The sequence below is a fragment of the Camellia sinensis genome, chromosome 12, assembly GCF_055761805.1.
Source record: "Camellia sinensis isolate YWXY chromosome 12, ASM5576180v1, whole genome shotgun sequence".
Classification (NCBI taxonomy): Eukaryota; Viridiplantae; Streptophyta; class Magnoliopsida; order Ericales; family Theaceae; genus Camellia; species Camellia sinensis.
This window is the reverse complement of record NC_138972.1, coordinates 143,914,887-143,986,975: the sequence shown is the minus strand read 5'-3', so window position 1 is coordinate 143,986,975 and position 72,089 is coordinate 143,914,887. Positions and strand designations below refer to the sequence as shown.

At 43.0% G+C, this 72,089-nt stretch overlaps 1 protein-coding gene and 1 pseudogene across 1 annotated transcript; both read right to left on the bottom strand.

Moving 5' to 3' along the window:
* Positions 1 to 12,226: 12,226 nt before the first annotated feature.
* On the bottom strand, positions 12,227 to 70,414 carry LOC145804292 (small ribosomal subunit protein eS6-like; annotated as a pseudogene).
* LOC145804291 (uncharacterized) lies at positions 37,729 to 39,288 on the bottom strand. The gene is made up of 3 exons (XM_082897989.1): positions 38,810 to 39,288; positions 38,630 to 38,728; positions 37,729 to 38,420 (listed from the first exon to the last, which is right to left on the bottom strand). Exons 1-3 carry the CDS (start codon positions 39,212 to 39,214, stop codon positions 38,034 to 38,036), a joined length of 891 nt encoding a protein of 296 aa, XP_082754115.1. The 5' UTR covers positions 39,215 to 39,288; the 3' UTR covers positions 37,729 to 38,033.
* Positions 70,415 to 72,089: the final 1,675 nt, after the last annotated feature.

Sequence of the window (72,089 nt, the reverse complement as noted above, 5' to 3'; positions counted from 1 at the left end):
CTCGAGCGTAGAAAACATCTTTCCAATATTTTTTTTTGCAAACGAGCAAAGTACTGAAGGCAAGCAATTCTCGCTCGAGCGCAAAAATTCCCGCTCGAGCGGATGACCAAAATTAACACATCCCGCTCGAGCGCAACAAAGGCCGCTCGAGCGGAGGACCAAAAATCTGGGTAGCAACAAAGGGAAAACAAGGCAACCAACCTGTTTCAAACGCAAACACAAACACAACAACCCAAATACCAAACTCAAGAGATACGAGGGAGGAAAGGGAACAATAACAATATGGGAATATGAAACCGGAACCCAGAATACCATACAAGAGATGGGTCAAAACTGGGATCGTTATAACTTTCCCCCCTTAAAGAATTTCGTCCCCAAAATTTAAACAAAACTCAAGATCAAAATTTTCAAAGGCCTTTCACAACTACATTATTCTCACAAGTCCAACACCGCGTCTCATTCCCGGTTCATTATTTCCATTGACTCGATACACATGTTCCCATTTTATTAAAATTTTCAATTTCTCAAAACATTTACAATGTATAAACCAAATCCATAGTTTCAAAGTTTGCTTAGCATATACAATGCTCCCAAAAGTGATACAACACCCATAAATATTCCACATTCTCAAAACATATGCAATGTTTATATAGAATCCATATTTTAACATGTCATAACATATACAATGTTCTCATAATTTAAAACATATACAATGTTCATACTTTTCATTGACATAGTCAAATTTACCATTCATGTTTAAACACCAACAAACAAGTCCGGATATTTCTCTCGGACCTCCAATTCACGTTCCCAAGTTGCTTCTTCAACTCCGTGATGTTTCCACAAAACTTTAACCAAGGGAATTGTTTTGTCTCGCAAGACTTGATCCCTTCTATCCAAGACCCTCACCGGTCTCTCTTCATAGGAGGCATCCTCATCTACCTCCAAGTTGGTTCAATCCAACATGTGCGAAGGATCCGACTCATACTTCCGAAGCATAATAACATGAAATACGTCATGAACCCCGGAAAGATGTGGCGGTAACGCCAAACGGTAAACAACCTCCCCAATCTGCTCAAGGATCTCAAAAGGGCCAATAAACCGAGGGGACAACTTCCCACTTTTGCCAAATCTCATCAAACCCCGCCTAGGTGATATTTTCAAAAACACATGATCTCCCACCTCAAAGGACAAGGGTCTCCTCCTACAGTCAGCATAACTCTTTTGGCGACTTTGGGTCGTAACCAACCTCTTACGGATAAGCGCTACTTTCTCAGTTGTTTCTCGAACCAATTTCGGGCCCAATAAAGATGCATCGCCCACCTCGGCCCAACATACAAGGGATCTACATGGTCGACCATACAAGGCTCAAACGGTGCCATGCCAATACTCGATTGGAAACTGTTATTATAGGCGAACTCCACTAAGGGCAAGTGCCTCTCCCACAACCCCTTAAAATCAAGGACACAGCCTCGAAGCATATCCTCAAGGATCTGAATGGTACGCTCGGACTGCCCATCAGTCTGAGGATGGTACGCCGTACTAAAGGTCAACTTCGTGCCCAAGGCACCCTGCAAGCTTTGCCACAAGCGAGCTGTAAAGCGCGGATCTCGATTTGAAACAATCGTCACAGGGACTCCGTGCAACCTCACTATGTCCCTAACATACAAGTCAGTAAGAAAATCTACTGAGTCATTTACACGCATGGCTACAAAGTGCGCCGACTTGGTCAGCCGGTCAACTACCACCCAAATCGCATCATTACCCTGTTGAGTCCTCGGAAGGCCCACAACAAAATCCATCGTGACATGCTCCCATTTCCACTCAGCTATAGGCAAGGGTAGCAACAAACCCATTGGCCTCTGATGCTTGGCCTTCACTTGTTGACAAGTAAGGCATTTCGACACAAACACCGTTACATCCTTCTTCATACCTTTCCACCAAAACTGGCGACTAAGATCATGATACATCTTTGTGCCTCCCGGATGCACCGCAAGGCGTGAATGATGGAACTCTCGGAGTACCTCCTCTCGGCAAGATTCCGGTACAAACAGACATTCACGGTATCTCACACTCTTGTCGGGACACTCGTTCAAACCTTTCTTTTCTTTCCCATTGGAAATCTTCTCCCAGAAAGACTCCACCTCAAGGTCTCCACTCTGCGCTTCTAACATTCGGTTCACAAGTGTAGGTTGGGCAATTATTGAAAACAAAGCCGCAGATTCAACAGACTCACCAAGGTGCAAGTCAAACTCCCCAAGAGTACCTAACATCTCCCATTCTCGGATGGCAATACAAGCTACATTGCTAAAGGATTTTCTACTCAAGGCGTCGGCCACAACATTGGCCTTTCCCGAATGATAATGCAACTCAAAATCATAATCTTCTATGAACTCCATCCACCTTCTCTGCCTCAAATTCAAATCTTTCTGGGTAAACAGATATTTCAGACTCTTATGATCGAAAAACACCTCGAATTTCTCACCATACAAGTAATGCCTCCAAATCTTCAAGGTAAAGATAACCGCTGCTAACTCTAGGTCATGGGTAGGGTAATTCCTCTCGTGAGTCTTCAACTGCCGCGACCCATAGGCTACTACATTCCCTTCTTGCATTAAAACACAGCCCAAGCCTTCCCGTGAGGCTTCACAATACACTAAATAACCCAAGCCCCTCTCCAGAATTGTCAAAACTGGAGCAGTGGTCAGTCTAGTCTTAAGCTCTTAGAATGACTTCTCACAAGTCTTACTCCACACAAATTTAACCCTTTTTCTTGTCAACTTAGTTAAAGGTGAGGCTAGGCTAGAAAAATCTTTCACAAATCTTCGGTAATACCCGACTAACCCTAAGAAACTACAGATCTCAAAGGCATTCTTAGGTTGCGCCCAATCTTGCACTGCCTCTATCTTGGATGAATCTATAGTAACCCTTTCTCCGGATACCACATGGCCTAAGAACTTAACTTCCTTTAGCCAAAACTCACACTTTCCAAACTTAGCATACAACTTATGGGCTCTAAGCAACTCAAGTACTACCCGTAAGTGTTCCTCATGTTCCTTCTCAGAAGGTGAATAAATCAGAATATCATCCACAAAGACGACCACAAAACGGTCTAGAAACTCCCGAAAGATTCGGTTCATCAAATCCATAAACACTGCAGGGGCATTGGTCAGCCCAAAAGGCATCACTAGGAACTCATAATGGTCATACCGCGTACGAAATGCCGTCTTTGGGATATCCTCTTCCCTTACCCTCAACTGATGATAGCTTGACCTCAAGTCTATCTTAGAGAAACAATAAGACCCCTTTAACTGATCAAATAGATCATCTATACGAGGCATCGGATACTTGTTCTTAACAGTGGCTCGGTTCAATTTCTGGTAATCAATACAAAGCCGTAAGGCTCCATCTTTCTTTTTAGCAAAGATGGCCGGTGCTCCCCAAGGTGACGTACTAGGGCGGATAAAACCCTTATCTAACAAATCCTGGAGTTGAATCTTTAGCTCACTCAACTCAGCAGGAGCGAACTGACATGGGGCCATAGAAATCGGTGCTGTGCCAAGCACTAGATCAATAGAGAACTCAGTCTCTCGGTGAGGTGGTAAACTGGTAAGATCATCAAGAAAGACATCCGGGTATTCACAAACCACCCTGGGTAAGTCGACCCGATCCTTATCACACTCACTATTCAAGAAACTAGCAAGGAGACAACTCAATTCACTCCGTCCACGCGGATCATACATCGGTGATAAGACTCCACCAACCTGGTCCCCCAAGAAATGAAAATAATCCCCGTTCAAGGTATATACAGTAACCCTCTGACGATAACAATCTATAACAGCCCAGTATGATGATAACCAATCCATACCCAAAATAACATCAAAACTAGTCATGTCAATTAACACAAACGCAAATGGAAGTCGACGACTAGCGACCTCTATGTCACAACCCCGACAACCCTGTTTCAAGATAATCTCACCACCGATTGGTGACTCTACACAAATAAGAGATGCTAACTGTGCCAACTCCAACCCCAAAACCGATGCAAATGTAGATAAAATAAAGGAAAGTAATGCACCCGTATCAATCAACACATTAGCAAACGAATTGCAAAACAGAAAGGTACCTCTCACAACAGATGGAGCCGGTACAAGCTCTGGTGCGGTAACAGCATACACACGCCCAGTCGGTCTCTGATCAACCTGCTCACCCCTTGGAGCATAAGCTTGCTGCACTGACTGAGCCGATGAGGCTTCTTGATTGGCCCTCGAGGCCTGTGCTGACTGGTAACTTTGGGTCTGCCTCGATCCAGATGCACCAAATGTGCCACCCAACAATGGGCAAGACCTCTTCAGGTGTCCTGCCTGACCACACTGAAAACAAGCTGGCGGTTTCCCTCTACCCTGACTCTAGCCCTGAGGGTGGGCCGAAGACGAAACTGCTCGTTGCCCTCCACCTCTCTGCGGGCAAGCTAGAGACTTGTGGCCTAATTGACCACACTTGTAACAAGTTACCGAACCCTGACCACATTTCCCAGAACCCGAACTTGGCACTGGAAAGGTAGATCTCGACTGCACTCCCTGGGGCTGTTGAGGGCCAGAACCCCTCTGCTTCTTACTCTCCCCCTAACTATCCTGACTCCTCCTGGAGCCTCTCATCCTCTCATCCTCTGCCTGCATGATGGTCTCAAGATGGGCTGCCGCCTCAACAAGGCACCCATAGTCTCTAATCATGGACCCCGTCACTCGGAACATAAGACCGATCCTCAACCTCTTCTCGAACTCTAGGCACCGCTTCTCTTCCGTAGCCACCAACTCGGGTGCAAACCTCGACAGGCTAGTGAATGTGGCTTCAAACTCTGCCACGGGTGTGTTCAACTGTACTAGCTTAGAAAATTGGTCAGCTTTTCCCTAACAGTAGGAGGCAAATACTTGTCCTGGAAAGTGTTGACAAAGGCCTCCCAAGTACCACCAATGCGACCCCGTGCATACTTCCACCACTGACCCGCATCCCCCTTCAATTGGTAAGACGCCAAGGTCACCCTCAACTGATCACCCTCAATGCCAAGCATCTCGAACATCTTCATTATCTGCTGAAGCCACACATCTGCCTTTAGTGGTTCCTTAGGATCACCCAAAAATTCGTCTGGATTCGCCCGGAATAACTCCCTTTTTAGAAAAGATGGCCCTGCTTCAGCTAGTTGGGCCTGGGCTTGATTATCAGCTCTAAGAATGTCCATAGATTCTCTCAATGCTCCGGCCATTTCACGGGCTAAGGCGCCCATGGCCTGCTGACCCACTGGCTCGGCCACATTGGCTTGACCAACTCCTTCTTCTTGTGCCGGAACTTTATCCGGTATGGGCACTTCGTGCCTCCTAGGCCTACCACGCCTACCACCGCCTCATCCACGTCCTGACATCCTAATAGAGGTAACAAAAGAAATTAGCACATTTACGAATGTGCCGAAACTAACTCACTCACGTCCTAAAACAATGGATAACGGTAAATCACCCTATGTAAGCACATAGTCACATAAGCACATACGAATTTCTTTTCCGGATAACGACCGTCTCGCGGTGTTGCTAGAGTTCCAATTAGAAATGGTAGTGATCAAGTGCCTTTCCAATCGGACTCCTAGAAACCCGTAGACCCAATCGACATCCTAGAAATTCAATCTCATACCCAATTAATCACATAAGCATGTTATCACATAAGCATACAATTTATATTAACGTCTCAGTCAAGCGAGACAAACCCATTGTGGTACTAACCACTCCCCACGTACCCAAAGTATTCAAACCCAGTACACTCTGATACCAAGTTGTCATGCCCCCAAAACTTTATATAAACCCAACTCACAAGGGGATTAAACATGACATAATATATATTTTCCAATCATTAGAGTTCGTATTACAAAAAGAGTAAAACATGCGTTACATATTCATAAATATTCATCCTGAATCTATAGCATGTGATACCAATGAATATTCATCAAAAGAAATGCCTTACAGGCTTACATCTTTCCAAGACATGGCTTGGTTACAACAAAAGTGAGTCTCGCTCAATTTACAAATTTAGCCCTAGGCTATACAAAATACACAAAATAAACACTGAAGCCCCTTGCTTCCCAAAAGCTCCCCTCAATGCTATTGCCTTGGCGGAGGCATGCCATCGTTATCTGAAAATGTTAATCCCAAATAAGGTGAGCCACAGCCCATTAGAAATTATCTAATACCGTATATGAATCTTAACAAAGGTATAAGTACATTATACAAACACAGTCATCAGTGATATAGATATCCACCATTATATAATCATAAGGTGTCAATTCCCTTTTCATTCCAGTATATGAATCAGTTTCGTTATCTCCTTAACACTTCATATGAGACTACAACTCAACGATTTTACAATTCCATCAATGGTGCACGAACACTTCAAACTTTACTTTCACGAAAATTTCGTCCGTGGGTTGCCGTCAAACGGGACCCATGTAAACGTAGGCTATACAAGCACTACAATTGTTTCACGAAAATTTCGTCCGCGGGCTGCCATCAAATGGGACCCATGTATCATTTCGGGACTTGTACCCGGGACACTCCGGCCAACTTAATTATCATGGAGGTCTACCCCTTTCTCCTCCCACATATCATCAATGCATATGCAATGCAATTAAACACAACATCAAACAATGGAGCACTCCCTCTTGCTACTCCCACATAATCATACATATATAATGTATATAACGTAGTCATATTCAATGAAAAACAATAATAAATTAGTTTCAATTCACCTAATCCTCATACAATGTCTACAACAATCATGGCTATCCTCTACCGATAGCCCAATATAGTTATTTCTAAACAGCTATTCAATCTCATAACAGGCAAATTATCCAAATTTCCAAGGATGTGAAGTGTTATATATACTCGGTTTCATCATCTATTCCAACACTCGCTCAATTTCGTGTTTACAACACCCATCTCAAATATTTATATGAAATGATTACTATAATCGTTCTAGGGCAATTTTCTCCCTTTTCAACTTATCGACTCAAAGGCCCAAAATTTATCATTTTAACAAAACAAAGCTTCATTCTCATGCTCTACATTCGTTTATCCCACTTCTATCCAAAACCCCTCTTTTACTATTCACCCAACCTTAGGTTTGTCAAAATTTCTCTCAAATTCCACCATTATTACACAAGTACAAATAACTAAGTTAAAACCCATATTAAAGTGTAGAAAATCCCTACCTCAAAGAGAGAAGGCGAGTTGAGCAAGAGAGAAACTCCAAAAGTGGCGAAATCAACTTCCACCCAGATGAAAATGAAGAGCTTGAGGCCCTCTACCTTTTTGATGAAAGCACTAGGGTGCATAGATCACTAGATCTAGGTGAAAACGAAGAGAGAAGGTAGGTTTTAGAGAGAGAGGCTCTCAACTTTTGGTTTTGGAATGAAAAGATGTGAAAAAAAGATCTAAAAAGTGCCTTTTCGCGATCTGATATACGCACAGGCCGCTCGAGCGGAGGTTTCGACGCTCGAGCGTCACTCACAATAAGTTGTTCCGCTCGAGTGCAGGAATGGCTGCTCGAGCACCAAGACACAACGAACACGACGATCACCGCTCGAGCGCAAGAAGTGACGCTCGAGCGCAGAAAACACACATCCAGTATTTTTACAGACAACAGACCAACACTCGAGCACTAGAAAGGCCGCTCGAGTGCCAATACGCTCGAGCGTATAAAACGCCGCTCGAGCGTAGAAAACATCCTTCTAGTATTTTTTTGCAGATGCGCAAAGTACTGAAGGCAAGCAATTCTCGCTCGAGCGCAAAAATTCCCGCTCGAGCGGATGACCAAAATTAACACATCCCGCTCAAGCGCAACAAAGGCCGTTCGAATGGTGGACCAAAAATCTGGGCAGCAACAAAGGGAAAACAAGGCAACCAACCTGTTTCAAACGCAAACACAACAACCCAAATGCCAAACTCAAGAGATACGAGGGAGGAAAGGGAACAATAACAATATGAGAATATGAAACCGGAACCCGGAATACCATACAAAAGATGGGTCAAAACTGGGATCGTTATAGACAATGTGTTCCTTATTAGAAGATGAGGGGGGGTAGGAGAAGGGGAAAGACAAATCATATTAAATCAAATAGACTAAGAAAAACAAACTACAGAAATAAACATTCAAGTATTGTAGAAATTTAAGAAAACTAACTTGTTGAAAGAACAAAGTCAAAACTTTCTCTCTCTTTTGTCTCTCTCATTTCATAGTAGATCATTTGGGTATTTGTTTCTTTTTTTCCTTTTCTCTATTTAATAAAAGAGCCTAAGATCTATTTAATTATTTGATTCTTTTTATTATGGTTTCTTGGAAAATCCTTTTACTTATGTTTTCTTTTTTCTTTTTTGTTTTTGAATGCTTTTACTTATGTTTTCTTGTCACTAGAGTTTTCTATCTAATTTCGAATCCAACATTAACTAATTTCTACTATAAAAGTCTTATCTACCTTTATTGATGAATTGTACAACTTTTACTATCAATTTTTCTATCGTATACTATTATACTTTCACTTTACATGAAAAATCACATTTTCACAATATTTCTACATATTTTTAAGTATAATTTAAACATATTTTGTCTATACTTTCTAAGAAAAGTTTTTTCAAAATGCTTCAATCCGATTCTAAACGCTTCAACAAACCAATTTGGGATTCCGATTTTGATAACTTGTTTCTGATCAAATAACAAATATCCTCTAGCTGTTGGTCAACCATCAAGTGAACTAGCAGATTTCAGTGACCAGTTAAAATTTTATAAATTACCCATTTTTACTTAAGTAATGCTAAAGACCCCCAAAGTTTTACCAAATCTTTTTGGTAAAATTTTTGGAGTCTCTAACATTTTATTTTTTACCCTTTTCAACATCTTTCCTGTGTCCGTTCTCTTCCCTACCTCACCTCACCTCCACCACCTCAACAACAGCCCTAGCAAGCAGCACCCAAATGAACCCAAACAAACTGAAGTGGCCTTCCTGAGTACTGACTTTTTCTCAGGGTAGTACTAGTAGAATACCCATGAAGCAATATCTCTCATAGGCAATTCATCAAACACTAGATGAGCATTACCCAATAATCCCATACTTAATACTAATATCAATCAAAGCATTGCCAAAGGCTACATTTGATTCATAACCCATTTTATAGAATCATAGCACAAATTTTATTCCCTACAAAGCTTTTAATAAAATAGTAGAAAACTTGTACTATCAATTAGGATGAGTTTTTGTTTCTTACAATAAATAGAGAGAGAAACCTATAAATAACCGGATTATAGCTGCAATCTCTCTCTCTCTGTCAAATCGGAATCCCCATCCATTGCAATGACGGCTAGAGTTGGACATGGCCAGTAATGATACCGACTCAGCCACGAAATTTCAGAAATTATCCAAAATTTCACATTAATGGCTCAGATAGGTAGATTCCACCTTCATTAATTCAATCTCCACCACATATCTATATCTATTTCTATTTCTGAATATTAAATTCTAGAACCTAGCTTTTTTGAATTTATAAAATCTTTTTTTTTCTGACATGAATAAAGTTTGAAATTATACTTTAATTAAGCTCATATGTCTGAATTGGATGATATTTAGGCTGGATTATAATGTGAGTTGGGCTAAAAAGAGTGCTTCAAGTCTAGGTTGAGAGCTTCTCTTTATAAACTTTTCTTCCCCAAGGGTTTTTAGAGTTGTGGCCGCCGACGGTGGGAGAGGGGGTTCCGACGGCCTCCGGCCTCCTCTCCCCTCCCCCTACCCCTATTTTTCTCTTTCCTTTCCTTACTTTGCTTCCAATAACTTGGAAGCTTTGGCTTTCCACCCTCTCCCTCTTTTGTGAGGTGTTTCTTTCTCCTATCCATTCACTCTGAGAGTGGCCTTCATAGATTCGCACCTTCACCGCCTCTTTCCCGCCATCTTCTCCATCGTCAGATTCGTCGACGCCACTGTCGATTTTTGTTTGGTTGTGGGTTTGTTTTTGTTTTGTTATTTGATTTTAGTCTTAAATTGTTTCCTTTGTCTTTTCTTTTTCTTATTGTTTGTTTGCTGTTTCTGGGTTTGTTTGGTTTCTTAGAGTCCATATGTGCGGATTTGTTAAGCTGGCCTTCATTGTGATTGGGATCTATGATTTATCTCAGACATGCTCTATTGCCGAACTTTTATGATTGGCTTTACTTCGCAGTACGAGCACGAGCACAAAATGTACGTCTGAATATTTTCATAGCTTTCTTCCTTAGTGCTTCTTGCTTTATTTTCACTTTGTTTGGTATAAGTTTTGGGTTAGATGGACTCTTATAAGTGCCGTTTGACTTTCTTAAATGAAATATTTCTTCCGATCAAAAAAAAAAAAAAGAGTCTAGTCTAGTCACAAACTATATTACATAATATATATATACATATTTTGTGTATGTTACATTAACTTTAAATTTTTTATAAACATAAGTTATGTATTATTAGTCATGTAAAAATATTAGTTATAAAATTTAAATTACTAACCGTTGGATAGGTACTCAAATTATTAAAAATTTCACTCAATATTAGTTATAAACATAAATTTTTTATTTTGTTTTTAAACAAGCTTGAGAATAAAGTATAGGCCGAATCTCGAGTTTGAGAAATTATTTCAATGTTATTATGTATTGGGCCAGAACCTAGCCCACCTCCACTCCTAGTGATTGGTAGTTTTGGTGACAACTAAACTTGTGTTAGTAACACAAGATTTTATTTTGAAAAATGTTTCGCACAATTAAAACTTAAAATTATTTTTAATTGATACAAATCAAATGTTAAATTTAATGTGACGTGAGTTACATTCATAATAAATTCAAGCTCCACATTTTAAATTCTCAACAATTTTTAGATTTTTATTTTTATTTAAATACATAGCATTGTGAAAAAAAATAAAAAAAAATAAAAAGATTAAGATGAAGAAAAAAATAAGTAAATAAGAAAACAGAAGTAGGGAATACTAGAGAGGGCATCAAGAAGAGTGGACTTGCCACAACCAGAAGGACCTACAACAGCCAAGACCTCACCAGGTTGGGCATAACCTGTGAGTCCTCTAAGAATCGATTTATTATGGTTAGTACCATCTTTGCCCTTGCTTTTGCTTTTGCTTTTGCTTTTGCCTCTGCCTTTGCCATGTCCATTTGATGAAACTGTCACCCAAAGGTCCATCAATGTTAACAACACCCCACTATTACTCTCATTGCAGTTCTCTTCTTCACAGTATGAAGCCATGCAAAAGCTTGGTTATGAGAGGAAGAAAGAGAGAGACTATAGTGCCAAAATAGGGATTGGGAGTTGGGTAATATATAAAGGCTTCAGGAGGAGTTGATGGTGTTGGATACTTGCATGCCTGTGAGAAGACAATGGGGACACTTCTATGGATCTGAAGAGTCTTTTTCTCCATTTAGTCCTGAGATCAAAGGTAGAGATAGAGACAGAGACACACACACAGAGAGATGTACTATTATTATATGGTAAGTATTTAGGAGAGTTACTCCAACATATGAGCTGATTAATGCCAACATTATGGATAATATTAGTTCTTGCTTTTGGTTAATTTCTAAAACCTAACAGCTACAATTAATCATATCATCAATCTTATTTTACTTTATTTTTATTTATACTACATATTATCAACGTTACCTACCTTGTTCTCTTCTTCACTAATGTGTCAATGTTAATTTCTTACTTTTTCCCTTGAATTTGAGCAAGGGGTTGACTTCTCTCCACCCATGCACAAGTAAGATAAAATTTGTTTTCATAGTTTTGTGGCTCTTATAGCAAAACAAAATTCGAGTAATTATATACAAATAGAATGTCTATAAACACTTGCTATTGTTCTTGTAATTTCATGTCATTGACACAACATTATGCAAAACTTGAGTAGATTAGATTTTCTAATTCTACAGCAAAAAACCAGATACCCAACATTTGTTGCTACTCAGGCATCAACTCGCTAGACCTCAAAATGTCTTTCATATGACATAAAAGATGGAACTCAAAATGACAACAAAAAGCACAATATAAGTAAAATGACTCTCAGCATCAAAAACAGTAAACCCCTCTCCAAAAAAAAAAAAAAAAAAAATATGCAGGACTAGAAAACACGACCCAAAATTGAGCTTCGTGCATTAATGCTTCTCTTCCAGGACTGCTTTATGCAGCAATTGATGGCTTAGAAGCAGCAAAAAGCTTGGATCTCCTCATTGCAAGGCTCTCACTGCGTCGTTCCCGTTGCTCCTTCAGCCTGGTGGCAGGAGTTTGTGGTACTCACCTGCTTCTTCCTTGGCCTTCGCGATTCTCTTCTTATTCTCTACAATTCTAGCTTGCTTCCTCTGCAAAGTTAGTCGAGTTACTAGTCGTTGTATCTTTGGAGCCTTACTGCACTTTTTTCCTGCCCGAACCACACAAATAAAATCATTAGCGTATTTTCGTAACAATAATTTTTTTCAAAAGTAAAAATAAATTTTGGAATTTTTATTGATAAATCCCATTTAGAAGTGCTCTAACCCAAGAAGTCCATGAAAGAATTTTTTAACCCACTTAGTCTCATTTAACCATATTTTTATTCCATAAAATCCTTTTTCTTGATTTACACTATTTTCTTAGACTCTTATGCCCTTATATTTAATATTGATATTTAATGTTAATATTTAATGTTGATATTTAATATTGAGGGAGGAGACAGAAGGGAAAGGATCAAAACATAGGAAATTTCATACACAAATTAAATAACATTGATGTTATTATTTTATATTATTATATAATGTGAATATATTTTTCATTGACAACACATTAAAAATAATATAAACACTATCTCTCATCTGATGTGAATATATTTTTAATTGACAACACATTAAAAATAATATGAACACTATCTCTCATCTGATGTGAATATATTTTTAATTGACAACACATTAAAAATAATGTGAGCATTCTATCTCATCTGATGTGAACCTAAACATCACCTTTATCACAACGTCATCTGATATAAACATTCACATTCACGTCATCTGATATGAACATTCACATTCATGTCATCTAATTGAATATTCACATCATCACATACAGTCATGTTTATATTCAAAGAAAGTTGAGGCTTGTGGTTGTGTCATTTGATGCAATGCGTGAACCTTAACATCACCTTTATCACAATGTCATTCGATGTTGTTGGCCTTTTGGCTTTCGAAGGTTACTTTTGTAATTATGAGCGTGCCAGCAAGGATCAATCAGTCCTTACAGAATTATAATCGCCAAACAATTATTCAGACGATTGTGTTATGGTTCTTTTGGCCTCAATAAAGAGGACTTTTACTGGTGGCTTACTGGTAATTTGACTTCAGAGAACTTGAGCATAAGAACAGTTAAATAAACTGAAGCATTTCATTAGTATGAAAAACTTACAATGATCTTAGTTCCATAGAGAATTACAGCGGCAATATACTTGAAAACTACTCCTACAAATGAAGTGCAGCGCAGGAACTTAAAGTACAGAAATATAAAGGACAGGAAATAACACTGGAATATGTAAAGTAATTCTTTAAATCCTTTTTCCCCTTTTTCTCTGAAGTCCTTCCTGCTATTTATACTTTCCAAAGATAACCATCGAATTGTACTTCAAACCGTCGAACTACTCCTCCGTAATCGCTGATCATGCTACCTTATAAGTAGTTCCATTACGCCTTCACTTGCAGTTAGGCTTCCCCCCTATATTCAAATTTGAATGTGAGCAACCGTCGAAGCCACGTCATCGTACGTCTCTTTGTTGATCCGCTACTACTCAGATCTTATAACAACCAATATTAATTGCCACGTGTATGATCAGGATCAAAGACCTACTTGGTCTCCCCATATTACCCTTACTTTGCCACGCATCGTATTGTCACTGGCTAGCACAAAATGTGTAGCCAACATTACCCCCCTCACTAATATACCCAAGACTTGGTGATATTAGTGGATCAGAGTCCCTTTTCCCACGTCTTAGAACGTGCATGGGTTTTGCATCTTCCCAGAAATGCAATTGTCACACACCATCTGTATTAATACTCTCGTCTTGATCCTTTAAGTACTTTCACTGTCTTATTATTCGAACAGACTGATACATTTCATGGCCAAATTAATTCTTTCCTCCAGTGATGAAGCATACGAAGAGTCATATGTCGATGCTATTCCTCATCGAAAGCATGCATTTATTAGCCACCTTTACCCACCTTTCTATATTCAGGTCATGGACGCCTTTGCAAATTACCGACCTTTGGATTACGAACACATTGCTCTTAATCCTTCGATTCAGAAGGCTACAAACATAGACATAAGAATTTTCCCCTCTGACCTACCTTTACAGTTCGAACAATCTGCTCTCAAACCTTTGATTCAGAAAATTGCAAATATGGATTTGAGGAACTCTTCTTCGCAAATTTCTGTATGGGATAAAACTGCAACTTCTTCCTCTTCTGGAGGTTCTGACTGGACAAGCTGGTCAGTACCTGAGACTTATGATTTGAAGGAGTGAATCAACCACCATTTTGTTGAGTTCACTGACCCTTTAGAGTTTCCTTCCTATACTCGAAGTTCAGTTGTTTATCCTTATGTGCCCATTGACCATCGGCGTAGTCTGGAGGAGAATCTTCTTGTAGCATGGTATACATCTTCCATGCCTACAAAGATAGTGCACTCTGCCCCTCGCCCAGAAGAAGCATAAGGGTATAACCCATCATTCTTAGCCCAGAAGGCGAAGATCTGTTCTTCTGACTGGCTTGATTATATTAATGCCTTTGTTCCTTCTGCTCCCGTATCATCCTCGAAAACAGAAGTGTCCACACCTTCTTCTTCGTCTCCCGAAATTGATTCTCCCCTACCAATTCTTTCCTGGACAGAGAAACTGAAGATTGCTCTATCCATGGAGAATGTCTTTCCACCTTATAAACCTCTGCCTCCTCCTACCCCAGCTGAGCGGAAACAGGCTCAACTTCTGCTTGCAGCCTTTTCTCACTTGCCTTTTAATGTACTCGAGGACGAAGTCCCTCTCAAGAACCTTCGATGGGCTTGTGATATCATGACTAGGGGCCATGTCCTTAATCCCCTTGCTCAGGCAGAACTTCATATGTTTCTGGACCAACTTCCATTGCTCTTTTACTGGCATCGCAATTCTGTGGCTACTACACAATCTTTAGACCAACTCTCGTCCCTTCGAATTCATGCTCAGTACGAAGCAGAGAACTTTATTGAAGAATTCAATGATTTCAAGAATAAAGATTCTGCGTATTGGGATGGCTTAGACATTGATGAATTGGAACAAGGATTAAGAGAGGTGGCCTTCGAAATAAAGGCTGAAGAGCTCTACTATGAAGTGAGAGCACATCAACTTATGCAGCCAATGCTAGAAAATTTAGAAGATAGAATAAGGAAAGAACAAAAGTTCATTGATCATTGTTGGACTAAATTTCATGATCTTGTTATTTATTCCATTCCTTATTTTTATGAGCTCGAGTTCATACCGAGATAGGGTCAACTGATGTAATCGCTCTGATCTTAATATAAACAAAATTCTTTTTCATTTGTCTTTGTTTGACCCTGTCTTCACTTGTGTTTTCACTTGTGTTTTAAAAGTCAACTTAGAGCTTCGAACTTCGAACAATTTCATCCCTTGAATCTGGACTTAATTGTTTTAAATGAAACACTAAATGAGCCAATTGTAAACCTTTCCAATTTGTGGAATAAAGTTTTGGCTGACTTTCAATTGGAAACAGTGCTTCGAATCTAGCAATCTTACACTTAAAGCCTGTTTTGACCATAGTCAACATCTAGTCGTTGTCATTATTGCTTTTGATGTTTCAAACACCAAATCCCATCCTTAAAGAATCTCAAGTTTTTCTTCGAAGGACATTACCTTTGTTAAAAAACCTAAAAACAGGTCTTTAAACTCTTTTAAGTGAAATAAACACTCGAGTATATTTATTTTTATTTTTATTTTTTTAATTTTTTTTTTGGGTATGGCAACCTACTTCGAAGTTGGCTTCTCTGTTTCGAAGCCGTTTAACTCGGCTTCGAAGCAAAATATCTTACTTCGAAGCTAGTCTTAACAACTGGGCTTTGTTTTTCCCTCCAAAAGTATCATTATTGAAGGAAGCTTTTGTATTCGTACTTTCAATACTTAACAGCTCATGTAATATATTTTCAAAAGTGAGGACTTTAAAAACCCTTTTGTTTCGTGTTCTGAAATCACTTGCTCTTCTAATCGCACAAACCCCTATTATTACTGATTGCCAATTTCTCTCTACTTCCTTTCCCGGTTTCATTGTCGAGAAAGACATACCATCAATGGCTTCTCCTTCAGTATCAGTCGTAGAGCGTATGAGCCCATTTGTGGCCCTGAAGAGGATTATTGATGCAGAATGCGAAAAGTACAAAGCTGGGGAGAAAAGCGCTATTGATGGATGCATCTTTTCCCTCGTCGCCATGTGCAGTTAGACTACGTGCTTGGGCCCATATTCAAAGAGGTCCTTACTGAGCTCCCAGCCCTGTATCCCCGACTGGAAAACCAATGTCTTCTCTATGAAGGTGGTCTTGACTGGAGGAACTGGAGGATAAACCGCCCCCACCGATGCTGGCCCACAGTGAGACCAGAGTGGCAAGAATGGTACGATCGGGTTATTCCTGCTAGGACCCTGGACCTTCAAGAACTCTGCCTTCTCGATGCTCTCAGACTATCTAGGGTAACTATTTCAGAAGACCCTTTCCTTGTTCCTGCTGCCCTATGTTTTTGGAATCCTGTTTTTAACTTTTTCCAATTTAGATGTGGGATGATGGCCCCTACTGTTCTTGATATTTGCCATTTACTGGGACTATCTCCCATTGGCACCCCTTTTGGACCAGATTATCCTGATTTAGCAGTCCCTTTCTCTCTCCCATCCCTTAACTCATCTTATAGTGATTTTGCGAGGGCTGAGAATAAAAGAGAGGGCCCTGTGACTGATAGGGAATTCTTTTCTTTCTTACTGTATTGGCTTTGTAAATTCCTCTTTTGCACTTCTTCTCGGAGAATTATGCCTGAATTTGCCCCTCTTGCCAAAGCCTTTGTTTTACAGAAAAAGGTGGCCTTGGCCCCACATGTTCTAGGGCACGTATATAGAGTCTGCTCCCTTTTCTGTGAGAAACCCTTAGATGCTAATCAAGGGGGGCCATTCTGGATCCTTCAGTTTTGGCTCTTTGCCTATTTTACTGAATTACAATCCAAATGCCTTAAATTTTCTGAGCCAAACCCTCTTACTCATGGCATAAGGATGGCTAATGCTTCACTTTACCCTTCTACCTTTGCCTTTTACTTCTCTTTCTTTCACCAGCTTCCAGCCTCCCTTCCTACTTACCGCTTTCGTCTTTTCGAACCTTCCATTGGTCCAACTTGGTTGAGGAATTTTTTAAGTGACCAGTCCTGTACTTCACTTATTCACAAGGATATATGGGCTTCCATTCTGATTCCCAGAGAGTTATTTATCGGGACTTTGAACCCGAAGGCCTACAAATGCATTGCTGAACCTTACTGTCCAGCTCAATTTGCTAGACAATTTGGCCTCACACAAGGTGTCCCAATACCTCTTTGTAGCAACACAAATCTCAGCCTTACCAGAAGGGATCTGAAAGTCCGGAAATCCAGGCTAGAAGATGCGACTTTGAAATTTGTAGATGACTTAGCCAACTTTGAGTACACCCCTTTCATTTCTCAAGGTACCGTGTTGAAGAGGTACCAAAACTGGTGGGAGACTAACATGGAGATTTATTTGGCCATTTCACCTTTAAGCCTGCTAACGGTGTTAGATGTGACCAAGCCCAAAGAAACTGGGGTTGTCACTTCTTCCACTGTTTCAGCTATAGCACCTGCTGCTCCTGCTGCTTCAATTTCTCCCAGAGTCACTTGAGCTGCCTCGAAGAAAGGTATACCCTTGTCTCTTCTCCTTTTGTCTTTCATAATGTATTTTGCCTTATCTTTAATTCTTCTTTTGTGGAGGTGGTCAATCACAAAAGAAAAGGAGGCTCTTTGAACTCGAGAAGGGAACATCCAATATCCAAGGGGAAGAAAAGGAAGAATCAGATGAAGAGGAAGAGTTATTTTTGAAAAGAAAGAAGAAGGCGATCGTCTTTTCATCCGACTCGATTAGGGATGAAGCAACTGCCAGAGAGTCAGAAGATGAATTCATCTCTTTGGAATCCAGATCGCAGCTTGAAGAACTTGAGGGAAAAGTTGAGAAAGAAATTGAGAAAAAGCAGACCTTGCCAATACAGAGGAAAAGGAAAAGAAAGGTGACTGTCTCTCCTTCCGATATGGTCGAAGATTCTGATTCTGAGACAATCGCCAAAGCCATAGAGAAGAGAAAAAAGATGTCTGTTTTCGCTCCTGTCTTAGTCGAAGATACCACTCATGAAGCAGCCGTCAAGACAATAGAGCAAGAACATCCTAAAGCCATGATTGTCTTCGAGAGAGCTGAGAAGAGACGGCAGCAACAATTTCTGAGAGATGAGTCTGCCGCTGCTGACATACTACCAAGGGAAACTGTAAGAAGACAACAGACTGCCAGAGATTACACCCTTCGTAGTTCCCCCATTATCGCTAATACTTCTGGGGCAGGTAATTTTTATGCTTCTGCGATTTTTCCTTTGTTAGCCTTTGGTATCGAGGTTTAACATTGCCTTACATTTCTTCCTCTTGCAGCGGTAACTTCTGAGTTCATCTTTCCGATAAGACCTCTCTCAGTTTCACTCGAGGTAGATCAGATGCAGGATGTAAGGACTACTCAGACCATACTTCCATTTTTAGGGTCTACATTTTCTACACTTTTCTTGAGGCCAAGCATTCCTGCACCTCTTCCTCTTGGTTTGACTCCCTATCTTTCTTACTTGACTTTTGACTTTTCTCAATTTACTTCTTTATCGAGTCTTGCCTCCCTTTCTCCTTCCAAGGAGATTCCAACTGCTACCTTGTCTTTGATGGGTGCTAACAGCTCTCCAATTCGTGACTTACCACCTTTACTTAGTTCCAGCCCTCCTTCTCTCAATTCATTGGTGACTAGGACCATGGAGACCATTAAAGATGCTCCACCCATTTCTCCTATCGCTATGCAATCTTCTGTGTCTCCCATGGCAACTCTCTCTGCGCCCCTCATGTCTACTGATGAGATTGATATTTTTGAAGCAAGATTAGCTAGTCTTTTTGACATCACTTCTACTTCTCCGACATTCGATGAGGAGGCTGAGCCATTAGTTTTAGCTGATTCTTTGCTAGAAATTTTTGAGAGCTCTCCTTCCTCCAGCAGCCAACCTTCTGTGCCTTCGATAGACTTGGACACCTGTCTGGACCTGCTAATTTCTTTTTCGAGGATTCCCTTCGAGGCTCTACAAAGGCCTATAATTAAAAACGGGTTTCTTCAATGCTGCAAACTTGCTGAGCAGTCTGGTATGGATGTCTCTAACCACCTATCTCAGGCAGCAGCTACCATCGATTTTTACATCAGCATCTGTCATGCTACCAAGGCCGCAGACGAGAAATTAGTTAGAGATCAAAGTTTTGTTTCTCAAGTGCATACTGAAGTATCGACGCTTAAGGAACAACACTCCTCTGCCTCTCACTTCCGAACTCAACTGCTGGAGAGGAAAGCTCAACTCGAAGAGGAGCTTTCTGCAGTGAATCAAGCTTTGCTCCGAACCGACCTCAAACTGCAAATCACCAATCAAGGACTGGCTGATCAAAAGAAAGATATGGCTGCAGCTATTCAACTGTTTTCGTCGTTTACCAATAGGAGATCTGTTGTACAAAAACAGCTAAAACATTGTAATGATTTTTGGGCCAACTTGTGGCATAATGTACTTGACTCTTTATAAAACATTCCCTTGTTTACTATTTTATGTTCTTGTACTCAGAGTTTATTTTATTCCCTGTGTTTGCCAAATAGTTGGAAAATAAGGTTTTAAATATCTGCCATTAATCTTTTTGGGATGCACATAACCACTCAAATCTTTCAAATGGTATGCCCCAAAAGGCAAAATTCTATGAATTTGATATGGTCCTTCCCAGTTAGGTGACCATTTGCCAAATCTATGGCTTCTAATCCCTATTGGGAGTATTGTCTTCCACACTAAATCACCTTCATCGAAGCTAATGTGTTTGACTTTCTTGTTATAATTTTTGGCTGCTTTCTTCTTCTGAAAGAGAATGCTATTTAATGCCAAAATTCTAGCTTCATCTATATCTTCTAACTCCAAGCACATACTCTGATAGTACTGCTCAGGATCCAACTGGTCTTGGCATCTTACCCTTAAGGATTTAACATTGATCTCCACTGGTAACACTGCATCATGCCCATAAACTAAGGCATAAGGAGTGACTCTTGTGCTTGACCTTGGGGAAGTTCTATAAGCCCACAATACATCTAACAATAAGTTGTGCCAATCTCTCGGATTATCTTCCACAACCTTTTGTATTCCCTTTTTAAGGACTTGTTAGATGACTCAGCTTGACCATTGGCTTGTGCGTAATATGGAGTGGAATTCACAAGGCTAATCCCAAACTCAGCCACAAAAGACTTTACCATTTTCCCATCAAAAACAGTCCCATTATCGACCGTTATCGTTTGTGGGATACCAAATATATGGATCAAATCTTTAATGAACCCAATAACCTCCGTCTGATCTACAGCTTTATATGGTTTGGCTTCGACCCATTTGGTGAAATAATCAGTGGCTACCAAAATAAAACAATGATGCTTCGAAGAGGGAGGGTGTATTTTCCCCATCATATCCATGGCCCATCCTCTGAATGGCCAAGGCTTTACTACTGCATGTAGATCAGTTATGGGCACATGCCTTTTTGTACCATGCTTTTGACATGCCTGGCAGCCCTTTGCATATTCTATGCAATCTTTAAGGATAGTCGGCCAATAATAGGAATGTCTTCGAAGCAGCCATCTCATTTTTACACCAGGCTGATGTGCACCACAGATACCTTCGTGAACTTCAGCCATAGCTATTAATGCTTCTTTTGGCCCTAAACATTCTAATAATAGACCATCTCCCCCTCTTTTGTAGAGATCATTGTTGTATATGATGTATCGCACAGATTGCAATTTAACTCTTCTGCTGGCTTTCGAGGATGGGCCAGCCAAGTATTGTATTATTGGATGTCTCCAATCCTGTTCCTGCAAATCATTATAATTGATTTCTAGGACCATGTTCCTCTTACTTAAAGGTGGTATAGGTTTTTGGTATGTCGTTTGGCTTACATCCCAATGGGTACCATCTTTACTCTTGAAATTTGAAGCTTTCTGTGCCACATCATTAGCTCTATTATTCAAGAATCTCGGAACATAAGTTACATTTACTATTTCAAATTGAGAGAGCAAATGTAATGCGACGACATAATATGGCAGCATACTTATACTTTGACACTTGAAAATCCCTTTTACTTGGTTAACGACCAATTGGGAATCTCCAAATATGTCAACTGCATGCACTTGTAATCCAATAAGAATTTCCAATCCCACTATCAAAGCTTCATATTCAGCTTGATTATTAGAACAAGCAGTTTCATCTATTCTGAAACCATGTGTGGTTTCTATTCCTTGTGGTGACTTGATTACTATACCAATTCCAATTAGGCCATTGGCTTTCGATCCATCGAACCACATTTGCCATGGCTCGACACTAGTGTAGACACCCCATTTTTGACCGATCTTAAGACTCAGACGTCACCGATTGAGCGCTTGGTGATGTTGCATATTGTGCTCGTTCAGAAGTTTCAGAGTTGCGGCCGTGAGCCCTGCCTCCGGACTTCTTAACCCTCTTCTGTGCCTTGTCTCGGTTTGCGAACCAGACTCGGTTTTCTCTGCTTCTTTCCCCGAGAGGAGGGAGAGGTCCTGTAGACCATCTCTCAATGTCCGTAGGCTACATTTGGTGGCCGTAGGCCATTTTTCCCATTTCGGAGTCCGGTTCCCGGTTTTCGGAGCCGTCAGGCCGTGTGCCTCGGTTCGGGACCGCTTAACCACCTCCTATTGCTCTGATTTTTGGCATACTTCCTATTTTATCCCTTTTGAGGGACACTGGGGGCTGAGAAGCCCACTTCGAGGTCGAATACCACTTTCGGTGCTTAACAGCCCATTTTCGGGACCCCGAACTGTGTGTTTTGGCCCCGGAACATTCGTTTTGCAACGGTTTTCGTTCATTTTTGGCAGGTACCTCTGTTTTATCACCAGGAAGGTCACTGAAGGGTGAGAGGCCAGCAATTGTTGCAGCAGCCAGTTATCTCTCCTCCGGAGCCTCCCGGCGCCCGTTTTTCCAACTTCCGGGCTAATGTTAAATACCTTGGAGATAATGTTGTCAACTTTCAACCACATATCTGTGATCTACCCATCTGGGAGGCCACTAAAAGTTGGTGGCCGGCCATTAAGGTCACCTGACCCTTTTGACCCCTTTCTTCCGGGCTAATGTTGAACCCCTTAGACCTTTTTCCTCGAACTTTCAACCACATGTCTGTGATGTACACACCTGAGAGGCCACTAAAAGTTCATGGCCGGCCATTAAGGTTACTTGACCCTTTTGAACCCCTCTTTCCGAGCCAATGTTGAACCCCTTGGGCCCACTTTCTTGGACTTTTAACCACATGGTTGTGTTGTACACACATAGGGGTACCTCTCCAGTATCTGGCCGGCCAGAAAATCACCTTGACCCTTTTGACCCCTAGCCGGCCGGCTAGGGGGTGTGGCCGGCCGGCCACCTCCAGTAAAAGTAAGAGGCCGGCCTGCTTCCTTGCACTGTGCCCTTTACAGCTGTGGGGCAATATCCCCCAGATATTTTCTGTATCCGGGGGATATTTTGTGGGGGAGTTTTACCCTCCTTTTCCCCCACCTTTACACCCCCTTTTTGATCCATATAACCAGCTGGTGGCCTTCTTCATTTGGGTTAGAAAAAATTCTCTTCAAGTCTCCATAGCTATCTCCATCTTCTTCCTTCTCAATTCTTCAAAAAACCCTAAGTCCCTAACCTTCATTCCTTCTACACCACTAAGCTCTACCACCACCATCTCATTTCCAGCAACAAGGAAGGATTCTTGAAGGCTAAAGAAGCTGCAAATCCATCCAAGAAGCAACAAAAATTCGAATCTTCAAGGGTAAGTTACACTTTTACCCTTTTGACCCTTTTTCTTGATCTATTTCTAAGCCTCACTTCCTTTTTGTTTCAAGCTCCGGCCCTAACTGAAAAGGGCCATATTTTGAGCTCATCTTCACTTTTCATTAAGGGCTCAACCCTGTTTGAGCCCTCCATAATACACTTGCTTCATTGACCATCTTGTATGTCATAGTTTTGCATGCTATTTTTGACCCATGAGAAATTTATTTTCGAGCATGTTGTAAACTGATATAAGGCTTATTTTGAGCCCCTCTTCAACATTGGAGAAGGGCTCAACATTGTTTGGTGTCTCCATGTGTCACTTGTAGTTCAATCCCTTATTTGGCATCATTTTTGCATGAGTTGATAGCCCTCTTTGCTTCTGTTTTTGGACCTTGGTCCGAACTGAAAGTGGCCTTGTTTTGGCCTATACTTCATGTTTCATTCACACTTTTTTTCTGTTTGGTGGTTATTTTGTATACTTCATGTTTTAGCACCTTTTGAGCTTCATTTTACATCACATTTTTAGCATATTTGTATACTGATTTTGAGACTTCCATATACTGTAAATGTTCATATTTTTGGTCCATCTTCAGTGTTGTAGAAGGAAATTTTTCAGTTTGGGTTTTGCTTATACCACTTGCTTCATTACCCCTCTTTTGGCCCCTATTCTTGCATGCTATGTTTCCCTTATCTATGCTTGCTGTTTGGCCATGTTTATAACTGTGAAAGTGCATATTTTGGGACTGTCTAGCTTCTGTCTTTGCATTGCATGTCCATATTGTGCATGTTTGGCATGGCTATAGGCCATTTCGGGTGCTTAATGTTGCATTTCGGGACATTTCCTTGCATTTCATGTCATTTCGCTTCATTTCGGGACTGTTTTCCCCCATATTTTGTTGCTGAAATTCCATTAGCATACTTGCATATCATTTTTGCCATGTTTCATTGCATTTCATCATTGCCTCGGTTTGCGTGCCCGTGTGCACGCATTTCGAGGCACCTCATTTTTATCCGCCGGCATCCTATGTGAGTGTGGCTGAGGCTCACTCATGTTGGTATAAGTCCATTTGTCATTTTTGCCATGTTCCATTGCATTTCATCATTGCCTCGGTTTGCGTGCCCGTGTGCACGTATTTCGAGGCACCTCTTTTTATCCGCTGGCATCCCATGTGAGTGTGGCTGAGGCTCACTCATGTTGGTATTAGTCCATTTGTCATTCCCATGTCATTACATTGCATTTTATCATTGCCTCGGTTTGCGTGCCCGTGTGCACGCATTTCGAGACACATATCATCGCCTCGGTTTGCGTGCCCATGTGCACGCATTTCGAGACACATATCATTGCCTCGGTTTGCGTGCCCGCGTGCACGCATTTCGAGACACATATCATCGCCTCAATTTGCGTGCCCGTGTGCACGCATTTCGAGACACATATCATCGCCTCGGTTTGTGTGCCCGTGTGCACGTATTTCGAGACACATATCATCGCCCCGGTTTGCGTGCCCGCGTGCACGCATTTTGAGACACATATCATGGCCTCGGTTTGCGTGCCCGCGTGCACGCATTTCGAGACACATGTCATTTTCTCAGTTTGCGTGCCCGTGTGCACGCACTTCGAGGCATTTCATTTTCATAGCATTCTGTGTATGTTAAGACTATATCTTAGTCGCATTTCATGCATATCATGCATACTGCATCATGTGTCCGGAATAGGAGTTAGCCCGGGCACGGGAAACGAGGTACATTTCGTACTCCGAGTGACGGAATGTGTCTCAATTCCCCCAGTCACCGACACTCCGGATTATCCATGATGGAGTTAGGTTTTAGCTGTAATTTCATGTGCATTCATCCTATATTGAGTTGTGCATTTCGACTCCTCGGCCATCATGCCTTGGTATGCGTGATTGGTGGCACGAGGATCGAGACTTGCATATATCTGTGCAAATACATTGCTATGCCCCTTTCCTGCTCTCTGTTGCAGCAAAATGGAGAATCAGCGACTTTTTGGACTTGGCACGCATTTCAAGAACAGGTGTAAACAGAGGCTAATTGGGGCATTCCGGTGGATTTCCGCGCAAGACAATCTGGACATGCATCATCCATCAGAAGCAAGGCGGTCCCTGGCTTGCACGCCAGTTTTATTTGCTTTCATAGCTAATTTATTAATCAGAATTTTGTAATATTTCGGACTGTAATATTCTTTCATTCTGGACTGTAATATTTGGACTGTATATTTATTCGGACCCTCTGAGCGAGGGCACAACTGTAATAAGTGTGCGTGTGTGTGTTGTATGTCTTCCAACCCCACGTCTTTCTCCCTTTTATTTATCCGCTTATGATGGTTAGATTAGGGCATATTTAAATTAGCATACAGTATGACAGCATGTTTGCATCATTCATCTGTATTGCATGCACCGGGCTCGGCGCACCATACTAACTGCATCGTACTTTCAATTCCAAACTGAATACATGTTAGTTGTAGCATTGCATATATCATCTTAGAATAGCCGAGCCTACTATAGTTGCATTTTGCATGTGTTGCATTAGGCATTTCTGTATACTTAGGATCATGCATGATTTCTAATGCAGTTTCTATTTTTGGCTTGGAGTACTCGGTAAGTTTTATGCTTTAGCATCCTTGCATGCGTGTGAGTGACTGCCATGAATAGCATGCTTACCATGAGGCTATTTGCTTATGTGATATAACTGCCTGAATGCCTGTGGGTGAAGGTTGGGTTATTTGGATTGGAACAAATCATCAAATGTGTGTTTTAAGCCTACTAGATAGTGGCAAAAATCATGTTTTCTAAGCCCACCTGAGGGTGGCAAATCCACGTCTTAGCCTACTTGCGAGTAGCACCATCAAACCATTTTCAAACAAACAAACATGAAATGTTTTGTTCCAATTCAGGCGATCCAGTCTATACTTGTATGCTGTGCGCATCACATAGTAATCTAGGCTAATAACCGGAATAAGAACACACAATGTTTTCAAAAATAGATATCATGGTTAGTAGAGGCCGATCTTTGATCGGGCGAGCGGGGGTGCTCACGAAGTGACCTTCCCCAATCGTACCCAAGTTCCCAAGCCGAGGCAACTTTGGTGATGACGGACACGTGGCCTTTTGGCACCGAGTCAGGGTTTCCTAAATTTCCCAAATAAAATATTTAGGTGGCGACTCTGTATCTGGCAAAGCAGTCCATGTTTGGCACTTCTTTCAAAAAATTAGTTTTCTCAAAACAATTTGCCGGATTTGGACTCTTTGGTTCAGACTTAGAACCGTGACCGACGAAAGACGAGTCCGAGCTGTAACGAGGCCCCCCGCGGCCCTGTTACAGTTTCTGGCGACTCTGCTGGGGATTTAGAGAACTTGACTCGAACTCATGATATCTGTTTTTGACTACACTTGTGTGTTTCTTTGCATTGCATTTGCATTGGTGCGCCTAGGACACCGTGTTTGCCATCTGCTATTCCTGAACGGTTTGCCGAAGGCTTGTCTTGTCAAGGCATGACCATAAGGCTGACCGGTTGTGGGCTTTGCCAGTATGGGAACACAAACCCCGGTTTTACCGGGGCACCCTCTTTGACCATTCGGCCTAGTGCATATTCGGATCCATAGTGACTATTCCAAATTAGGACAGGTTGCTTACCCGTTTATAGGTTGTTTGAAACCGCTGTGTGCATAGTGAAACCCTAGCTCCTGACAAAATAGGACAGCGAAACCTTACCCCAACATAGGGGTGTTTTGGCTCTCACTTATCTGTTATGTGCTTTAGAGTGCGTCTCTACAGGAATGCATGTATCAGTATATGAGTTTGGGCATCAAGCCTGCGGGCTTCAGTTCAGTATTATCAGTATTAGGCTTGCGGGCATCAGATCAGTATATGAGTTTGAGTATCGGGCCTGCGGGCATCAGTTCAGAATTGTCAGCATCAGGCCTGCGGGCATCAGTTCGGTATTGTGGGTATCAGGCCTGCGGGCACCAGCCAGTATTTGAGGATTAGTTATCTGCGGATATCAGATTCTGTTTTAGGGAACAGTGATACAGGGATGATAATCAGTGTTTGAGGACAGTATGTATTTCAGCTTATTGACTGTGTGTTGATTGTGCCCGACTGCGTGTCATGCATTTTATTTTAAGCTATTGTGCTGTCCGTTTATCTGTTTATTTATTTCCTTTTCGCTTTATTTATCTTTTGCTAGGTCAGTTTTAGCACGATTGCTTCCAACCCAGCAGGCATTCCCCAAGCACCTTGGACACGAGGTCGTCGACTCCATCGATCTGAGGATCTAATCGACGGACAGCCAGTGTTCCATTCTCTACCCCCTGTTACCAAGAGGAAGTAGAAAAAGCGTAGTGCATCTGAACAGAGAGCACCAGGACAGTGGTTCCCCCCACCAGTGGATAGTTGGACTGAGATCCCCATTGAGACAAATCTGCCAGTAGTTCAGACAAATCGAAGCAGTATGACAACACCGACAGGAGTTGAGGAAATGATACGCTAGATGCAGGAAACTATGCGGGCCATGCAGCAAGATGCTGTCCGCCGGGATGAGCTTGCTAAGCAACAAGCTGAGATTATGACCCAACAGGCTGAGCTTATCACCCGACTGCAACAACAGAGTACAGCATCTGCTTCACACCAAATTCCTCCTCTGGCAGGAGCCCCATCACCTGAGAAGGCTCCTGTTATTCAGGACATCCCTCCAAACACCCAGAATACTATACCGACTATCCAAAATCTGCAAGAGGACACAAGTCTTCCAACGGGGCCAGCCCCGCCCCCGATTCCACCACAACTGTCCAAAGTCCATACCCCCAATCACCCGGACTCTCCATCCGAGGTCGAGGTTGATCAAACAGCTCTGAAATTGAGCAAGCTGGAGAAACTTTTCAAGAAATCCCAAGGGGCCAAGGCTATGCCGGATATCGGAGATGGATATACCGAGGAGGCCGTAACGCTCCCCGATAGGTTCAAAATGCCACAAATCGACCGTTTTGACGGGACCGGTGACCCCATGGTCCATATCCGACTGTTTGCGGATGTCTTGCGGCCAATGGGCCTTACACGACAACAGAAGCTCTCATTATTCGGCCGAACCCTGTCGGGTGTGGCCTCCCATTGGTACGCAAGATTATCAGATGAGGTGAAGAAGAACTGGGATGAGATGGCTGAGGCCTTTGTCACACAATATTCCTATAATACTCAGATCGAGATCACAACCCGTGATCTAGAAACGACAAGGCAAGAGCCTAAGGAATCTTTCTCGGACTTTGTGATCCGATGGAGGGCAAAGGCGTCAACGATGACTCTAAGGCCCACTGACAGAGATCAAATTCGGATGATTGTGCGCAATCTCCACCCGAAGCTAATGCAAAGAATGATTGTGGTCCCCTTCCCTACTTTCGCAGATTTACATGATATGGGGGTGCAAATAGAAGATGCTATGAGACAAGGTCTGTTTGACCAGGACAGAGAACAACCGAGGAGGACCTTCAACCGCAACAACAATGCAGGACCGAGCGGCGCTGCAAATACAAGAGCCTCGGAAGTTAGTATGGTCACCACCACTCCCCCTCCCCCTCCAAGACCCACGACTGCCACACCATTCTCCGGCGCGTCCGGAAGCAACTCGCAAAACAGCCGATTCCAACCCCGAGGCCAAAGAACCTTTACTCCACTATATATGCCTCTGACCAAAGTTCTGGGAATATTGATCAGGAAAAATCATTTAAAACCCCTGGAACCAAAGCCATTACCAAATCCACTCCCCCCCTCTTACGACCCGTCAAGGTACTGCGCATACCACCAACAACACGGTCATGACACCGATCGCTGTTACAGATTGCGTCATGAGATTCAAGATCTTATTGACAAACAGGTGATCGCGCCCCCTGATAAACCTAACGTCACAACCAACCCTCTCCCACCACATAACCAAGCTCCTCCTCCCAAAAGAATTAATTTCATCCAGACTGGGGTCGCATCCTACGATCCTAGCATCTATATCACGCCTACCCACCTACCCAAGCCGGAGGTGCTCCTCCCCGACTGCACTGACTTCTTGTGCATGGTGGACATCTCCAAAACCCAAACGGAACCGATGGTGGTGACCGTCGAAGACAGGGCAGTGAAGATTTTGGGAGAGACTGAGTCTGTTGAATCTAGGGCTAGGCGGAATTTTGTTGAGGGAGCCTATGATCCAAGAAAGTACATCCTATCCACAAGCCAAACTGGGCTAAGTGTAGAATTTCCCGAGACAGGAGAACTATGCATGATCCGAGGGGATGGATCTGAGTTATGGGCAGATGAGCTGACAGCCGTAGAAGAGGACTTTGCTGACTTGCAATTTCTCGAGGACCAGGAACTGGGGGATGCGTCGATTAATTGGTATGATTATGAGGAATCAGAGGAGGCCACGGGATGGCTCGAAGATCAACCGGATGCAGTGGGGGAAGCCCAATCAGAACAGAGCCCGACAAGGGCAGAAATATCAGTTGTGGCCGGAACGGCCGAAAATCAAGTTGTACCGCCAGAGAGCGCCGGTGTTAATAATTCCGCTCGGGACATGGGCATTGTAGATACAGGAACTGTTGAGCAACCAGCTGTACTGACGCAGTTGGAACAAGAGGAGTTTGAGGCTACTGAGAGAGCCAGAAAGGCAAAGGGCCCTGAGAGGACCGAAAGTGCTGTGTGTACGAAGACAAACAATGCTGCAAGCATATGGACAGAAAGCACTGAGAGTGCGAGTAGACCGGAGCCGGACAGATGTCTGTTGGCTGCCAGTGGAATGTGGTGGGAAGATGACGATTTGTGTCTTGCCCACACCGATGAAGACTGGGGGAATAACCAGCCGGATGATACTTGGTACCTCGATGAAGTGGACCATATGACAAGAAGTGGGCGGTACTTCAAACCCCCACACCTGGACCAACCCGAGGCGTCCGGGAAAGACAGAGAAGCGGAGAGACAGAAGGAGAAGCAGATTGAAGAGGAAGCTGTGCTGAAACAGTTGAAGAAAATACAGGCAGACATCTCCATCTGGGGACTGCTAATGGCATCACGAGTGCACAGAGAAGCTGTCTTATCTGCTATGGACAAGTCCAAACTCTCCATAGACACCACGCCTGAACAGCTGGTTGGGCTGGTTTTTCCGGGAGGAGGTTCCCCGGCATTAACCTTTTCGGACAAAGAGCTACCGCCTGAAGGCACAGGTCATAACAAACCTCTCTATATTTCTGTTGAATGTAGAGATAAGTGGATACCGGTGGTACTTGTTGATACCGGGTCTGCGATTAATGTCTGCCCGACCAGAACGGCATATGCAATCGGGTTAAAACCCGCGGACTTCGTCCCAACCACCCAAGTGATCAGAGCATACGATAATACCAGCAGAGAAGTGATGGGGACTGTTAAAATTCAAACCAAGGTTGGTCCAGGACAGCACAGTGTCGAATTTCATATCTTGGATGTTCCCGCAACCTTTAACTTACTTTTGGGGCGACCGTGGTTGCACCAGGTCAAAGCAGTCTCTTCCACTCTACATCAGATGCTAAAGTACCCCCACGGGAAAGGGGTAGCGATCGTTTTTGGGAATTCATCAATCCATCCGCCGCCGGAAGTGTCTACACCTGTCTTAGAGATCGAGCACGGCACGGAGGATGTGTTTTTATCGGGGTTCACTTTGGCCGAGGCTCAAGTGGTGCAGAATGTCATGGCTGTGAATGAGGGCATGTATGTTAGCGCCCAATCAATATACCTCATGAACAAGCTAAAACATACCCCTGGGATGGGATTAGGGAGAAGCGGCCGGAAAGGCGTCTCAGTATTGGCCGAAGTGCCACACAACCCCCACGCCTTTGGACTGGGTCATCTGCCCACCAAGGAGGATTGGGTAAGGAAAGGAAAAGAAATGGCCGGAAGGGCCAGGGCAAAGAAGGCCGGGAAGCCATTTGATTTAATGCACAGGCCCATCTGGGGTACCCTAAACGGACGCTTCGTCCGGGAGGGGGAAGATTTTCCATTCTGCGGCTTCCCGGAGCCATGGCTAAACGCGGAGGGGAAGCGCGTGCCTGGTTTTGAAATCTTCTTCGACATACAATTATCTGGGGATGACGTTGCCGAAGCGCAGACAGACCCACCAACTGAGGTTGAGCAATGTGAAGCAGTGGATCCTGAGAGCACAGAGTTGGAAATGGGGGTAGCACTGGCGAGTCTACTATCAGATCCTCCGATCGGCCAAGAGTGCTTGAGGGATAACTCTTCGGTTTCTGTGATTGGAGATGAAATAGCTGCGGGCTTTCCAGCGCCGATCTTGGATGCATCTATCGCACCTTCTCTCATTTGGCAATATGAAGAAGGCTTTTTATCTAGCAGTTCCGGGTCAGGTAGTGAGCCGGAATCTGATTCTACCGAATCTTCTGCGTCAGAATCAGATTCCAGCTCGACTGAGTCTGAGTCCGGTATTCCTGGGGGTGATAACCCGGATACCACAGTCCTGTCTAGGTCGTCTTTTTCATTTTCTTTTGAGTCTGTTGTAACAGAGGAATCTGACGGCTTGGAAGTATTTAATGAGAATGATGTGGATGTGGTTTCCGAGTATTTTTCTGTGCCTTTGATTTATTGCTTAAATCAGGATTTTCAAAATTTTGATGAAAACAGTGAGGAAGAAATTCCCCCAGTTTTGCAACGATTAATTGATCAAGAGCAGGAAAGATTTGTTAAACCTTTAATGGATGAAATCACTACTGTGAATGTTGGTACTGAGAAGGACCCGCGGCTGGTCCAGATTGGGTCCACGTTGTCTTCAGAGGAGCGCGAGCGCTTAGTCGCTTTATTAAAAGATTTCAAAGATGTTTTTGCGTGGTCCTATGAAGACATGCCTGGAATCGATCCTGAGATTGTACAGCACCGGATCCCTCTTGATCCAGAGGCCCGCCCTGTCAAACAGAAACTCAGAAGGATTCGCCCGGACTGGGCTCTCAAGATTAAGGAAGAGGTCACCAAGCAAATTGACGCAGGGTTCCTGCTGGTATCTGAATATCCAACTTGGTTGGCCAACATAGTTCCGGTGCCAAAGAAAGATGGCAGAATTCGGGTCTGTGTAGACTTCAGAGATTTGAACAAGGCCAGCCCGAAGGACGACTTTCCCTTGCCACACATCGATGAATTGGTGGATTTCACGACAGGACACGCCTTGCTTTCATTTATGGATGTTTTCTCAGGCTATAATCAGATAGTAATGGCACCCGAAGACCGGGAGAAGACTGCGTTCACTACCCCGTGGGGTACATATTGTTATAGAGTGATGCCATTCGGGTTGAAAAATGCTGGAGCTACGTATCAACGGGCAGCAACTACAATATTGCATGATATGATCCATAAGGAGGTCGAAGTGTATGTGGACGACATGATTGTCAAGTCCAAAGATAGAGAGGGCCACTACACCGCCTTACAAAAATTCTTGCAACGGATCAAAGAGTTTCGGCTGCGACTGAATCCTCAGAAATGCACGTTTGGTGTTACAGCAGGGAAGATGCTAGGGTTTCTGATCACACAAAGGGGCATCGAGGTCGACCCTTCCAAAATCAAGGCCATCTTAGAAATGCCACCACCAAGGACTGAAAAGGAGGTGCGAGGCTTTCTAGGTAAAGTGCAATTCATAAGGCGGTTTATTTCTAAATTAACCTTGACTTGTGAACCACTTTTTGGTCTCCTGAAGAAAGGAAAGAAATTCCAATGGGACGGCCGATGTCAAGCAGCTTTTGAGCAGATCAAAGAGTACCTACAGAACCCACCCGTGTTGTCACCGCCAGAGCCGGGGAGACCGTTGATACTATACCTTTCAGTAACTGAGACTACCATGGGTTGCATGCTCGCGCAGGAGTCAGAAGACAAAGTGGAAAGGGCCATATACTATCTGAGCAAAAAGATGCTGGATTACGAGACCCGCTATACACCGCTGGAGAAGGCTTGTTTGGCCTTGGTATGGGCAACCAGGAAGCTGCGGCACTACCTGTTAGCCCACTCAGTAATGTTGGTTTCGCGTTTGGATCCCATCAAATATCTCTTCGAGAAACCAGCACTTACGGGTAGGCTAGCTCGTTGGCTGCTGTTGCTCTCCGAATTTGATTTGAAGTATGTAACGCGCAAGTCAGTAAAAGGCAGAGCGGTAGCGGAGTTCCTTGCCGACCACCCGGTTGAAGGGGATGAAGCGGTTGAGTATCTATTCCCAGATGAAGCTATTCTGCACGTCGAAGATGAAGCCTGGACAATGTACTTTGACGGAGCGTCAAACCAGTATGGGTATGGGATAGGGGTGTTGCTGATAGCGCCTGATGATTCCCGTATCCCTTTAGCATTCAAGCTCCAGTTCAAATGTATTGCTGGCCTGGAAGCAGCCCTGGAACTAGGGGCAAGACGGTTGGACGTCATTGGGGACTCGAACCTCGTTGTGTCTCAAGCAAAAGGAGATTGGAAGGTCAAGGAGGAAAGGATGATAATCTACCACCAAACCTTGGATTTGTTAATTCCTCGGTTTGAGAAGCTAAATTTCACCCACCTCGTAAGAGAGAACAACAGGTTTGCAGATTCATTAGCAACTCTATCTTCTATGATAGACATCCCGTCCGGAGTCCGGATGCGTCCAGTCATTATTGATCAGAAGTTCGTGCCAGCATACGAGTCAATTTCCGCCATAGATGAGGTTCAAGACGGCAACCCCTGGTATTACGACATCTGGAACTTCTTGGAAAAGGAGACATATCCACTAGGGGCAAATGCCAAGGATAAGAGGGCTGTCAGAAGAATGGCTGCTCAGTTCGCTATCTGCGGGGGAAATTTGTACAAAAGGGGTCATCTGGGAATGCATAAGCTCTGTGTAGAAGCTGAAGAGTCAAAACGCCTGATGGAAGCTATCCATGGGGGAGAGTGCGGTGCGCACATGAATGGAGTGATGCTGGCCAGAAAGATCCTCAGACAGGGCTACTACTGGTCAACCATGGAGGAGGATTGCATTGGTTTTGTTTGGCGATGCCACAAATGTCAAATTCATGCAAATCGCATGAACATCCCGCCGTCAAAACTGTACAACATGACTTCACCGTGGCCTTTTTCAGTCTGGGGAATTGATGTGATCGGAGCTGTTACCCCGAAGGGGTCAAACGGGCATGAGTTTATCCTAGTAGCGATAGATTATTTCACAAAGTGGGTCGAGGCCCAGTCATACGCGGTGTTGAAGGCGTCGCATGTCGCGAAGTTCATCAGGAACAATATCATCTGTCACTACGGGGTGCCAAACGAGGTAATTTCAGATAATGGTTCCCACTTCAAGAAAGAAGTAATAGACTTGTTGGAGAAATTCAATGTGGCTTTTCATAAGTCATCTACATACAGGCCGCAGACCAACGGAGTAGTTGAGGCCGCCAACAAGAACATCAAGCGTATACTACAAAAGATGGTGGAAACCTATCGAGATTGGCCAGATAAGCTGCCATTTGCTCTGTGGGGCTACAGGACTTCAATCAGAACTTCTACTGGAGCAACTCCATATTCATTGGTCTATGGAATGGAGGCTGTTCTACCCATTGAGATTGAGGTCCCATCGTTACGAGTATTGGCTGAATGCCAGATAGCCGAAGCAGATTGGCAGCAAAGCAGATTCGAAGAACTCATGCTCTTTGATGAAAGAAGACTGAAAGCACTGTACCACGTCCAAGGCTATCAACGAAGAATCGCCCGGGCTTTCAACAAGAAAGTTAAGTCCAGGAATCTGAAAGAAGGAGATTTGGTGCTCAAAGATAACCGAGTTCCCATCCACGACCCAAGGGGCAAGTTCAAACCTAATTAGACTGGTCCTTACATCATTAAAGCTATCTGGTCAGGTGGAGCTGTGGTTCTGATGGATCTAGATGGCTTAGAGTTCTCACAACCGATCAATATGGACAAGTTGAAGAAATACTATCCTTGAGAGGCTCGCTAGGCCGAAAACCCAAAAGGGCGACCTAGGCAAAATTCAGAGCACAAAAAATTAGAAAATATAAAAACTGAGCTCGCAAGGTTGAAAACCCGCAAAGGGCGGCCTTGGCAAAAGCTAGAGCGCAAAAGGAGAGTGAAAATACTCGAGCGAACCTGAGCCTGAACTACGTAAGGCTTGATCCCCATCTTTGGGATACGTAGGCAGCTTCACCTTGAAGTTCAGCCATAAACTTTTCCCCGATCAACTCTGTCCATTTCGATCATCTCAGTCATCTTTATCCATCAGCATTTATCGTGATCTCCGGTACAGTGCTGTTCAAACTAGGGGCAACTTTCCGTTGCCGCGGCGGTGCAAAGTTACTCAGACTAGGGGCAACTTTTCGTTGCTTTGGAGTGCCGCATTGTTCTTCAGACTAGGGGCAACTTTCTAGTTGCGGGGGTCTGGGGCTGTGCATCTCAGTGACAGATTTTCGGCGTGTCCAGTTCTGATCCACATCGAAAATAGTTTTGAAAAGTTTTAATAAAAGATGACTTTGTTCAAATCAATCTTTTTACGACTGAGACCATTTTTGAACCAAAAGCGAAAAATTTTCAGTACCATAACCTTCAATTTCATTGATTTCAAAATAGAGATCTCCTGCTCTTGCATTATAATCGAGGTTGCTTTTTAGTACATTCTTAAAGAAAACTTGAAAATGCTAAATAAGCAATAAATTTGGGGCATAGTTGAATCAAGCATCTCTGTGTCCCCTTCCAGAGCTGGACGGAGCATCTGATGCCAAGCTAGGCCCAACTTGTGCTTCCTCATTGAGCCAATCCACGCATTCATCGGACAAAGTGCAACTGAAAGTTGAAGCAGGGGCCAGAAGCTCTCTAGTCCTCCATGCTGTGGCATATCGGGCAAGTTGTGCACCCCGGACCGGGAAAGCAGCTGGGTACTCAATCCCCTCCGGTGGACAGGTCTGATCATGACCAAACTGACGCAGGAACCGGAACGGAAAATAGAATACGCAGTGGGTTAGACCAATCAGTTGGATCCCAATCAGCCGGGACATACTATAGCTCATTGCCGGGAGGTTAAGCCAAGGACAACGCCAAGCAATGCCGTCTGCGGACAAATTGCACATCCAATCGAACCACCACCTTTCGTCAAGAGCATTGACTAGGCGCTGCCGAAAGAAGTAGCCTCGAGCTGAATAGGCCGGGCAAGAGTCCACAACCTGCAACTTGTCCATTAACCATACCTAGGGGAGGGATGGAAAATGAGAGAATAAAGAACAGAGAGATGTACGATGAGAGAAAAGTAAGACAAGGGTTTTTGTGAGAAAAATCGAGCCTGAGGGTCGAGTGATGTGAGCAAATATATATGTGAGGTTGGGAGGGAAACATTACCTACAGTAGCAGTGGACTCCCAGCAAACCTAGTCGCCTCCCGGCGATAGACAGAATCTAAGCCCATCAATGTCTCGGCCAAGGTCATGGCAATACAGCTCTTCCCTTCTCTCAAACCTTGGGCGACTTCAATCAGGCGGATGCTAGCCCCGCCGAAGCCCGAGGAAAGCAGAAAGTGAGACAACAAACATAAGCAGAGGGCGTGTTGCCGAAAACCCTGCCAATAATGGTTGCTGCGGTCACCAGCGTCGGAAAAACGATGAATCAAGCCGAGGATGTCCAGCTCTCCACTGCAGATCAGAGATCGAGCGTCATGCGCCGTGAGCCCACACATCCGCCCTAAAGCCTGGGCGTGACCAAAACGGAGCTGAGGTAAGATCACTTCAGAGCACTCAGACTCCATCAAAACCTGAAAATCTTCGAAAGTAGGGCACATCTCTTGGCCGCCAAAGCTAAAAACATGCGTCACTGGATTCCAGAACCTTGCCGCGGCATGGAGAAAAGGAAGCTGTAGCGGAGTACGGCTCAGCGTGAATAGTGCATTCAAGCCGAAACCCCGGAAATTCAGCTTTTCCGAGCCATCTAGAGAAGAGATCCAAGATATGATATTTTCTACGAGAAACGCCTCCATCTTTGGCTAAAACTAAGATGAAATGAATGTTCCCGAAGTTGAGGCTTTTATAGAAGGAAAAACACTATTCACGGGGACACGTGTCAAAAATCTGGTGGCTGCAGGACTGAATGGCCGGCCAGCTACTTTTTCTGGCTGGCCAGCTATTTACTTTCTGCAGAAATGGCTGGCCAGCCATTCACTTTTTGCAAAAATGGCCGGCCAGCTCCCAGGGGTGGCTGGCAATGCTGCAGTGTGTCTCCTCGGCCCTGTTTTGCTCTTCGAAGGAGAACTCCAAGCATTTCCATGCAACAGGAGAGTCGAAGGCCTTCGTTTCAGACGCGTTCCGATGCCCAGATCGTCAGAAGTACACTTTTTTGTTGTTGAGTTTTGCTTATCGAGTTGTTGTTATGCTTATCGAGTTGTTCGTCGAGCGGACGTTGTTTTGTGTTTTTGAGTCATTGCTGTCTGTTTAAGCAATTTTTGTTAAAGTTTTGTTTGTTTGCGTTGTTGCTTTTTGCTTATCGAGTTGTAAACTTGCTAAAGATTCTGTTATATCTTAGTAAGTTGAGTTGTTTAGTTTGTTGCGTCGGTTCACTACCTGACTTGGTGATTACACAATGCGCATTACCATTCAATTTCATTCTTATGCAAAACAAATTGATGCGATACGATGCTAAAAGTACAAACACCTTTCCAAAAGCTATTTCATTTCATCATGCTTTACAACAAATAAAGGTACAAGTTTTACAAAGATAAAACTGCCTAACAATGTGCAAAGTGCTACAAACTACTAGTAAAAAGAAAAATAAAGCAGGAAATAGCAGCATCAAAATCCTCGGGAGCGGGAACGAGAAGCACGCCTAGTCCTCTTTTGCGGGACAACCTCCACACCATCATCAGAGTCGGAGCTGTCATCCTCAGGATCCTCCTCAGCCTCGCCTCTGTTCCCCGAGCCAAAACCGGAGCCTCTCTCCTCAACAGATGTCTCGAACTGACGGTCGGTAGCCTCCTCCTCCTCCTCATCAGGCTCCACCTCCACAACGTGAGCCCTGCGTCTGCGGACGGGCCCTCCTCGAGCTCCTCGATAAGGCCTAGATGGCCCGGCTCCTCGGGAAGGCCGAGATGACCCCGCCCCCTGAAAAGGCTCAGATGGCCCAGCTCCCCAATGAGGCCCAGGTGGCCTGGCCTGCGGCTGACCGGACCAAGAAGGCATCTGAAAACAAAGGGTTCAATTCAAATACATCAGTCCAAATATGTACATCAGACGCAGATACAAGCAAAGGCTACATGAAATGGATGCATGTAAATACAGAATATAAGTGGGGGTGTGTGTCAGATGTGCTCTACACAAGTAGTCTATCGATGCAGTAGAAATCAGCATGTCATCAGAAGTATGATAAATGCCAGAAAACTGAAGGGTACCTGGATGCCCGCGACAGATAACTGTGCCTCCCTGCGCAGGACCATGCCCTCGAGTGTGGCCACCAGTCCAACCACCTCCTCTATGTACCCTCGCGATGGCTGCAAAAATGAGCTCATAATCATCAGTAAACAGAAGAGTGTCTAAACATCCGAATGATGAATGAAAAAAGTGGAGCATACCGGCGGTGAGTCCGGATCAATGGCATATCGATCACTGGGCATCGGAGGCTCTAGTGGGATCGGGGTCGGAGAGCTAGCCCCATACTGCCATGCCATCAACTCAGTAGGCATATCTGGCCATCCCAGATGAGGATGAATCGATGGGGTCGGAGGAAACGGTCTACTCCCACCTCTAGATGTGCCAGCCCGGCTAGAAGAAGGGATGTCTGTAGCTCGAGCCCGAGCCTGGTCCGAGGATGACATACCGGCAGGTCTCATCATCGGAATACGAGCTTCTGTCAATGGAGACATCAAATATATGTGACGGTAGGTGGCGTAGTCCCCCTCCGCAACATATAGCAAAGCATCACTGCCCAGCATGGCGCCGACTACCTCTGAGTAAGAGAGCCCGTCAGCGGTCCGCATACTAGCTGGAGGTACTGCGGGAACATCCTGAGAAAGATACCCCCGTACCTGGCGCAGAAAGCGCTCCCCCAGGAACCAGACCCTGCCAGCCGGCCCTTCGAGCAGGACCCTGTACTGGGAGATGCCTGACGCTCCGGTATACTGAAGTCGGGGATCATCACCTAGAGGCGCCCAAGGCTGCCATGTAATCTGCGGATGATAAATGCATAAACCAATCAGAAATCGAGAATATACAGAGCAAATCAAAGATGAAAATGAAAAGAACTGAAAGTTCTGAAGTACTTCTGAGTGTCGCACAGTGTCGAAGTACTCTCACAGGCGAAGGAGGGTCTCTCGAGGTCTCGGCTGGTGCGGACCCTCGAATATCAAAGAATATGGGGTCACGGGAATCCCTACCACCTCCAGCTCAGGGGCTAATGATGGGAAGTATACATACACCCATAGCTGAGAAAAGCAGCGCAGAATGTAAGTACGAGATGCTGAGAGCAAAATACAGACTGTAAAAGTGCGCTGTGTGTGCAATGTACAAGTATTGAGAAGCAGAAATGTAAATCAAGGGGACAAAAAGTACCTCCCAGGCTCTCCAGTAGCCGCCAAGCAAGTCGCCCCGCCCGCGGGAGGTCGCGCTCATGTAAAAATAAAGGGTAGCCAGGCCGGCGCCACCCCAATCATATCTATGGACCTGTGATAGGTCGACTAGAGCGCTCAGCAAATATAGCCCAACTGTGTTCCCTCTGTCGGCGAACAGGGTAGTCCCGAAGAGGAACATCAAGAAACCACGGGCGTACTGCTCCGTCTCCTCGGGGCTCTCAGGCACCATCTCCGCCCGCCGGAAATGGGAAGAGAACCAAGTGTATCGGACTCTCCCTGAGACCCTATCAACAGGTGGGCGAGCCCCCAGTAAATACATCCAGGCGGCCTCCCACTCGCCCATATCCTCGTCGTAAGGGATGGACCAACCTCCGACGTCAAGGCCGGTCAATACAGCAAAGTCAAAAGGGGTCATGGTCATGTCCCCTGTAGCAGAGAAATGAAAGGAATTGGTGGTGTCCCACCATCTCTCTACTAGGGCTGCCATCAGTGTCCTCCTGGCAGGACAACGTGACAACCCGGTACAGAAGGGTCCAAATCCTGCCAAATCTACCAAGTCTCTGACGCCCTCCGGGAGCTCGGCATACCAATCCTGCGCCATGGTAGAACCATACCCCCGCACACTACGGGAGCAAGCCTGCATTCAGAATGAATACATATGTCAATAATGAGATGAAATGGGCTGTGTGCCAATGAGGTGAAATGGGCTGTGTGCCAATGAGATGAAATGGGCTGTGTGCCAATGAGGTGAAATGGGCTGTGTGCCAATGAGATGAAATGGGCTGTGTGCCAATGAAATAAATGGGCTGTGTGCCAATGAGATGAAATGGGCTGTGTGCCAATGAAATAAATGGGCTGTGTGCCAATGAGGTGAAATGGGCTGTGTGCCAATGAAATAAATGGGCTGTGTGCCAATGAGGTGAAATGGGCTGTGTGCCAATGAGATGAAGTGGGCTGTATACCGATAAAGTAAAAATAGGCTACATGCAAATTCTATCTACCTGGGCTGCGTGTTCAGAGAATTTGAAATTTGGGCTGCGTGTTCAACTTTCAGTTAATTTGTGGGCTGCGTGTTCACTGTCTACCTGGGCTGCATGTTCAGAGAATTTGAAATTTGGGCTGCGTGTTCAACTTTCAGTTAATTTGTGGGCTGCGTGTTCACTATCTATCTGGGCTGCGTGTTCAGAAAATTTGAAATTTGGGCTGCGTGTTCAACTTTCAGTTAATTTGTGGGCTGCGTGTTCACTATCTACCTGGGCTGCGTGTTCAGAAAATTTGAAATTTGGGCTGCGTGTTCAACTTTCAGTTAACTATTGTGGGCTGCGTGTTCACTATCTACCTGGGCTGCGTGTTCAGAGAATTTGAAACTTGGGCTGCGTGTTCAACTTTCAGTTAATTTGTGGGCTGCGTGTTCACTATCTATCTGGGCTGCGTGTTCAGAAAATTTGAAATTTGGGCTGCGTGTTCAACTTTCAGTTAATTTGTGGGCTGCGTGTTCACTATCTACCTGGGCTGCGTGTTCAGAAAATTTGAAATTTGGGCTGCGTGTTCAACTTTCAGTTAACTATTGTGGGCTGCGTGTTCACTATCTACCTGGGCTGCGTGTTCAGAGAATTTGAAATTTGGGCTGCGTGTTCAACTTTCAGTTAATTTGTGGGCTGCGTGTTCACTATCTACCTGGGCTGCGAGTTCAGAGAATTTGAAACTTGGGCTGCGTGTTCAACTTTCAGTTAATTTGTGGGCTGCGTGTTCACTATCTATCTGGGCTGCGTGTTCAGAAAATTTGAAATTTGGGCTGCGTGTTCAACTTTCAATTAACTATTGTGGGCTGCGTGTTCACTATCTATCTGGGCTGCGTGTTCAGAAAATTCGAAGTTTGGGCTGCGTGTTCAAATTTCAACTATTGTGGGCTGCGTGTTCACTATCTATCTGGGCTGCGTGTTCAGAAAATTCGAAGTTTGGGCTGCGTGTTCAAATTTCAACTATTGTGGGCTGCGTGTTCACTATCTAAATCTGGGCTGTACGATTCAGAAAATGTAAAGTGTGGGCTGTGTGTTCACTTTCGAATTCGGGCGGTGTGTTCGCAATTAATTAAATGAGCCGAGTGTTCAGAAATTCAAGTATTGAAGCTACATGTTCAAGATGTGAGCAAAGTACTATGTCATAAGCTAAACTGCATGTTCAAGCACGGCAAAGATGCGAAATATAAAATGCAGAAGATGAGGAAAATACCTCTCGGGCATCGTGAGAGAGATGCTGCTCCGGCTCTCTGAGAAGCAGATGCATGGGTGCTCTCTCGTCAAAACTGGTAAAGTGACGGAAAACGGCGCGCGGGAGGACGTGCGCTGCCGGACGGTACCTCTCGGGAATGAAAGGGCGAGTCCTCGGAGGTAGAGTCATAGGATCGAAATCGTCCCCGGCACCCGGAAAACCTCCACCGTGAGGAGAATTGCCCGCCATTTTCAAGAATCTGCAAAAGGGGAGCAAAAATGAGCAAAATGAGCAAAAATTAGAAAAAGTCAACAAAAGTCAACTCTCGGGAAATAAAAAGTCAACAAAAGTCAACTCCCGAGAAAATCTTCCAAATATTAAGGCAAACTTACCTCAAGTGGTGAAAATGCAAAAAGAAGCTTCGAAGTCGGGATTTAATCTCTCCAAAGTGCTTAAAACTGAGTGTTTTTGCCAAAATAATTTGCGCGGGGCGTCGGAAAATGCGCGTGAAACTCAAATCTGGAGAGAAAAGTGTTGAAAGAGGCAAGAAATGAAGTGAGGTTCGGCTGCCATTTATAGGCCTCAAGCCTTGGATTGCAAGAACATGCAAAAGGAGGGAAAAAGACCAAAATGCCCCTGGGAAAAGGGCATGGCCGGCCGGCCCCTATTTCTAGCTGGCCAGCCATCTGCTTTTTGCAAAAATGGCCGGCCAGCCATTAGCTTTTGTGGAAAACGGTTGGCCACCTCCCCTTGGGAAGATAAACGGCCGGCCATCATCCCCACATGCTCACCTAGCTCTCTGCAAATTTTGAGGAAGATCGGAGTTCCCGGGACCTGAAAAAGTTCAAGAAACGTACACTTCCGGTCGCAAAATTGCTCCGTCGGGACTTCGGTTTCAAATTCTGACATGTGTCTCATCATCATCCATCGAAATCAAAGTGTATCTTTTTTGAATGAGTTGTAACCTTTCAAAGAAGCAGATCGGAGGCCGCGATTGAGTTACCTTCGCCGAAACACGCTTTTCCGTACTCGTTGTTTCATGACAAATGAACACCCTGTTTCATGCTCGTTTGTACTATCATGCACATTATCTTGCATTCTCATAGGCATACTCACATTGTCATGTACATTTCTTGATATTTGTATACCTCTATGTTTGAGCATGCGTTGTCACGCATATTCCATTCTTGCATTGCGATGCATTCACTCACCGGCACTGCGTGTGTCGAACTTTCGAAATCACATTAAATACATGTTGTTAGCATATTGTGCTTGTTGCAATTTCTCTCTTTTGCAGGCACAATATTGTATGTACGGTTCAATTGAGGCTGGTGCGACCAGACGAATCGCGCAAGTATCGTATCTTCTCCGTGTGAGACGTGGCGGGGATTGAATAATCCTCCGCATTCTTAACTGCATGAAATGTAGTTTTTGCTTTGCATTCTTGCTTAAAACTGTTGCATCTATTTGCGAATACTTGCTTCATTACAGCTTGCTGCATTTGCATGATCATTGGGTTACCTTCGGCTTCTTGCATATCATTTGCATTTTGCCCCCTGCCTGCGGGCACATCTTTGTCTATCTTGTATGATTGTCTAAGTCTTCGGCCTTGTCAAAAATGAGTCGTCTCTGGGCTTTGACATTCACTCCCGTCACTTGTGACTTCCGAGTTCTGTCAAAGAGGGGTAACTGTAGACACCCCATTTTTGACCGACCTTAAGACTCAGACGTCACCGATTGAGCGCTTGGTGATGTTGCATATTGTGCTTGTTCAGAAGTTTCAGAGTTGCGGCCGTGAGCCCTGCCTCCGGACTTCTTAACCCTCTTCTGTGCCTTGTCTCGGTTTGCGAACCAGACTCGGTTTTCTCTGCTTCTTTCCCCGAGAGGAGGGAGAGGTCCTGTAGACCATCTCTCAATGTCCGTAGGCTACATTTGGTGGCCGTAGGCCATTTTTCCCATTTCGGAGTCCGGTTCCCGGTTTTCGGAGCCGTCAGGCCGTGTGCCTCGGTTCGGGACCGCTTAACCACCTCCTATTGCTCTGATTTTTGGCATACTTCCTATTTTATCCCTTGTGAGGGACACTGGGGGCTGAGAAGCCCACTTCGAGGTCGAATACCACTTTCGGTGCTTAACAGCCCATTTTCGGGACCCCGAACTGCGTGTTTTGGCCCCGGAACATTCGTTTTGCAACGGTTTTCGTTCATTTTTGGCAGGTACCTCTGTTTTATCACCAGGAAGGTCACTGAAGGGTGGGAGGCCAGCAATTGTTGCAGCAGCCAGTTATCTCTCCTCCGGAGCCTCCCAGCGCCCGTTTTTCCAACTTCCGGGCTAATGTTGAATACCTTGGAGCTAATGTTGTCAACTTTCAACCACATATCTGTGATCTACCCATCTGGGAGGCCACTAAAAGTTGGTGGCCGGCCATTAAGGTCACCTGACCCTTTTGACCCCTTTCTTCCGGGCTAATGTTGAACCCCTTAGACCTTTTTCCTCGAACTTTCAACCACATGTCTGTGATGTACACACCTGAGAGGCCACTAAAAGTTCATGGCCGGCCATTAAGGTCACTTGACCCTTTTGAACCCCTCTTTCCGAGCCAATGTTGAACCCCTTGGGCCCACTTTCTTGGACTTTTAACCACATGGTTGTGTTGTACACACATAGGGGTACCTCTTCAGTATCTGGCCGGCCAGAAAATCACCTTGACCCTTTTGACCCCTAGCCTAGGGGGTGTGGCCGGCCGGCCACCTCCAGTAAAAGTAAGAGGCCGGCCTGTTTCCTTGCACTGTGCCCTTTACAGCTGTGGGGCAATATCCCCCAGATATGTTCTGTATCCGGGGGATATTTTGTGGGGGAGTTTTACCCTCCTTTTCCCCCACCTTTACACCCCCTTTTTGATCCATATAACCAGCTGGTGGCCTTCTTCATTTGGGTTAGAAAAAATTCTCTTCAAGTCTCCATAGCTATCTCCATCTTCTTCCTTCTCAATTCTTCAAAAAACCCTAAGTCCCTAACCTTCATTCCTTCTACACCACTAAGCTCTACCACCACCATCTCATTTCCAGCAACAAGGAAGGATTCTTGAAGGCTAAAGAAGCTGCAAATCCATCCAAGAAGCAACAAAAATTCGAATCTTCAAGGGTAAGTTACACTTTTACCCTTTTGACCCTTTTTCTTGATCTATTTCTAAGCCTCACTTCCTTTTTGTTTCAAGCTCCGCCCCTAACTTAAAAGAGCCATCTTTTGAGCTCATCTTCACTTTTCATTAAGGGCTCAACCCTGTTTGAGCCCTCCATAATACACTTTCTTCATTGACCATCTTGTATGTCATAGTTTTGCATGCTATTTTTGACCCATGAGAAATTTATTTTCGAGCATGTTGTAAACTGATATAAGGCTTATTTTGAGCCCCTCTTCAACATTGGAGAAGGGCTCAACATTGTTTGGTGTCTCCATGTGTCACTTGTAGTTCAATCCCTTATTTGGCATCATTTTTGCATGAGTTGATAGCCCTCTTTGCTTCTGTTTTTGGACCTTGGTCCGAACTGAAAGTGGCCTTGTTTTGGCCTATAATTCATGTTTCATTCACACTTTTTTTCTGTTTGGTGGTTATTTTGTATACTTCATGTTTTAGCACCTTTTGAGCTTCATTTTACATCACATTTTTAGCATATTTGTATACTGATTTTGAGACTGCCATATACTGTAAATGTTCATATTTTTGGTCCATCTTCAGTGTTGTAGAAGGAAATTTTTCAGTTTGGGTTTTTCTTATACCACTTGCTTCATTACCCCTCTTTTGGCCCCTATTCTTGCATGCTATGTTTCCCTTATCTATGCTTGCTGTTTGGCCATGTTTATAACTGTGAAAGTGCATCTTTTGGGACTGTCTAGCTTCTGTCTTTGCATTGCATGTCCATATTGTGCATGTTTGGCATGGCTATAGGCCATTTCGGGTGCTTAATGTTGCATTTCGGGACATTTCCTTGCATTTCATGTCATTTCGCTTCATTTCGGGACTGTTTTCCCCCATATTTTGTTGCTGAAATTCCATTAGCATACTTGCATATCATTTTTGCCATGTTTCATTGCATTTCATCATTGCCTCGGTTTGCGTGCCCGTGTGCACGCATTTCGAGGCACCTCATTTTTATCCGCCGGCATCCTATGTGAGTGTGGCTGAGGCTCACTCATGTTGGTATAAGTCCATTTGTCATTTTTGCCATGTTCCATTGCATTTCATCATTGCCTCGGTTTGCGTGCCCGTGTGCACGCATTTCGAGGCACCTCTTTTTATCCGCTGGCATCCCATGTGAGTGTGGCTGAGGCTCACTCATGTTGGTATTAGTCCATTTGTCATTCCCATGTCATTCCATTGCATTTTATCATCGCCTCGGTTTGCGTGCCCGCGTGCACGCATTTCGAGACACATATCATCGCCTCGGTTTGCGTGCCCGCGTGCACGCATTTCGAGACACATATCATCGCCTCGGTTTGCGTGCCTGTGTGCACGTATTTCGAGACACATATCATGGCCTCGGTTTGCGTGCCCGCATGCACGCATTTCGAGGCACCTCATTTTCATTGTTGCTATCATCGCCTCGGTTTGCGTGCCTGTGTGCACACACTTCGAGGCATCTCATTCGCATTGTTTCTACCATCACCTCGGTTTGCGTGCCCGCGTGCACGCATTTCGAGACACATGTCATTTTCTCAGTTTGCGTGCCCGTGTGCACGCACTTCGAGGCATTTCATTTTCATAGCATTCTGTGTATGTTAAGACTATATCTTAGTCGCATTTCGTGCATATCATGCATACTGCATCATGTGTCCGGAACAGGAGTTAGCCCGGGCACGGGAAACGAGGTACATTTCGTACTCCGAGTGACGGAATGTGTCTCAATTCCCCCAGTCACCGACACTCCGGATTATCCATGATGGAGTTAGGTTTTAGCTGTAATTTCATGTGCATTCATCCTATATTGAGTTGTGCATTTCGACTCCTCGGCCATCATGCCTTGGTATGCGTGATTGGTGGCACGAGGATCGAGACTTGCATATATCTGTGCAAATACATTGCTATGCCCCTTTCCTGCTCTCTGTTGCAGCAAAATGGAGAATCAGCGACTTTTTGGACTTGGCACGCATTTCAAGAACAGGTGTAAACAGAGGCTAATTGGGGCATTCCGGTGGATTTCCGCGCAAGACAATCTGGACATGCATCATCCATCAGAAGCAAGGCGGTCCCTGGCTTGCACGCCAGTTTTATTTGCTTTCATAGCTAATTTATTAATCAGAATTTTGTAATATTTCGGACTGTAATATTCTTTCATTCTGGACTGTAATATTTGGACTGTATATTTATTCGGACCCTCTGAGCGAGGGCACAACTGTAATAAGTGTGCGTGTGTGTGTTGTATGTCTTCCAACCCCACGTCTTTCTCCCTTTTATTTATCCGCTTATGATGGTTAGATTAGGGCATATTTAAATTAGCATACAGTATGACAGCATGTTTGCATCATTCATCTGTATTGCATGCACCGGGCTCGGCGCACCATACTAACTGCATCGTACTTTCAATTCCAAACTGAATACATGTTAGTTGTAGCATTGCATATATCATCTTAGAATAGCCGAGCCTACTATAGTTGCATTTTGCATGTGTTGCATTAGGCATTTCTGTATACTTAGGATCATGCATGATTTCTAATGCAGTTTCTATTTTTGGCTTGGAGTACTCGGTAAGTTTTATGCTTTAGCATCCTTGCATGCGTGTGAGTGACTGCCATGAATAGCATGCTTACCATGAGGCTATTTGCTTATGTGATATAACTGCCTGAATGCCTGTGGGTGAAGGTTGGGTTATTTGGATTGGAACAAATCATCAAATGTGTGTTTTAAGCCCACTAGATAGTGGCAAAAATCATGTTTTTTAAGCCCACCTGAGGGTGGCAAATCCACGTCTTAGCCTACTTGCGAGTAGCACCATCAAACCATTTTCAAACAAACAAACATGAAATGTTTTGTTCCAATTCAGGCGATCCAGTCTATACTTGTATGCTGTGCGCATCACATAGTAATCTAGGCTAATAACCGGAATAAGAACACACAATGTTTTCAAAAATAGATATCATGGTTAGTAGAGGCCGATCTTTGATCGGGCGAGCGGGGGTGCTCACGAAGTGACCTTCCCCAATCGTACCCAAGTTCCCGAGCCGAGGCAACTTTGGTGATGACGGACACGTGGCCTTTTGGCACCGAGTCAGGGTTTCCTAAATTTCCCAATCTTTATATCTTCTCAGAATAACCAATAACTGGTCCCTATCAAGAGAACTCAACCAAGCACTTATATAAATGGGTTGTTGTACAGAATCTTCCCCTAAATTTATTTCTTCTAAGGGGTCTTGTATCTGAGTACTTACAGAAATCTCCTTACTGTGTTCTGCTTCCAGGTTCTTTGATTCCTCCTCTTTATTCTCTTCCTTATAGACAAAATCTGTCCACAAGGTTTCTTCTTCCTGTATTTCTTGGACTTTTGTTTCTATGTCCAATGCACAGTGTTTATCAAGGGTCAAAATTCTGGCTTGTTGCTGCTCCCGCTTGTAGCCAATCGTCATGACTTCTTTCTCTTGCTCTCGAACTTTCTAGACTATTGACTTTATATCCAATATTGAAAACTTGATCAAAGCCAAAGATCTGGCTTCTGGTGCTTCATCTTGCTGCCTATAACCAGGCATCATTGTCATCTTTAACCACTAGCTCTTCACCAGCACTCTCCTAGACTAAATGCTTCAGGTGTACTACTTCCTTATCAACCGTTACTTCGGCTGAGCCATCGAATTCCATCAGTATACTGAGCGGTGCCACGCCATCAATATACAACTTGGCTTCTGCGAAATCTGCACAGGCTATGAAAGGTTGAGGATCTGCATTAATTTCCTCCGTCTTCCCATTGCCTAGAGCCATTATCATTTTCTGATGCAAAGAGGAAGGCACACATTTATTAGTGTGGATCCAATCTCTACCAAGTAAAGCATTGTACTTCGCATTGCTATCGATGACGAAAAACGCCGTCATGCAGTCCTTGGTTCCAACACTCAAGTTGATGGGTAAAATTCCTTGGGCCATCTGCTTGTCTCCAGCAAAACCAGCGATGGTTGTACTGGTTGGGATTAACCTGGGATTCCTCTTCCCTAATTTCTTCAAGGATGATTTTGGTAATAAGTTCACCGCCACTCCATTATCCACCAAGACTCGGTTTAACTGAACCCCATCGAAGAAGGCCTTAATGTACAAAGGCTTCACATGCTGCGTCATGGAATTCGAGGGATATTCAAATGGATACGAGAGGTTAATGCTTACCACTTCCTCATTCTCATATTCAGCTTCCATTGGGGTAACCATTTCAAAATTATCTTGTACCATACTCGCTTGTGAATCTTCACTAGAGATCGGAATTGGATCAGCTTCCTTCCCCTCTTGATTCTCATTTCCAGCTTGGAATTCCTGTGGCAGTATGTGTACCATGTTCACTGATACCGGGGGAAACGAGCCAAACTGGATGGCTGGCTGTACCTGTTTCCCCTCTTGGTCACCTTGGTCAATTACCTCAGAAACATCCTGCATGATGCATTCTGGTATTTCATCGCTAACGGGTCCCTTCGAATGATTTTCCTCTGCTGGTTTTCCAACTAGAAATGTTTGCTCGGCCATGAAAGCTTCGAACATTTCTTCTTCCACCATTTCTTTCTTCTGGCTTACGCCAATATCTTCTTCCGTTTCGCTACCACTCTCCATCAGAGCTTTCTCCAACCCTGCTAGACTTTCCTTCTCTCTGACTTTTTGTTTAGAATGAACCTTGGCCAACTGTTCTCTGCTGCGATCCACCTCGTTTTGTGTAACTGGCTTTGAATTATGGTCTGACTTTCGATTCTTCTTTTCTCCAGTCTGGATCATCGAAGAACTCTCCCCACTTTCTTTCAGGTCTTTCTGGTATTGGGTGTACCTACGCTGAATTTTCCTCCTTTGTGATCTGGAAATAACAGGGACCATATCTGGTTCCCTCGTTCTTGGGTGTTTTAGCAATACCCAGTTGTTGGGGGCCACCAAAGGAGGCTTAACCATCCTACTTTGATTTCCAAAATTCCTTTGGGTAGGCATTTCTCTAGGTTTGTTTTGCATCACAAACCAATCTAGGACTCCAGGTACCCACGAACTTACTGACCCAGACGTTGAACTGCCTCTTTCTTCTTTCGAGGTCACCTTCGATGCTGGCTGTGAAGACAATTGTTTGGCCCTGTCTCCAAGCTTTGAGCCTGATTCAGGTTCTTGATGATGGTGATCATTTTCCGTCCTTCGTGAAGCTGGCCCAAGGGGCCAATTCCTGGCTTTGATTCCAAAACCTGAACTCTTCTCCAGTCTTCTGTCCAACCTGTAATAGTTAGGTGATCTGGACTCATATAAGGGCCTCTTGCCTTTAGCATGCATTCTATCAACTGCAGGCTCAACCACCAATGGCTGCCGCCCAACATTAGCCGGATACGGCCTTTTATTATAAGCATTGGTTGGTTTGGAACGCCTCTGCACATCCCTGTAATACTGCTTTCCATCGACTGGAAGGCCTTTCAACCACTTATAACTCAGTCTGTACCTGGGACACATTCGTTGCATTACGGCTGCCTCTAAGGAGTCATCATCCAGTGCTTCTTCATCAGAGTCTTCCCTCTGATGTGAGAAATCTCGTCCCATAGCTGGTGGACTTCTAAGGTCTTTTTTGGTTGCTGTCAGATTGGCCACATGCAAATGTACATTGACTTCCTCCAATTCTTTCAAAGACAGGTTCTGAAAGTCTGACATAATGACATTGGCTGCCACCTCTCCAATTTCTGGAAATGGATTGCTATCGATCCCCATGGCTTTTTCAGCTTTGGCTGGGAACTTCAAACTCCCTTTCCGAATTTGTTCTTGGATCCTGTCTCGAAAAACAATACAGTTTTTAGTCGAGTGAGACCAAGAATTATGCCATTTACAATATATTTTTCCTTTAAGTTCATCAAGAGATGGAATTTTAACACCTTTTGGTAACTTAAGGAAGTTGGCCGCAAGCAAATGATCAAAAATGTCATCTGCCTTAGTTAAATCAAAAGAATATTTCCTGTGGAGATCTTTCTTTTTAAACTGCTGGTCAATTGTCGTGTCTTTATGAACTAATGCTTCACAGATCATAGGCTCTTTTCCCACAATCTCTGCTGCATCAATCTCAGAATTAGGATCTTTGTAGTATGTCCTATATGATGCATTATTTCGATCCTGTTCCTCTTCTAGTAATGCTTCATATCTAGATACTTTATAAGTCAGTTCCACTAAATCCCTAAACTCTGTTGAATCAAACTTCTTTCGAAGCCTGAACTCTAGGCCATTTTGAGCCAATCTTACGAATTCCGTTTCTGGCAAGATTACTCTACATTTATTTCGAGCCCTCTTAAATCTAGAAATAAACTGAGTAGCCTTCTCTTCAGGCCTTTGACTCAATCTTGCCAAGTCTGCCATGGAAACTTCTGGCTCAGATTGGAAGAATTGGGCATGAAATGCCTCTTCATTTGCTGCCAAGTCTGGATAGAGCCAGGTGGAAGATTAACGTACCATACAAACGCCCCCCCCCCAGTTAAAGAATTCGGGAATAGTCTCAATTTCATATAGTCATGATTGGTGAATTCACCACATTGAGCGGCAAACCTAGCAATATGCTCTACTGTTGATTGGTTTCCGTTCCCATGAAATAGGACAAAATCTGGTACCCTGAAACCTCTTGGATATTCATGTACCCTATCGACCCATTCTGGGTATGGTTTTCTATACACAGGAGTTTGGACCCCCCGAGCCATTGGCCCACACAACTCCCTAACTATCTCAATAATTTGGTCCCTAGGGACCATATTTTGTGCCTGCTGAACCACTATTGGGGGAACAAACACAGGATTTGGCGGACAAACTTGTGCTTGTGGTCCCCTTGGTCCATAAGGTGGTGCATTCGGGACTGGCTGTCCCTGTGGTACAGGCTGCTGTTGGGGGTGTAAGTAACCTCTTTGAGCCTGTCCTACGAAAGGACCCACGAAAGGTGCTGGAACAGGTATTGTATCCCTTCCACTTGTAGGGAAACCTTCTAACCCCCCGTGTATAAATTCGAATAAGGGATTATTGTACCCCCTAGTACCAGGTAGGGCTTCGAATGTTGGATTTGGAACCATTCTTACGCCATTTTCTTGTACTGGGCCAGATCCACCAATTTGCATGGCTTCACTGTTAAATATTGAGGCATTCTGGCCTGTCGCAGGCCTCGAAATGGGTTCGTACCAAGACTGAGGTGGTAATCTTTCATGAGTCTGATTACTGGTTTAACCATTGGAATGTCCATTAGCTTGCATAGGCTGTCTAGCCAATCTTTGTTGAGGGACATTTACTTCCTCCATGTGTCTTACATTTGTTGGTTGGTGGTTATTCATTCGATCCAAAAAGGATACTGCCCACCTTTCCATTGTGTTTATTAATTGCTGTCCCATAGCATCTACTAAGCCGCCCCACGGGTTGACCGGCTGGGTAGATGGGACACTAGATGGTCCAATCCTTTGGTCTCGTCCACTATTACGAACAAATGGTATTTGCTCTGAAGTATTGGTCTGTTCGACCATGGGTTCTGATAAAATAGGAGTCTCCACAGGATGTGTTATCACATTATCCTCTGGATTGGATGTCTCCACCTCTCCTTCCATGCCTTCTTCCAATCGTTTGTTCTCTCCTTGTCTCCTACGTCTAGCCATTTTTAAAAGTGTCCCACTGGGCGTGCCAAAAATATATGTTGGCCTTTTGGCTTTCGAAGGTTACTTTTGTAATTATGAGCGTGCCGGTAAGGGTCAATCAGTCCTTACAGAATTATAATCGCCAAACAATTATTCAGACGATTATGTTATGGTTCTTTTGGCCTCAATAAAGAGGACTTTTACTGGTGGCTTACTGGTAATTTGACTTCAGAGAACTTGAGCATAAGAACAGTTAAATAAACTGAAGCATTTCATTAGTATGAAAAACTTACAATGATCTTAGTTCCGTAGAGAATTACAGCGGCAATATACTTGAAAACTACTCCTACAAATGAAGTGCAGTGCAGGAACTTAAAGTACAGAAATATAAAGGACAGGAAATAACACTGGAATATGTAAAGTAATTCTTTAAATCCTTTTTCCCCTTTTTCTCTGAAGTCCTTCTTGCTATTTATACTTTCCAAAGATAACCATCGAATTGTACTTCAAACCGTCGAACTGCTCCTCCGTAATCGCTGATCATGCTACCTTATAAGTAGTTCCACTACGCCTTCACTTGCAGTTAGGCTTCCCCCCTATATTCGAATTTGAATGTGAGCAACCGTTGAAGCCACGTCATCGTACGTCTCTTTGTTGATCCGCTACTACTAGATCTTATAACAACCAATATTAATTGCCACGTGTATGATCAGGATCGAAGATCTACCTGGTCTCCCCATATTACCCTTACTTTGCCACGCGTCGTATTGTCACTGGCTAGCACAAAATGTGTAGCCAACAGATGTGAACATTTACATTCACGTCATCTACTGTGAACATTCACGTCATCATGTACAATCAACATTTGGATGCATGAGAACTACCAAAACATAATGACAATCAATAAAGAACCATGTTTAATTTTTTGTGTGTAATATATATCAACATTAAATAGTGGTGTGTAGTTAATGCATTTTTTTGAAGTAAAGATATGGGGAATATGAATGATCATGGGAACGACCAAAACATAATGACAATCAACATTAATGAGGGTAGGAGAGATTGAGGGTGTTTTGGTCTTCTTAACTCAAATAGGACCTAGTGGAATAGTGAAAAAGAATATGGGTTAGATGGAATAAAACTCTTAGAAAGGGAATTTATCAAAAAGGCTCCCATAAATTTCTAGTTATATATTGGAAACATGATTGTTAGAGTCTTATGATTCACAATTCAATACGAGTTTTCCAACCAAAACGATTTGATCAGTGCTGTTGATTGAATCTTAAATTAAGTGCAGCTCTATTTGCATAATACATAAAATGAGGTTACTTTTGAACCCCCACCCACCTTGTCATGACCCGAACCAGCCCCTATGGATCAAGGTCATAACCGGCCAGTAATCCATCGATTACCTACGACCTCAGTCAGAAAATTAATTACTTAAAGTAAAAAGGGGCCAGAAGCGGAAGCAATTTAAAACTTTATTCGTCCAATGAGCTGTGCTTACATGGCACATAACATTCCTGATTAAATGATAACTCACACCATACAAGAATTTAAGATATTCATAGATTCATACGGTTTCAAACGTTTAAACAAGTCATAGCATTCAGAGTTATAAATATGCAGACTTGATTCTGTCAAAATATCAGAATAGGCAAAAACAAAAGAGTTTAACAAAAGCCTCGTTCGTGAGGCGGATCTGATTCACAAATACTTGGTTCACTTCTCGATCTTGCTATGGCTATGACTATGGCTGGACTCCACGCTGCTCACCTATATACATATAATTACGGTGTGAGCTAACACCCAGTAAAATAATATTAGAATAAAGGGGTTAGGTGAATGAGCCCCTCTTTATAACAAAAATAACATTGTCTACACAATAGTCGATAATCAACAAATAATTAACAGAACGTCCTTTGGCCCAATAGCTCGGAACGAACTCGGGTCCAATATATATATATATATACATATAGGTACATAACTGAACAGCCTTAGGCCCACTTTATAACAGAACGTCTTTAAGCCCAATGTATATCGGAACGGCCTTAGGCCCAACATATGTCAGAACGGCCTTTCGCCGATATTGGCCATTTAATCAATGCAATTACACATTGTCTATCAGATTATCAGAGATTCAGAATGACCTTTGGTCCAATTTATTCCAGAACGGCCTCAGGCCTATCACATTACAGTATTGTACAATGGCTAATCAATTAGTCTTAACAGATATCCAGAACGACCTTAGGTCCAATCTTAACAGATATTCTAAACGGCCTCGGGCCCAACTCATTACACATTCAGAATGGCCTTAGGCCCATTTAACATGTTTACAACAGATAGTCCATTTGGACGTGCTATATTGATAACTCATTCACAGATTCGAAACAAAGATTCAGAATCTCTTACCACATAGTAGTAAGCAGAATATACTACAATTGAAAATATCTTTATTGAGATATTACTCACTCTGTTCAGCAGTCTGGTTCACCCTTGAAGTAGACCCTACACAATTCATAATAGATCGGGTCATATTATAATCAATCCGTTCTTAACTTTATTCATTTCTCTTAGGCTTCTTTCTTATCTTTTTGTCTTATTTACAATGTTCAATGCATGCCTAAGAGTGCTTAGGAGTGATAGAGAACGGTAAACAAAACACAGAATGACTTTTCAAAATTTCTGAAATAGGGGTCCCCGCTCGAGCGTAGGTTTCCCTGCTCGAGAGGACCCTTAAGTCTGCAAAAGTACTGGTTGCTTCAATTCTACGCTCGAGCTTCCCTTTCCATGCTCGAGCGTCTGATCAAAGAAAAAGGTCCCCGCTCGAGCGCCAGTTTCCCCACTCGAGCGGAAGGCCAAATACTGCAAAACTTCTGGGAGTGTGATTTCTCCGCTCGAGCGTCAGTTTCCCCGCTCGAGCGGACATGACGAATTTTGGAAATTCCAGAATTCCTCTTGAGCTTCAAACTTGCATTTCAAATGGTGTAACTTGCACATTTCAACTCATACTTCACTTATACACCTCCTAACATGATAAGAACATTAAATTACAACACTATGAAGCTCAATTCTCATAATTTAACTACATGCATACACAATTGTACCAAATTCACTTCCAACACTTTGAATCCATGCAATTGAAATTCATATTCTCATGATTCATGCTTGCATGTCAATATAGCTTCTTTTATTAGCTCAAATGATGCAAAAGATATTCATTCAAGCTCAACATAGATCACATGTTTCATGCTCAATTATACAAATTCATGACAATTCTTACATACATGTATATTCTAGCTTCAAATTCAATATAATCCTTGCTTCAATTCACTCAATTAACTTTGAATTACAAGATTACAACTCAAATATAAATGTGAGCTCAAACACTCACCTAAAGCTTCAATTCTTCCAATCATGGCCAATTCTTGAGCTAGCCTTCTTAATACCTTGAATTCACTTGAAAATTTACAAGAATTGCTCCTCTCTCTCTCTCTCTCTCTCTCTACAATGTCTTTCTCTCTCTCTCTAGAGTGTAGCCTCAGAATTTTTGAGCTCAAGAATATGAGCTTAAGGCTTATTTGGCATATATATACTTTTCGCTAATTATATGGCTAATCAAGGCTTAAGATAATCAATTTTGTTCTAATTAATTTGTTCCGAATCAGTTTTCAATTAAATTTCACCGTAGGCTCAAAAAATTATACCAATCACAATAATACAATCAATTTCAGTTTCGGTAGCCGATAAGGTCCTCAATTTTCAGTTTATAACCATAAGTTGAAAAAATTTTCGTACGGTGAACAGATAGAGTTTCAAAAACATGTATAATTACATAATTAGAACCCAATTTCACTTTAAGCACATAATCACAATTAAATTAGGACTAATTAACATAATATGGGACAAAGTTATCACACACACCCCCCCAAAAAAAAAAAAAATCAGAAGAAAAGAAAAGAAAAGAAAGAACGATCAATTAGTTATATTAATACACATGCTTTAATATGTATATACATATATACAATTTAGTTATATAAATATTTATTTTACTTTAACTATTACGTGTATTATATATATATACAAAACCATAAATTATGCTAAATAAATAATTTCAGCAAAACCAATCACAAGAAATCATTATCACCCCAATTTAAATGTTTTAGCTATATTTAATATTTGGAAATTGCACTTAAATAATGCAGAGCACCAACCAAACACCTTGACCCCTCACACTGAAAAGTAAATAGAAGTCAGGCAGCAAAATGAAAATTCCACCACCCTTTTAGCTTTTTGTGTTTAATAACTAAAAAGGCAGGAAACAAGTGACTTTTACCAGATTTTGTAGTAAAGGTCCGGCGGTTTGTGTTGACATATTTTCGGACATCATCCTTGTAACGCCCTCAAAATATACATCTAAAGACCGATCTTACAAAAGTATGAAACAAGATATCAATACATATATTCCATTCATTTGAGATGGTATTACAGATGGGTAAGACATGCATCATCCATTCATAAACATTCATCCTGAATCTACAGCATGTAATACCGTTAAAGTTTACAAGGAAATGCCCTACGGGCTGACATTTTTCCAAGTCTCAACTTGGTTACACAAAAGACAAACTTATACACCTTAAGCCCTAGGCTTTACAAAATACACAAAAAAAACTATGAAGCACGTGCTTCCCAAAAGGCTTCTCCCATGCTATTGCCTTGGTGGAGGCATGCCATCGTTACCTGAAATTGTTATTTCTAAATAGGGTAAGCCACAGCCCAGTAGAGAAGATCTAACACAGTATATGTATCTTAGCAAAGATATAAATCCACTTACACATACACAATTAACATCAAAGGAGATACAGCAGTTTAGAGTCATGAGATACCAATTTCTTCTCTCTTTCCATTACAAGGATCACTTTCTTATTTTCATCTATACCTCAAATGAGACTACAACTCAATGATTTTACAGTTCCACAAATGATGCATGAGCATTTCAAACTTTACTTTCACGGAAATTTCATCCGCGGGCTGCGGTCAGACGGGACCCATGTAAACGTAGGCTATACAAGCACTACAATTGTTTTACGGAAATTTCGTCTGCGAGCTGCCATCAAATGGGACCCATGTATAATTTCGGGACTTTCACCCAGGACACTCCAGCCAACTTAATTATCATGGAGATCTGCCCCTTTCTCCTCCCACATAAACATCCATGCATATGCAATGCATTCAAACATGCCATTTAAATAATGGATCACATTCCCTTGCCACTCCCACAAGCCATACATATGCAATGTATATAAACCAAGTTATATTCAATGACAAACAACGATAAGTTCATTTCAATTTCACCTAATCCACATACAATGTCTACAACAATCATAGCTATCCTCCACCGATAACCCAAAACAGTTATCTCTAAACAGATATACAATCTCATAGCATATAACTTATCAAATTTTCCAAAGGGGTGAAGCACTACCCAATGATTTCATCATTCATTCCAATACTCGCTCAAACTCATATTTATAACATCAATGTCAATTATTTATACAAAATGATTGTATTAGTCGTTTTAGGGCAAAATCTCATCTCTTTAAAAATATCGATCCCAATGCCAAAATTAACCAATTAGACACCTCAAGGCTTATTTCTCAAGCTTTATATTCACTTATTCAACTTTTAGTCCAAAACCCCTCTTTTCACTATATACCCAAACCCTAGGTTTGTCCCAAACATCCCCAATCCTGCCATTGTTACACAAGGATGAATATTTAAGCTAAAAAGCATATAAAAGTGTAGAAAATCCCTACCTCAAAGAGAGAGGACGAGTTGAGCAAGAGAAAAACCCCAAAAGTGGCGAAATCAACTTCCACTAGGATGAAAATGGAGAGCTTGAGGAGTCCCACCATTTTAATGAAGGCACTAGGGTGAATAGATCACTAGATATATATGGAAAAGTAGGGAGAAGGTAGGTTTTAGAGAGAGAGACTCTCAACTTTCGGTTTTGAAATGAAAAGACGTGAAAAAGTGATCTAAAAAGTGCTTTTCACGATCTGATATACGCACAGTCCGCTCGAGCGGAGGTTTCGACGCTCGAGTGTCACTCACAATAAGTTGTTCCGCTCAAGCGCAAGAATGGTCGCTCGAGCGCCAAGACACAACAACACGACGATCACCGCTCGAGCGCAAGAAGTGACGCTCGAGTGCAGAAAACGTACATCCAGTATTTTTGTAGACGACAGACCAACGCTCGAGCGCAGAAGGGGCCGCTCGAGCTCAAACCCGCTCGAGTGTAGAAAACATCTCCCCAGTACTTTTGCAGGTGAGCCAGATACTGAAAGTTTACAACTATTGCTCGAGCGTAGGACCAAAATTTACACATCACGCTCGAGCGCAATAAAGGCTGCTCGAGCAGAAGACCAAAAATCTGGGCAACAAGATTGGAGAAAAATACATAACCAACCTGTTCCAAACACAACCACGGAAACCCAAGGACCAAACTCAAGAGATACAAGGGAGGAAAGGAAACAATAATAATATGAGAGCATGAAACCAGAACCCGGAATACCATACAAAAGATAGGTCAAAACTGGGATCGCTATAACCTTCCCCCCTTAAAGAATTTCGTCCCCGAAATTTTAAATAAGGTTCAAGTTCAAAATCCTCAAAGACCATTCACAACTATGTTATTCTTACACATTCAACACCGTGACCCATTTCTGGTCTATTATTTCCATCGACTTAATACATAAGTTCCCATTTTATTGAAATTTTCAATTTCTCAAAATATTTACAATGTTAAACCAAATCCATATTTTCAAAGTTTATCTAGCATATACAATGCTTCCAAAAGTGATACAACACCCATCAATGTTCCACATTCTCAAAACATATGCAATGTTTATATAGAATCCATGTTCCCAACATGCCATAACATATACAACGTTTTTCATAATTTGCAACATATACAATGTTTATATATTTTTCATTAACATAACCGAAATTACAATACATGCTTAAGCATCAACAAACAAGTCCGGATATTTCTCTCGGACCTCTAATTCATGTTCCCAAGTTGCTTCTTCAACCCCATGATGCTTCCACAAAACTTTGACTAAGGGGATTGTTTTGCCTCGCAAGACTTGGTCCCTTCTATCCAAGACTCTCACTGGTCTCTCCTCATACGAGGCATCCTCATCTACTTCTAAGTCGGTCCAATCCAACACGTGCGATGGACCCAGCTCATACTTCCAAAGCATAGTAACATGAAACACGTCATGAATCTCGGAAAAATGTGGCGGTAACGCCAAACGGTAAGCAACCTCCCCAATCCGCTCAAGGATCTCAAAGGGGCCAATAAACCGAGGGGACAACTTCCCACTCTTGCCAAATCTCATCAAACCCCGCCTAGGTGATATTTTCAAAAACACATGATCTCCCACCTCAAAGGAAAAGGGTCTCCTCCTACGGTGGGGATAACTCTTTTGGCGACTCTGAGTCGTAACCAACCTCTTACGGATAAGCACTACTTTCTCAGTTGTTTCACGAACCAATGTCGGGCCCAATAAAGGTGCATCGCCCACCTCAGCCCAACATATAGGGGATCTACACGGTCGACCATACAAGGCCTCAAATGGTGCCATGCCAATACTCGATTGGAAACTGTTATTATAAGCAAACTCCACGAAGGGCAAGTGCCTCTCCCACGACCCCTTAAAATCAAGGACACAGCCTCGAAGCATATCCTGAAGGATCTGAATGGTACGCTCGGACTGCCCATCAATCTGAGGATGGTACGCCGTACTAAAGGTTAACTTCGTGCCCAAGGCACCCTGCAAGCTCTGCCACAAGCGAACTGTAAAGCGCGGATCTCTATCCAAAACAATAGTCACAGGGACTTCGTGCAACCTCACTATGTCCCTAACATACAAGTCCGCAAGAAAATCTACTTAGTCATTTATACGCATGGCTAGAAAGTGCGCCAACTTGGTCAGCCGGTCAACTACCACCCAAATCGCATCATTACCAAGTTGAGTCCTCGGAAGGCCCACAACGAAATCCATCGTGACATGCTCCCATTTCCACTCAGCTATAGGCAAGAGTTGCAACAAACCCGCTGGCCTCTGATGCTCGGCCTTCACTTGTTGACAAGTAAGGCATTTCGACACAAACACCGCTACATCCTTCTTCATACCTTTCCACCAAAACTGGCGACTAAGATCATGATACTTCTTTGTGCCTTCCAGATGCACCGCAAGGCGTGAATGATGGAACTCTTGGAGTACCTTCTCTCGGCAAGACTCCGATACAAACAGACGGTCACGATATCTCACACTGTTGTCGGGATACTCGTTCAAACCTTTCTCTACTTTCCCACTGGAAATCTTCTCCTGGAAAGACTCCACCTCAAGGTCACCACTTTACGTTTCTAACACTTGGTTCACAAGTGTAGGTTGGGCAATTACTGAAAACAAAACCGCAGATTCAATAGACTCACCAAGGTGCAAGTCAGACTCACCAAGGTGCAAGTCAAACTCCCCAAGAGTACCTAACATCTCCCATTCTCGGATGGTAATTGTAATAACCCCAACCTGTGTTAAGCTAATTAATTATGATTAATTAAGCCTAATAAGTAATTAAGATGAATTTTGGAATTATTTACATGTGTATTGCATTATTTGCATTTCTATCTGTCGATTATTAAAATATCTGTTCTGTTTCTATCTTGTATTGTGAAATTGAAGGCCTTATCGGCATCTGATTCAGAAATTAACTGAATATCTGTGTTAGTTCGGATTTTTAGAACATTATGGTAGGTTCAATTGAAATTCGACTCGGAATGATTAAATTATTGGTCACTAGCTAATTACATTTTTGCCCTAGCCTATTTAAGGCATAATTGAGCCTAAAATATATTTCAACACTCTCATTTCATCTCCTTGAGGGAAAAAACGTGGGAGAGAGGGAAGAGAGCTAAAGATTGATCAATTTGGAAGAATTTGCTAGCAAATTGAGGAATTGGCTTGGTAGCTCAAAGATATAGCAAGCTAGAGCCTAATTCAAGAGGAAGGTAAGAAATCAACCCTTTGTTTGAGCAATTGTGAAGAGTAGAGCATAAAATCTTGGGGTTTGAGTTGAATTGTATAAGAGTTGAGCCTATGAATTAGAAAAGGGAATCATACCATGCATGCATGCAAAATTTCCATGATTTTGTGATTGAATTCAAAGAATGTCTTCATGCATGTTCTCATTTTGATTTTGTTCCAAGAAATCATCTTGTTTTATATCATCTCACACCAATTGGTCATGGTTTTGGAAGTTTGAAGTCAATTGGAACTTGCATGTCATGTTTTGTGAGGATTTAGCTTTGTTTTGTATAATTGACATATGGTTGGGCTTTGATTTTAACAAATGATTTGGAATTCAAGTTGTTTTCTAAGATTATACAAGTTTCCTTTGAGTTTTGGCCCAAGAAACGATGTTTTATGGCTTTGAATTCAAGTTTTGGAGCTTGGAGGTGAATCTGGAAAATCTGGAATTCGTCCTCTACGCTCGAGCGGGGGATTCCACGCTCGAGCGTACGCCTTTGTTTTTGGCATTTCCGCTCGAGCGGCGATAAGTCTGCTCGAGCATGAAATGCAAGCACTCAGAAGTTTCATGTTTTGCAGTCCGCTCGAATGTGAGAAGTTGCACTCGAGCGAGGACATGAGTCTCACGCTCGAGCGTCCATCGGGCATCCGTCGAGCGTGAAAATCACACACCCAGCACTTTTTCAAAAGTTTACAGAGCGCTCGAGTGGGGAGAGTCACGCTCGATCGTCCTTTACATTTTGACCCACGCTCGAGCGGGAAAACCTGCGCTCGAGCGGGGACTCTGTTTTCAGCAAGTTTTGAAAAATAGTTTCAAGTACATTTTAGAATCCCCATTACATCTTAGGCATACCTAGGGCAAGATTATGACATCATAATGAGAATAAGGAACAAGAACACACTAAGATAAGAAAGTGAGAAAGAATCAAGTTAGAGCCTTCAAGTGTGTAATTGAGCACGTGTTTATTCTGTACCTATGTAGGACACGCACAGTCAAACGTTTGATTGTTTGCTCAGTCTGCTAGCTTGGAAAGCTTCTGTTATCTGTGAGTAATAACTCTGTAAAGTTATATTCAATTATAACTATTTCTAACTAATATGATATGATCTGTTCTGAATTGCTATCTTATGAAGCATGAATGAATGTCCATCTTTCTGAAATGTAATTGTGATATCTCTGATCCATGTGGCCCTTGCCCGGGGGTAATAATACCGTGGTTATGTTCATGTGGCCCTTGCCCGGGGCTAATAATACCGTGGTTATATTCATGTGGACCTTGCCCGGGGGTGACAATACTGTGGTTCTGTTCATGTGGCCCTCGTCCGGGGGTAATAATACCGTGGGTACATTCAAGTGGCCCTAGTCGGGGGTAATAATACCGTGGTTGTAATCACGTGGCCCTGCCTGGGGGTAATAATACCCTGGTTATCTATGTGTCTGATACGGGTCTTAGTGACCATCTGTACTGTTTATGTAAATGTGTTATGATCCGAGTCTATTTATGAATTGGAATCTGTTAAAGAGACATCATTCATTAACCCCTTTACTCTGCTGTTATTCGCTGGGCTTTCGCTCATTACTCTATATTATGTATGTAGGTAAGCAGGCTCGAGACCAGGCCGGAGTTAGAGGCCTAAGCCCTTTTTATCAGCTAGCCAGTGTGCCTCTAGAAGAGGTTCCCTTTTTGGAAGTCTAAAGATGAAAAGATGTAACAGATGTTTTGTGTTATTTATTTATCTGTACATGGGCTAAGACCCCTTTTGACTGTTATGTAAGCATGACGTTAACTGACATGTGAATATAAGATTTTGGTTTTAAATTTCAGTCCCATGTATGTCTGTACAGCTCATTGGATTATGTATATCTACATAATTGCTTCCGTAGCCCTTTATTATTAAGATTATCTGTTCAGAGGCCTTTGGTAATCTAAGGATTACTGGTCGGTTACATCGCTAAACCTATAGGGGCGGGTTTGGGTCGACAGTAATACAAGCTACATTGCTAAAGGATTTTCTACTCAAGGCGTCGGCCACAACATTGGCCTTTCCCGGGTGATAATGCAACTCAAAATCATAGTCTTCTATGAACTCCATCCACCTCCTCTGCCTTAAATTCAAATCTTTCTAGGTAAACAGATACTTCAGACTCTTATGATCGGAAAACACCTCAAACTTCTCACCATAGAGATAGTACCTCCAAATCTTCAAGGCAAAGATGACCGCTGCTAACTCTAGGTCATGGGTAGGGTAATTCCTCTCATGTGTTTTTAATTGCCGTGAACCGTAGGCTACTACTTTCCCTTCTTGCATCAAACACTACCCAAGCCTTCCCTTGAGGCATCACAATAAACTGAATAACCTAAACCCCTCTCCGGAATAATCAATACAGGAGTAGTGGTCAGTCTGGTCTTAAGCTCTTGGAATGACTTCTCATAAGTCTCATCCTACACAAATTTGACCCATTTTCTTGTCAACTTAGTTAAAGGTGAGGCTAGGCTAGAAAAATCTTTCACAAATCTTCGGTAATACCCGGCCAACCCCAAGAAACTACGGATCTCAAAAGCATTCTTAGGTTGCGCCCAATCGTGCACTGCCTCTATCTTGGATGAATCTACAGTCACCCCTTCCTCGGATACCACATGGCCTAAGAATTTAACTTCCTTTAGCCAGAACTCGCACTTCCCAAATTTAGAATACAGCTCATGGGTTCTAAGTAATTCAAGTACTACCCGTAAGTGTTCATCATGTTCCTCTTCAGAAAGTGAATAAATTAAAATATCATCTACAAAGACGACCACAAAACGGTCTAGAAACTCTCGGAAGATCCGGTTCATCAAATCCATAAACACTGCTACAGTATTGGTCAACCCAAAAGGTATCACTAGGAACTCATAATGGCCATACCGCATATGAAATGCCGTCTTCGGGATATCCTCTTCCCTTATCCTTAACTGATGATATATCTTAGAGAAACAACAGGATCCCTTTAACTGATCAAATAGATTATCTATACAAGGCATCGGATACTTGTTCTTAACAGTGGCTCGGTTCAATTTTCGGTAATCAATACAAAGCCATAAAGGCTCCATCTTTCTTTTTAGCAAAGAGGGCCGGTGCTCCCCAAGGTGACGTACTAGGGCAGATAAAACCCTTATGTAACAAACCCTGGAGTTGAATCTTCAACCCATTCAACTCAGCAGGTGCGAACCGATATGGGGCCATAAAAATTGATGCCGTGCCAGGCACTAGATCAATAGAGAACTCAGTCTCTCGGTGAGGTGGTAAACTGGTCAGATCATCAGGAAAAACATCCGGGTATTCACAAACCACCCTGGGTAACTCGACCCGATCCTCATCACACTCACTACTCAAGAGGCTAGCAAGGAGACAACTCAATTCACTCTGTCTACGCAGATCATACACCGGTGATAAGACTCTACCAACCCAGTCCCCCGAGAAATAAAAACAGTCACCACTCGAGGTATATACAGTAATCCTCTGACAGTAGCAATCTATAACAGCCCGGTATGACGATAGCCAGTCCACACCCAAAATAACATCAAAACTAGACATATCAATTAGCATAAATGCAAACAGAAGTCGACGATCGGCAACTTCTATGTCACAACCCCGACACCCTTGTTTCAAGATAACCTCACCACCGATTGGTGACTCTATACAAATAGGAGATGCTAACTGTGCCAACTCGAACCCCAAAACTGATGCAAATGCAGATAAAATAAAGGAATGGGATGCACCCGTATCAACCAACACATTAGTAATCGAATTACAAAATAGAAAGGTACTTCTCACAACAGATGGAGCCGGTACAAGCTCTGGCGCGGTAACAGCATACACACGCTCAGTTGGTCTCTGATCAACCTGCTCACCCCTTGAAGCATAAGCCTGCAACACTGACTGAACCGAAGAGGCTCCTTGATTGGCCCTCGAGGCCTGTGCTGGCTGTGCTAGCTGGTAACTCTGGGTCTGCCTCGACCCAGATGCACCAGATGTGCCACCCAACTGTGGACAAGACCTCTTTAGGTGTCCTGCCTGACTACACTGAAAACAAGCTGGCGGTTGCCCTCTAACCTAATTCTGGCCCTGAGGGTGGGCCAAAGACAAAACTGCTCGCTGTCCTCCACCTCTCTGCGGGCAAGCTGGAGACTTGTGGCCCAATTGACCACACTTGTAACAAGTCACCGAACCCTAACCACCTCTCCCAGAACCCGAACTCGGCACTGGAAAGGTAGATCTCGACTGCACTCCTTGGGGCTGCTGAGGGCCAGAACCCCTCTGCTTCTTACTCTCCCCCTGACTCTCCTGACTCCTCCTGGAGCCTCTCATTCTCTCCTCCTCTATCTGCATAATGGTCTCAAGATGTGCCGCCGCCTCAACAAGGCGCCCATAGTCTCTAATCATGGACCCGGCCACTCGGAACATAAGACTGGTCCTCAACCTCTTCTTAAACTCTAGGCACTGCCTCTCCTCCGTCGCCACCAATTCCGGTGCAAACCTCGATAAACTAGTTAAGGTGGCCTCAAACTCGGCCACAGGTGTGTTTAGCTGCACCAACTTAGAGAACTGGTCTCTCAAGTTCTCCCTAACCATGGGAGGCAAAAACTTCTCCTAGAAGGCGTTGACAAAAGCCTACCAAACACCACCAATGCAACCCTGCACATACTTCCACCACTGACCTGCATCCCCCTTCAACTGGTAAGACGCCAAGATCACTCTCAATTGATCGTCCTCGATGCCAAGCATCTCGAACGTCTTCACTGTCTGTTCTAGCCACCTATTTGCCTTCAGTGGCTCCTTAGGATCACCCAAAAACTCGTTCGGATTCGCCCAGAAGAACTCCCTCTTTAGAAAAGATGGCCCTGCTTCAGCTACCTGGGCCTGGACTTGATTCTCAGCTCGGAGAATGCCCATGGATTCTCTCAAAGCTCCAGCCATTTCGCGGGCCAAGGCACCCATGGCCTGCTGACTTACCGGTTCGGCCACATTGGCTTGACTAACTCCTTTCTCTTGCACCGATATTTCATCCGGTATGGCACTTTGTGCCTCCTAGGCCTACCACCGCCTCGTCCACGTCCTAACATCCTAATAAAGGTAACAAAAGAAATTAGCACATTTACAAATGTGCCAAGGCTAACTCACTCACGTCCTAAAACAATGGACAACGGTAAATCACCCCATGTAAACACAGTCACATAAGCACATATGAATTTCATTTTCTAGACAATGACCGTCCCGCGATGTTGCTAGAGTTCCAATTCAAAATGGCAGTGATCAAGTGCCTTTCCAATCGGACTCCTAGAAACCCGTAGACCCAATCGACATCGTAGAAATTCAATCCCATGCCCAATTAATCACATAAACATGCTATCACATAAGCATACAATTCATATTAACGTCCCGGTCAAGCGAGACAAACCCATTGTGGTACTAACCACTTCCCACGTACCCAAAGTATTCAAACCCGGTACGCTCTAATACCAAGTTGTAACACCCTTGAAATATACATCTAAAGACCGATCTTACAAAAGTATGAAACAAGATATCAATACATATATTCCATTCATTTGAGATGGTATTACAAATGGGTAAGACATGCATCATACATTCATAAACATTCATCCTGAATCTACAGCATGTAATACCGTTAAAGTTTACAAGGAAATGGCCTACGGGCTTACATCTTTCCAAGTCTCAACTTGGTTACACAAAAGACAAATTTATACACTTTAAGCCCTAGGCTTTACAAAATACACAAAAAAGACTATGAAGCCTGTGCTTCCCAAAAGGCTCCTCCCATGCTGTTACCTTGCCGGAGGCATGCCATCGTTACCTGAAATTGTTATTCTCAAATAGGGTGAGCCACAGCCCAGTAGAGAAGATCTAACACAGTATATGTATCTTAGCAAAGATATAAATCCACTTACACATACACAATTAACATCAAAGGAGATACAGCAGTTTAGAGTCATAAGATACCAATTTCTTCTCTCTTTCCAGTACATGGATCACTTTCTTATTTTTATCTATACCTCAAATGAGACTACAACTCAATGATTTTACAGTTCCACTAATGATGCATGAGCATTTCAAACTTTACTTTCACGGAAATTTCGTCTGCAGGCTGCGGTCAGACGGGACCCATGTAAACGTAGGCTATACAAGCACTACAATTGTTTTACGAAAATTTCGTCCGCGGGCTGCCATCAAATGGGACCCATGTATAATTTCGGGACTTTCACCCAGGACACTCTGGCCAACTTAATTATCATGGAGATCTGCCCCTTTCTCCTCCCACATAAACATCCATGCATATGCAATGCATTCAAACATGCCATTTAAATAATGGAGCACATTCCCTTGCCACTCGCACAAGTCATACATATGCAATGTATATAAACCAAGTCATATTCAATGACAAACAATGATAAGTTGGTTTCAATTTCACCTAATCCACATACAATGTCTACAACAATCATAACTATCCTCCACCGATAGCTCAAAACAGTTATCTCTAAATAGATATACAATCTCATAGCATATAACTTATCAAATTTTCCAAAGGGTGAAGCACTACCCACATGATTTCATCATTTATCCCAATACTCGCTTAAACTCATATTTACAACAGCAATGTCAATTATTTATACAAAATGATTGTATTAGTCGTTTTAGGGCAAAATCTCATCTCTTTAAAAATATCGATCCCAATGCCAAAATTAACCAATTAGACACCTCAAGGCTTATTTCTCAAGCTTTATACTCACTTATTCAACTTTTAGTCCAAAACCCCTCTTTTCACTATACACCCAAACCCTAGGTTTGTCCCAAACATCCCCAATCCTACCATTGTTACACAAAGATGAATATTTAAGCTAAAAAGCATATAAAAGTGTAGAAAATCCCTACCTCAAAGAGAGAGGACGAGTTGAGCAAGAGAGAACCCCAAAAGTGGCGAAATCAACTTCCACCCGGATGAAAATGGATAGCTTGAGGAGTCCCACCATTTTAATGAAGGCACTAGGGTGAATAGATCACTAGATATATATGGAAAAGTAGGGAGAAGGTAGGTTTTAGAGAGAGAGACTCTCAACTTTCGATTTTGAAATGAAAAGATGTGAAAAAGTGATCTAAAAAGTGCTTTTCGCGATCTGATATACGCACAGTCCGCTCGAGCGGAGGTTTCGACGCTCGAGCGTCACTCACAATAAGTTGTTCCGCTCGAGCGCAAGAATGGCCGCTCGAGCGCCAAGATACAACGAACACGATGATCATCGCTCGAGCGCAAGAAGTGACGCTTGAGCATAGAAATTGCACATCCAGTATTTTTACAGACGACAGACCAACGCTCGAGTGCAGAAGGGGCCGCTCGAGCTCAAACCCGCTCAAGCGTAGGAAACACCGCTCGAGCGTAGAAAACATCTCCCCAGTACTTTTACAGGAGAGCCAAATACTGAGAGTTTGTAACTTCCACTTGAGCACAATAAAGGCCGCTCGAGCGGAGGACCAAAATTTACACATCACGCTCGAGCGCAATAATGGCTGCTCGAGCGGAAGACCAAAAATCTAGGCAACAAGATTGGAAAAAAATACATAACCAACCTGTTCCAAACACAACCACGGCAACCCAAAGACCAAACTCAAGAGATACAAGAGAGGAAAGGAAACAATAATAATATGAGAGCATGAAACCGGAACCCAGAATACCATACAAGAGATGGGTCAAAATTGGGATCGCTATAATCCTCCTTGGAGAGGTTGAAGAGCTTTCGAATCTTTGATGCCCTCTTTGGACCTCTCATCCTGGGTTTCTCTACATCAGTTAATCCAGGCAGATCATTCTCACCCTTCTTCACTATAACCAAGTTCAAAATAGAGAGGTCCTGGCTGACAATGCACCCCTGAACAGATTTCCTCCTCCGCTCTCCTTTGCGCCTTCCATAACCACGAAAACATGCAGTGCCTGTCCAAATAAACATGACATGAAATCAACTTGATAGAGCAAATGCTGCATTTGAATACAAGCTTATAGCTCAAATAAAAAAACAAAAAAAGATTTTGAAGTCCTAAACCACCATAAGTTATGATGAATAAAGCCAACACAACCAAAATAAAAAAAAAAATCAATTCATGTATTTTGTGGCAGAAAATCAACCATGACAATGCAGTCATTACTTTTGCTAAGAAGGCTTTCCAGCCCAACTAATGATAAAAAAATAAAAAATAAAAGACATCACCTGTATATTGTATAATTACTAAGTTAGTAGGTACAAATTACAATTACTACATCTGATTAAACAAAGTGCCAAAATGCAATGTGGTGTCCAAATCCTACCTCAATGAATTTGGCCAGTTCACTTTTAGACACAAAAAAAGGCCCAATTCACCCACCTCTATGAAGCAAGAGACGAACACGACCAGGATTCAATACTCCCTATTTCATGGGGAATCCTTGCTTGTCACAGCCACCCATGATCTTGAAAACATAACCCTTGAACTCCTATTGAAAATATATAACAAGGAAAGAAAAAATAAATAAAAGCCCATCTTTTCAGCATATAAACATATTGCTAATGATAATTTTTTTTAAGCATATGAAAGAAGGTTATCAATAACATACCTCACCAAGCGAATCACCACTGACCTCTTGTGAGATCCTCTTGTCAAAGAAGGCACGACTATTCATTACAAAGTCAGTCAGCTATTTATGTTTATTTTTTTTTATAAATAAGTTAGTCACCTATTGTTTGTTTCTCAGATATGCAAGCTGAACAGAATGCTTGTCTTGAAAGTCTAAAGATGGAACATAAACTTCCAAAACATCAATTCTCTTTTTGGATTAAGTTTATGTTGCAAAGATCTAGTCATAATATGTATCATCCATACAATGAGTAGCACCTAACAATATTGAACCTGTCACGCCCCCAAATTACCTTATGAATAATCCAACTCATCACAGTAGTAAACATGGCAAAATATATATATATATATATATATATATATCCATTAAATAGAGTTCATATTACAAAAGGTATTACATGCGTTATACATTCACAAATGTGCATCCTGAATCTACAGCATGTAATCCTAATAAAGGTTCACAAAAGAAAGGCCCTACGGGCTTACAGCTTTCCAAGTCTTGACTTGGTTACACAAAAGAATTAATTCGAACACATTAATCCCTACGCTTTACAAAAAAACGCAAAAAGAATAGACTATGAAGCTCTTGCTTCCCAATACTCCTCCAATGCTGTGGCCTTTGTGGAGGCATGCCATCATTACCTGAAAATGTTATTCCCAAGTAGGGTGAGCCACAGCCCAGTAAAGATAGTCTAGCACAGTGTATGAAGTTTAACAAAGATATAATGTAATGTGCATATGCAATGCTAAGAATGAGACAATCACACCCTCATACATGAGTCAATTCAACTTCGTTTCAACAAACCCCAAATGAGATTTACAACTCGATGGTCCTATAATTCCACAATCGACACATTTCATTTCACTTTATGATTTCACGGATATTTCATCCGTGGGCTACCGTCACACGAGTCCCATTTATCATTTTACAGATATTTCGTCCGCGGGCTACCGTCAAACGGGACCCATGTAAACATAGGCTATGCAAGCACTATAATTGCCATTTTACGGATATTTCGTCCGTGGGCTAGGTAACCAATGTATAATTTCGAGACTTTCACCTAGGACACTCTGGCCAACTTAATTATTATAGAGGTCTACCCCTTTCTCCTCCTAAACAATCATTTATGCATATGCAATGCATTTAAATACTACATTAAACAATGAAGTACAACCTCTTTTAGTTCTCATAAAGTCATACATGTACAATGTATATAAATGTGGTCATATTCAATGACAAATATCATGAGATTGGTTTCAATTCGCCTAATCCTTATACAATGTCTACAACAATCATAGCTACCCTTCACCGATAACCCAATACAATTATCTCTAAACAGATATACAATCTCAAACAGGTAATTTGTCCAAAATTCCCAAAGATGTGAAGTATCACACACTCAATTTCACCATTTATTCTAACATTCGTCCAATTTCATATTTACAATACCAATTTCGATTATTTATACAAAATAATTATAATGGTCATTCTAGGGCAAATTTCTCCCATTTTTCAAATACTA

Bases quoted from the DNA above. Each gene is read 5' to 3' on its own strand.
- LOC145804291 (XM_082897989.1), bottom strand. From the start codon at position 39,214: ATGCGGACCGCTGACGGGCTCTCTTACTCAGAGGTAGTCGGCGCCATG. The intron at 38,729-38,809 runs GTATGCTCCACT...TCATTTTTGCAG, and splicing joins TTGATCCGGACTCACCGCCG to CCATCGCGAGGGTACATAGA. The intron at 38,421-38,629 runs GTACCCTTCAGT...CTTTGTTTTCAG, and splicing joins TATCTGTCGCGGGCATCCAG to ATGCCTTCTTGGTCCGGTCA.